The sequence below is a fragment of the Chenopodium quinoa genome, unplaced genomic scaffold (assembly GCF_001683475.1).
Source record: "Chenopodium quinoa cultivar QQ74 unplaced genomic scaffold, ASM168347v1, whole genome shotgun sequence".
NCBI classification, from domain to species: Eukaryota; Viridiplantae; Streptophyta; class Magnoliopsida; order Caryophyllales; family Amaranthaceae; genus Chenopodium; species Chenopodium quinoa.
Genome location: NW_018742879.1, coordinates 84,895 through 156,983, shown reverse-complemented (window position 1 = coordinate 156,983; position 72,089 = coordinate 84,895). Strand labels below are relative to the sequence as shown.

The 72,089-nt window shown below is 36.1% G+C and overlaps 2 protein-coding genes and 1 pseudogene across 3 annotated transcripts; 2 read left to right on the top strand and 1 right to left on the bottom strand.

The window, feature by feature from the left end:
- Positions 1-31,020: 31,020 nt before the first annotated feature.
- LOC110726258 lies at positions 31,021-42,011 on the bottom strand (annotated as a pseudogene).
- Positions 42,012-42,878: 867 nt separating this feature from the next.
- Positions 42,879-48,340, top strand: LOC110726313. 2 transcript variants are annotated; one of them, XM_021905767.1, is made up of 4 exons: positions 42,879-45,347; positions 45,431-45,908; positions 46,029-46,368; positions 47,144-48,340. In XM_021905767.1, coding segments are annotated over exons 2-4 (1,065 nt in total). In that variant the 5' UTR covers positions 42,879-45,347; positions 45,431-45,906; the 3' UTR covers positions 47,867-48,340. The 2 variants fall into 2 exon arrangements, with proteins under 2 accessions (XP_021761459.1, XP_021761458.1); XM_021905766.1 differs by having other exon boundaries at positions 42,879-45,908.
- LOC110726257 (protein ALP1-like) lies at positions 44,686-45,900 on the top strand. The gene is made up of 3 exons (XM_021905713.1): positions 44,686-45,033; positions 45,122-45,347; positions 45,431-45,900. Exons 1-3 carry the CDS (start codon positions 44,686-44,688, stop codon positions 45,898-45,900), a joined length of 1,044 nt encoding a protein of 347 aa, XP_021761405.1.
- Positions 48,341-72,089: the final 23,749 nt, after the last annotated feature.

Genomic DNA, 72,089 nt, shown 5'->3' with positions numbered 1-72,089 from the left:
CCTTACTTACAATCTGAAATCCAAAAACAAGCAGTCACAAAAAATAAAAAAATGGATTATGAGTTTGCTTATGATGACCAATTCTATAGAATTGATCAAATGCTCATGGATGAAGATGATGAGAATGCATTTGACTTTGCAGAACATGATTCTGAAACTGATCAAGAACAGTTTTAGCAAGATTAGACAGATCAACAGTACAACAATGAAGGCACAAATGCAGCTGAACAACCAGGAACAACATCAAGGAAACAACTAACTTTGCAGGAAAAAAAAGAGAAATTATTAATGCAATGTTGGTGCAAATGCAGGTTTGTAAGTTGAAGAGGGGAGTCCAGGCTCAATTGGCATTACAATTTCAAGTGCATAAGTCAACAATTACTAGAGTTTTTGATGATCTAAGCAAGCAAATGGTACAGGGAAATGTGATTGATGTCAGAAACAAGAAGTCAGGGAAAACAGGACCCAAACCGATGGAATTCTCAGATGAATTTCTGTAATCAGTGCCTCTTTACAAGAGAACAACATAGAGAAGCTATGCAGCAACACTAAAGATTTCTCATGCCACTTTACACAATTTGAAGAAAAAGGGCAGAGTGAGAACTCACACAAGCAACAACAGACCAACACTTACATCAAACCACAATATTGCAAGGTTAAAATGGGCTTTAGCTCATGTTAACCCTATTCCAGCAGTAAGGGACCCAACATTTATTGACATGAACAATGTCATTCATATTGATGAGAAGTAGTTTTGGTTGAACCCAGAAACAAGGAATTTTTACTTGTTGCCAAAAGAGGAAAACCCCTACAGGTGTCAACATCCAAAAGGTTCAAAATCAAAGCCATGTTTATGGGCATGATTGGTAAACCCCTATATGATTCTAACAAGAACTTGCTGCATGATGGTAAGTATGGCACATTTCCTTTTGTATTTAAGAAAAGAGCACATAAGTCAAGTAAGGACAGGGTTGCAGGGACAATGGAGACAAAAGCAGTATAGAGTGTGACCAAGGACGTCACCAGGAAAATGTTGTTGGAACATGTCATCCCAACAATCAAGAGCAAATGGCACCCCAACTTACCAAAGACTGTGTTTATACAATGGGACAGTGCAAGGCCACACCAAATTCCAACAGATGCAGAGTTTAAAGAAGCATCACATCAGATGGTTTCACCATTCAGATGGTTTTTCAACCAGCCCAATCTCCTGATCTTAATGTGCTTAATCTAGGTCTGTTTAACTCAGTCCAATCCATCCAATATAAGTCATTTCCCAACAATTTGGATGAATTGATGAAGAAGGTGAATGAAGCTTATGCCATGTTTGATCCTAAAGTCAACATGAATACATGGATCACTTTGCAGCAATGCATGAATGAGATCATGATAAAAAATGGAGGCAACAACTACCACCCACCACATATGGGCAAGAAAAAGTTAGAAAACAGAGGAATTCTTTCAGAACTACTAGAGGTCAGCAGGGAAATAATTAATCAAGAAGTGGAACATCTAAACACTTTGCTCAGGCTAGTCAACTAGAAACAAGAGGAAGACACACAAATGCAAGTAGATGTTGATTAGAGGGAAATGGATTAACACCAATACAAGAACACATGGAGTGCCACACATAACCACAATCTTTTGTGTAAGCAAACCTAAGTAGTTGTTAGGTTGTAGATGTTTGTTTTTGCTTATCTTTTTGGTGGTTATGTGTATTTTGGTTATTAGGAAGAGAAAGTTGTCTAGGGCAGTCATGTAAAAAGACAAATTGTAGGTCAAAGAACAAATGAATCACTTTTTGTAATGGAACTAAATGAATGAAATTCAAGCTTTTGTTTAACAAATGGGACTCATATGATTGTCTCATTCAAGTGTTCCATTACTCCAATTTAAAGATATGCATCCCACAAATTCCATCAGAAGGTAATTTTTTTTTATCAACGCCATTTGTTCAAGTGATTTCCTCAACAACACATCTTTTAAATGATTATGTTGGAGCTAAACACACTTTACAATAGTGGATCAAATGAGTCCCTTCATCATTTGGAAATGACAAACAAACATGTATGTAAAGCAAAGGAACTTCCTGGACTATGCAATTACGCGACAAAGGGACTCAAAGGTTCTCTCCTAAACAGGTCATTAAGAACAAGGCAAACAAGTTTACATCCATCATTAGCCTCAAACATGTACCGTCATTCATCAATCACATTTCCCTTCAAACCACACAAACACAGGGTCTCATCATTCACCAACAATTACATACATCTTAACTCAAAACACCATAACAACAATAGAAACAGAATCCAAACCCTAATCATCAGCAAGCATCACCATAATAGGAAAAATCAAGACATGGACTCAAACACAAAGGCAAAAATGAATTGACAAAACCAATCATAATCAACATCATTCAATATCAACATAGGGGCTCATATACAAAACCATAAAAGAACAAAAATTAAGGTTAGAGAGCGTTACTGAAGCTTTCATTTTGTCGGGGAAAGAACAACTCCCAACTGATCCTCTGAATCCTTAGCAACAGGGCCCCCATCAGTTGGATCTGCAGCAGTTGCAACCCAAGGAACACCAGCAACGTCAGGGTGCTCTTCACCACCATATACAGCCTGAGCCACCTCACCAGGTGGAGAATTAACCACCACATCAGATTGAACAGGCTTTTCATCATCAGAGATCTCAACATAATCAACTAACTTAGCACCACGGATTCTTCTTCAAGCAACCAAGGCCGCGCGACGCCTCGATCTGATTATGGTGGGGTTGCCTTAACAACTTCAGATTGGTTCCCTGGTGAAATCAAGGGCCCTCTTGCCTCGGCGCCTTATTTCCTCGCTACTGCCTTCTTCGATATCATCTATGGACTGGAGGACTTCACCAAGAGCATTCCAGGTATAATCGCTTAAAAATGGACCCTTATCCCTAGATTCGTACATTCTACGAGGCCAAGGAGAATCTTTGTTGAAGGAGTGAATCAACATCTGAATAATATCACCTTCCTCCTCAACGTCAGTCACAAAGAAGGTATCGTGAGGTGGATCTAGGTTAACCATTGTTATAGGGACTCAAGGATGTAGAGGAAGGAACCCTTAATATAACAGAAGTAAAGAGAGAGCACAAATGAGAGATCTGGGAAGACAGAGTGAGTCGAAACCTAGAAATGGAGAGAGAATAGTGAGGAACCCGGAAACCAGAAGAGGAGAGAGAGTGATTGAGAAGATGAACAATCTACGGTTTAAATTCAGAAGATGAACCCTAGATTGTTCCATGATTTAATGTGAGTAGTTGGGGTTTTGATTTAATGTTGGTAGTTGAGAAGGTGGGATTATATGGAAAAATTGGTGGGAATGGTTAAGATAATCTAATTATCTGATGAAGTTAAGCAATTCAGATTAATAAACATAATTGGTGTCTTCAATTTTTAATGAGGGGCAATTTGGTCTTTTTGCCCAATTTTTTTTACTAAAAAAGGAAAGAAAAAACTTGGTTGCACATGATGTTTAGCGGCCAAAAATATAAAAGTTGCAGATAACCATTAACGGAGGTAGTATATTTTGTTAAAGTCAAACTCAAAAAATAAAAAATTTACATGATTTGAGGGGTATGCAAGTGCATAGCCTCAATGTTAGCTACATCCGCCCCTATTTATAGGGTAGGGATTATAGAGTAAATTTTATAGAAAAGTATAGTTGATTTAAGTATTAGTAGGAAAGAGAAATAATAAAAAAAGTGATATAAGTGGAGTTAGTAAGAGAGAAAAACAATACTCCCTCCGTCCCTTATCTACATGCCTATTTCCCAATTTTCACGGAAAATAAGGAACTTAGAGATTCCTTAAAACCCATGATTGGAATATACGAATATGCATGTAGGGTTAGAGAGAGATAGAGAGGAAAAAAAAAGTAGTTGGTAATTATTGAAGAGATAGAAAGAGAAATGTTGGAAAATGATGTCAAAAGTACAAAAAAAAAAAATGATGACAACTCATCAAAAAGAGAGAACATTGTCAAATTAAATAGAAATAGGCATGTAATTGTGAAACCCAAAAAAGGAAAGTAGGCATGTAGATAAAGGACGGAAGGAGTAAAATATTTATGCAAGTAAGGTTATTGAGAGAAATAAAAAATAAAATAGTAGTGGGTCCAAATTAGGAAGTATTGCAATTATTATGAATGAATTTAAAAGGGAAGTGTTGCGATTATTACGAAACGGGAGGAGTAGTATATAAGGTTGGTATGGTTAGGAATAAAATTTTTGGAAAAGTAAGACCCTTTCCACTTCACCTTAAAATAATAATATTCAGTAAAAATAATTCCAGTTCAGTAAAAATAATTTCAATTCAGTTTAGCAAAAATAATTTCAGTTCAGTATAAATAATTCCAGTTCAGTAAAAATCTGTAACTTTAAAGAAGAAATTTAATAATGAATCAATAAAAGTAATTTCAGTTCAGCAAAATTAATTTCAGTTTAGAAAAATTAATTTCAGTTCAGTAGAAAAAATTTAAGTTCAGCAAAATTAAGGTAAAGTGAAAGGGGCCTAAGAGTGAGAAATCTGAATGGGGGACCACTATGTATAATGTGAATGGGGAAAATATTACTACTATAAAATGATAGTGGGGTTAAAAGAAAGAGAGAAGGTCGTTTATAAAAAGTGGGGCACTTAAAAAAATGAAGGGATACATTCATAGAGCGTCTGGAGTTCTGGACAAAACACAAAAGCCCAAACTCTATTGCTTCACTAGTTGCTGCATTTGGATTTTTTTGTAACAAGTTGAATTTGACCGATTTCGTTTTTATATTCACTCATTACTGTATGTACATATGGTTAAATTTTATGTGTGCGGGTTTAAAGCTTTGTGTTAAGGGAGCGTTTGGTTTGTAAAGGAGAAAAGGGGAAAAGAAAGCAGCTAACAATTTAAAATTTATCTTTCTTAAGTTGTTGAATTTTACAAAATTGCTGGGTTTTAAAAAAAAAAAAAAAAAAGATACAAGCTACTGAAAATAGTTATATACACCCGGGTGCATGGTGCACCCAAGGGTATTTTTTACTCATTTGATGATTAAATGAGCAATAATCATTAAAATGAGCAAACAATGCCCGGGTGTATATAACAATCTCTCACAAACTACTAAGTAATTCATGATTCCTTTATCTCTATTTGTTTATTTGTTACATGTTATTTTTCTTTGAAATGTCCTTTTAAGATTCTTTTTATTGTCTTATTGGGTAAAATTACAACCCCACTTGCTTTCTCCCTCTCTTACCTCATCAAATATTAAAATCCATTTACAACAATTGAGAGCTTATAACTCCATGTACACAAAATTGTACTTCATTTTATTTTAAAGTTAACTTTGCTCTATGAAACAACAAAAATGGAACAACGAGATTATACCACATTTTATCATTTGTTTATTGTACTTTTGCCTTAATGTTCACATACATATCATGAAAAATTGAGATGTTAACCAACTTTTCTTACTCCATTAACAAATAAATACCAAAACAAATGTCCAATTTTTAAATTAAAATTCTTTCAATATTTTTTAATGTTTATCTATTCCCTAATGGTCCTCCAGTCTCATGTTTTATTATTTCACTCTATAACAATTTTTCTTTATTAGAATTATTAATTGATAATAATACCTCACTTGCGTATATTTCAATGGGCATTTTTTTTCAAACGGTACATGTATTCTATATTACCCAATTATGCTCTGTCTTACTTATTTTTTCCTCTCTCTTATTATTTTCACTTTCTTTAATAAAATTTACAAAAATAAAATAAAACGAAGCCACATACACATTAATTAAACAATTTAAAAGAGTAACAATATAGTACTACAAACCCTTCTAAAAAAAGTTCTAATGGTATAATAATGATAATACTAACTGATTTAAATATATTGAAAACAATGGCTAGGGATTATTATTTAAATGTTTTTAAAAGTATTTATATTAATACTATTTTAATGAATACTTATCATTATCCTAAAGTGAATTCTACTTGCTCAAACCCTAGTTTTATGTTGTCACTGGATAGGATAGTGTCCTTTCTATATCAATATCCCCAATTCAAAAAGTTATTAATATTGTTTTAATGAATACTTATCATGATGATACTTAGATAACTAATTAAATATTTTGAAAACAAATGGCTAGGGATTATTATTTAAATGTTTTTAAATGTGGTTCTATTAATATTGTTTTAATTAATAATTATCATTATCCTAAAGTGAATTCTACTTGCTCAAACCCTAGTTTTATGTTGCCTCCTACCTTGGAAGAGATTAAATCTCTTCTTTTCCAAATGGACCCGATCAAATCCCCTGGCCCAGAGGGCTTTAACCTATCTTTCTGCAGCACCATTGGTCTGCTCTTGGCCCTTACATAACTAATTTAATTTCATCTCTGACTATTTTATTAAAGGAACTATCCCAAATTTCATTAATGACTCTTATATTTCTCTCACCCCCAAGTGTGATTGCCCTACTACTATGAAAGATTTTAGACCTATTGGTCAATGTAATTCTATTTATAAATTAATTACCAAATGTATTTTTAATAGACTAAAACCTATTATGGATGACCTAATAAGCCCATTTCAGTCTAGCTTCATCCTTAATAGGTCTATAGAAGAAAACATTATTATAATTAAGGAAGTAGCTCACTATTTTAATAAAGCCTCTAAAAAAAGCAAACTCAATGGCCTTGAAGATTGATCTTGTAGGACTTTAGATACTCTAAGCGAAATTGCATGAATCGTATTTGTTTAGGGTAAAAATACCCTATCCACGTGGCCCAATGGCATGCTGACATGTGTCAGCCTCAGAGAGGCCCAAAGGGATCCAATCCTCCGCTAACACGTGGCAACTTAACCCTAAAAAGAGAACTGATCCCCTTCCACTATAAATAGAGGAAAATCCTTATTTATTATAAATTCATAAATACAAACACAAAAAACTGAGCAATATTAATTGCAGAATTCTCTCTGAATCAGAGAGAAAAACCTTTACATTCCGCACTTAAATACATCCGGAAACGTTCTAACTTGATCGTCGGAGGCGGAACTCCACCCAACCGGAGTTTCCGTGGGTTTGCAGGTACAGACGGTCGACGCGCATTCTCGGTGTTGTAACTCTCCCTAGGGACTCCAAAAACCCCGAAATATTTGGCGCCATCTGTGGGGAGAGTACTTTCGAGATGGAATCTGACTCTGTACCGCCTGTTGAGGGCAAGCGGCCTATGGCCGAGACCGAAGTCCACACGGACTAAGATAGTGATGACGACTATGAGATCGACACCTACGTGGCCCCAAACGGTGTTGGATATTTAGAGTGTTGATGGTTGCGCGCTCGCGCCCATGAAGAGTGCCCGCGCAAGGTAGGCGCGGCCGCGTAAAGAGCGCGCCTAAAGCGCGCACCTCTCTGGAAATCAGCAAATTGGAAGGGTGTGGTTGGCGCGCCCGCGCGTCCTGGTTGAGCGCCCGCGCTGTTGGTCGTGCCTAAACCGCGCCCCTTACTGCCTTCTTTTGGAATCTCGCAGATTTTGGGAGGCGCGCCCGCGCCTCTTGTGTCGCGCCCACGCCTCCCTGTTTTGCGGTTTTTCCTGACAGTTGAGTCTTTTGTTAAAAGACACATTTTCGTGAAAGAAAAGATACAGAAGTTAATTCTTCATCTCTCCAAAAAGTATTCTCCACATTTTCTCTCAAATTTCTTGCAAACTTTTGTGATAAAAACTCTTTCAATTAATCCAATCTTGGTGAATTTGTCATCTTTATTTCGATTCTTAGTGCAAAGAACGAATTGTTGTCTTTTGTATCTCAAAGAGGATTTTCGGATTGAACCCAAGCACCGTTGTGGGGGGAAATTAACCTCTTTAGGAAAGTGTGTACACGCCTAAGACATAGTATCAAGGATTGAGACTCAAGCGGTCATCAATATTCTCATGTTCATGTTCATCTTTCAAGGCTTGGAGTTGAGGCAAGTTTAGTTTTCTTCACATTAGTGTTTTTCTTTGTAATTTCTGAATAATTTGATTTTGGTGCTTGGTTTGTAATACTTTTATTAGTATTTGGTTATTGTATAATTTGATTTGAATTATACTTTATCTAGGTTTTGTTCCCACATTCTTAAGTAGTTCTTGTTGTTGAATTACTGTAAAACCTAACAATCTAAAGAGGTTAAAATTTTAGAATTTAATCAAGCATGTCTAGTGTGAAAGAGTTGACCACAAGTTATGTTAAACTTAAAAAGTTTGACGGTGTGGAGTTTCGAAGATGGAAGAAGAAGATGTATTTTCTTCTTACATCTTTGAATGTAGCCTATGTCATAAGTACTCCAAGGCCTGGTGAACATGAGAGTGAATCCTTGGAGAATATTTGGGAAAAGTCGAAATGGGACAACGATGATTTTATGTCTTAGTCATATCTTGAATGGTATGGAGGATGACTTGTTTGATGTCTACCAAATTGTTGAGTCGGCTAAGGAGCTTTGGGAGTCCTTAGAGGGCAAGTACATGGCGGAAGATGCATCAAGCAAGAAGTTTTTAGTAAGTAATTTTAATAATTTTAAATTTGTTGATGGTCGGTCCATAATGGACCAATTTCATGAATTGCAACGTGAAAGGATCACAATGGTGATGAAATAAACATAATAATACTCTAGAAGGGGGGGTTGAATAGAGTATGGGCAATTTTCGCAAAACACAAAATGTCAAGGTCTTGAGATTAGTTTCAAGGCAAAATAAACTAATCTTGAAACTAATCTCAGTTTTAAATTCAAGACTTTGAAAACTGTTTATAAAGTAAAACGATTGCTAATCAGAATGTTAGAAGCGTTCTATTGGATCAGCTAGTGATAAGTTATAGCAGCGTAAAAATAAATGCAAGAATGAATAATAAAGACACAGAAAATTGTTACGAAGTTCAGCACATAGGCCTACGTCTCCGCCTAGGGTTGTCCAACCCGTAGGATTTTAACCACTTTTATTTCTTCCCTTAGAGTCCTAAAGCACCTAGAAGATAACCTCTCTTCTCTCCGCAACCACCCGGTTACACTTTAGCAACTCAATTCCCAGAAATAAAAGACTATCTCACTTTTACTATACTTTGAGTATTATAAATTTACTCTAAGTATATTACTCTTTTGATATATTCTTTTTCCACTCTTAGATACACTTTTATTTTCTCTCAATCTAATCACACAATAAGGTATTAAAGAACTTAGAGAGAAAATATTTAACACTCTTGCTATAGTGTATAAAGCTTGATAATTCTTGAGTGTTCTTGTTCTGAAAATTTTGGTTGATCTATTTCCAGCAAGTCTTCACGCTATTTATAAGGCTTTAGGGCTGATTTCAAACGTTGTAGAGCAGTTTCAAAACGTTTGAAAGTCTTCAACAGAATTCCTTAAATCTTGCTTCAACAGAACTTTCGGCCCTTTTGAAATTCAAACGTTGATAGCTGTTTTATTCTGTTTTAACGTTTATCCTTTGAAGAGATTAACCAGCCAGCCATAATCTGTGCAATAACAAACTAACAACCTCCTTGAAACAAGGTTCGCACAAGATAGGATTTATTGAAAATACATAAGATAAACCTTATTCGAAAATAACTAAGTTATCTTTATAAAAAACCGAAAGATAAAATAACTTGATAAAATAACTTGATTGAATAAATAACAAGATTATCTTATCAGAAACATTATCTCAAAAACAATACTTGTGGAAAGATAATCAATCTAAACTATCATGCATATTGGGCTTTGAAAAACAAATATCTATAGTGCATAGTCTACGCACATATCACAACCATATTGGATTGGGTTTGACTTCCATAAAAATAAGTTCATCAAGGTGGAGTCTTCACAACGTATCTATGGTAGCTTGGAACAACATGGAATAGCTATGAATGAATTGTTTGTTGTTTCTAGCATTATTGATAAGTTACCCCCTAGTTGGAAGAATGTTAAGCATGATTTAAAGCATAAAAAGGAGGACATGACATTTTCCGGTTTGGCCACCCATCTTCAAATTGAAGAAGGGATTTAAGCCATGGAAGGTGCAAAGGATGGAAATCCTAGCACATCTACCGTTAACATGGTAGATGAAGGAAGAGATAGTGCATCTACTAGTGGTAAAAGGAAGAATTATAATTCTTCCAAAGGAAAGTCCAAAAAGCAAGCAAACAATAACAAATTTGCTTATTGGGAATGCGGTAAGGTTGGACACCGCAAGAAGGACTATTATTCTTTCAAGAAAAGAATGGAGAAAGCCAAGGAGGGTCGTGCTAACGAAAGCAAGGACCCACCCAACAAAGGTAATCCAATTCATGAGGTTGAATTTAATTCCAGTTTGGATTTAAATGCAACGGATCATAACATTTTTATGGTGCAGGATGATGACTCATGGTGGATTGATTCGGGGGCTTCAAGGCATGTGTGCAAGAGTAAACATTGGTTCAAAACCTTGCAAAAGGTTGTTGATGGAGAATACCTCTTCATGGGGAACAACTCTACCATCAAGGTTCTTGGAAGAGGACAAGTTGAGCTTGTGTTTAGTTCGGGGACTGCAATTATTCTTAGGAATATTTTGTATGCTCTGGAAATTAGTAGGAATCTTGTATCCGGGCCTACCCTAAATAGTCTTGGCTATAAGCTTGTATTTGAAGCTAATAGATGCATAATTACTAGGGGTGTAACATTCATAGGTCGTTGTTATTTGGATAATGGTTTGTTTAAACTTTCATTGAGAGAGAGTTGTGTTATGGATGATATGTGTTTGAATGTTGTTGACAATGTTAATCAAGTTGATTTGAATTTGTTTGATTTATGGCATTCAAGGTTAGGACATGTGAATTATAATAAAATGCTTTTTATGTCCAAACAAGAATTGATACCTTCTTGTGATATTTCTCCTAATAAATGTTTTACTTGCATGTTGAACAAGATCACTAGAACTCCTTTTAAGAGAGTTGAGAGAAGTTCTAATATTTTAGAACTAATCCATAGTGACTTGTGTGATTTTCATAGTACTCCTTCTTTGGGGAACAAAAGATACATGATTACACTAATAGATGATTATTCTAGGTTTTGTTATGTGTATCTTTTGCATTCCAAAGATGAAGCTTTAACAAAGTTTGATATTTATAAAAGGGAAGTAGAACTGCAAGTAGAATCATTAATTAAGAGATTTAGAACTGATAAGGGAGGGGAATATTATGATCCAGCTTATTTCCAATCTTTAGGTATAATTCATGAGACTACAGCGGGTTATGCACCACAATCAAATAGTGTAGCTGAAAGGAAAAACAGAACTCTTGAAGAAATGGTTAATTCCATGTTATCTTACTCTGGTTTGGGTGAAGGGTTTTGGGGTGAAGCAATGTTGACAGCTTGTCACATTCTTAACCGGGTTCCCACTAAGGGAAAACATTCTACTCCTTATGAACTTTGGTACAAAAGAAAGCCAAACTTGAAATATCTCAAGATTTGGGGTTGTAGGGCAATCGTAAGAGTGCCTGGCAACAAGAAAAGAAAGCTCGGTGAGCATAGAAAAACCTATAGATTATGCTGAGCATAGAAAAACCTATAGATTCTATGTAGTAGAACAAAATGACTATATATCGATTCATTCGGTTATTGAGTCAAGAGATGCAATTTTTTATGAAAATCGGTTTTCATCAATGAGTAGACCGAAAGATCTACAAATAAGTGCCAGTGATAGGGAGATAGTAGAGTTGAATGATCAACTTGAAACTCATGAAAGTACATTCGATAATGAGAATGTTGAAACTCCTCAAGTTAGGAGAATTACTAGGGAAAGAAAAACTAGGAACCTGATAGGCTGTCGTCAAGCCTACCAAAGATAAAAACCTAACTTGGTCTCTCTAATGGGTAGAAAGGGCAAGTAAGGGTCGATCCCACAAGGACTAAGGGGAGCACTAACAAATATCGATTTGTGATAAGCTAAGTCAAGTCTTTTTGGGTTATGAGTTATGAAGAAAAACTACAAACAATAATAAAAAGGATCTTGGGAAGGTATCCACCAATTAAATCATTCACAAACTACAATTTAACATACAAGACATAACAATTTGGGGATAAATTAGGGGAAATCATCTAAGGCACCCAACTACTCTCTCAAGCTAGAGGGATTACTTGAGTCATGAATATAACCTACTCTCGTGGTTACAAAGCATAAAACAAGTGGTAAAGCATAATCACGATGACATAAACATTCCCTTGACTAGAAATTCCTATTCTCATGGAATTTTAAGTCAATTAAGCATAAGGGAGCTAACTCAAGTTCATCTCTCGATCCTTCGTTGAGAAAGCTTAGATAAATAGTTCTTGCAATGGCCACTTACAAGAACTAACAATGAAACCACTTAAGCTCAACTAATTAACATCCCACATTAGCTAAATCAACACATAAAAACAAGTATTTGTGAATTCATCAATGGTTTCAACCATCCCAAGAAAAAGAACTACTCACAAATCATAATAAATTGAAAAACTAAAGGAATTAACAACTAAGAACATAAAATCAAACACTAATCTAACATAAACAAGTAATTAAGGATGAAAAGGTACAAAAATAAGTAAATAGAATAACAAAATAGGAGAGAGAGAGAGTAAGAAATTCTCATTGATATTGCAAGGAGTATCCAAATCTTCAAGTCTCCTTCCTTCAATTCTTCATATTCCAAGCTTTCAACAAGCTTTTCTCACTTTCTCTCTCTAGAAAATGAGAGTTTCTCTCTCTAAAAACCCTAACCTAAGCTAAAACTAAACTAAGAAGATCCCCCCCATACAAATGAAGCTAAAGGGATATTATATAACCCCCAAGTAAAAGGACGGAGAAACCAAGAATCGGCCCGTCTACAGGTCGGCACGGACGTGCCAAAGGTTGCACGGACGTGCAGACCTGTTAAAATGAGAACATTAGCTACTGCCTGACCTTGCACGGACGTGCATCAATTGGCACGGACGTGCAACTTTTTCTAGCGAAACAACTTCGTTTCGGAAGGTCATAACTTCTTCATTACTCATTGGAATAAGGCTTGTAAGCAGTCGTTGGAAAGATCTTGAGATGAAATTTAATCTCCAATTTGAATCACTTCAAAAACTTGAGTATAAAAAAAGTTATGGTCATTTGAAGTTGACCTTAAGGAAAAAATCCTTCCAAAACCCTTCCAAATGCTCTTATTTCACTCTTGGACACTTTTCCTTGCTTCTTTCATTCTTCCATAGCTCCCTTATTTCCTCTTCTTGTCTCAAACTTCTTTTCTTCTTTTTCCAAAAGCTTCAAAGTGCCATATTTATACCTAAATATGCACCAAAACACTAGCAAACCCGTGAAGCATATGATACACAAAAAATGCATAAAATAGAGTAATTAGTGAACTAAGGCATTGATTTCTCACAATTATAAGTCTCAAAATCACTCTAAAATCATACAAAATAACAAGTTATCAAATCCCCCCAAGCTAAGATTTTGCTCGTCCTCAAGAAAATACAATAATGTCAAACCAATGAAGGGAAATAACGTGCTAGAATCTAAACAAGGAGGGGCAACAAGGAGAATGCATATACACACTAATCCGCATGGTAGCAACCACAATCACTTTTAGCGCAAGTGAGAAGCAATTTAATCCTCTAAGTCGCCCTAGAGGACGAGTTTTTATCTCGTGAGGGTTTCCAATGAGCTTGCCCCACAACTCACGCAATCCACAACACATCGTCAAAAATCACACAATTTCAATTTTTCGCCCAAGTCAACCCATCAGGATATGAGACACAATCAAGACAAGTGAACAACTTTCAAGAATTACCAATCATATAAATGTACACATGAGTTGGGGGTAGAGAGGAAAACTAAGCAAGGTTGCACTAGGATACAACCGGGCAACCGCCTGCTTTAAATAGAGTAGTTGTAAGTTAAGTATTGAACTTAACTATTCATAAGGCCAATGGCCGAACATATTTTAAACCGCCTACTCCAACATGAGCAGGCAGCCAGCGACGCCCATTTGGGTGAATTCGTTAAAGAGAACATCTCCCATTCGGGTGGTACATTGTTCTACAGATCATAACTGAAACGGCTTTAACCAATTGTCTAGGTTAAAGATAACTCATGACCGTTTGAATGATCAATTGAAATCAAGATACAACCGGCCGTTGCTTCAAGGCAACACGGTACAGACGGTAATTTAAATCTTGGTCGAATATAGCCGGCTTTTGCCCAAAAGCACTACAACCGGCTACAAACTCAAATTAAGCAAGGTCAAAACCTTAGCATTTAATTCGCAACTTGGTTATGATGCATACGTCCGGCCAATGGCCGCTTGCACATCAACCAACGACAATGACGGATTCCCAAAGGGTAATCCGCAGTCGGTTAAAAGAATAATCTAGGGTGGCCTTAGCCGGTACCACCTGCTAATCCAACTTAGAATAATTCTATTTTAAAAACGGTCAAGGACCGCCTATCTATTCATTCGGATGCTTGTATGGACGGCTGCCTTCTTAGAGTAGGATAATAAGCAAACAACTGTCTAGGGGCAGGTAGAGCCAATGCGTCCGACATATCGCATGTATCGATTCAAATTGCAAAAAAGAGATTTGTACAAGGCAAAAATCGCAAAAATTGCAAAAATTGAAGCAAACAATATCAAGGCAAAACCGACTTAGTCGGAAAATATATTAAGTTAAAGATTGTTAGGCGGACCTATGTCCGGGGAAAGATACATCTTAAAACTACACGGCTCGCATGCCGGATGTAGAAAGAAAGTAGAAAACAAATTAAGCTACAACTGTTGCTGTTGCTGTTGCTGTGACGGCTGGCCCTGGCCGGCAGGAGGAGCATCTTGGGTTTGCTGGGCTTGAGCTTTGCCAGCCCCGTACGACACTTGATCTTCTGCCTGCTCCTCTTCCTCTTCGGGAATGCCGGCCCACTCTTCAAAGGGCGCCGGCTTCTCGGTTCCGAGAACTTGGGCATCAAATACTTCAGTGGCGTATTTGTAACTCATTTCAAAGAAAGCATAGTCGGTGTCCGGATGGATCATAGAACAAGCCATCTTCATGATCTCTTCACAGTCGCGCTCGTTCTCGGTCACTAGCCGGTCTTGTTCAGCCACCAGCTTTTCTTTGTGGTCCGGCTGGGTTTGGGCCAACTCATTCTTCAACCGGTTGACCTCAGCCCGCAGCTTAGTGTTCTCCTTGTCAGCATCCCCCAAGGCTTTGACGTCAGCGTGGAGGTTTTTAATTTGGAGTTCAAAGTCGGCTGCTTTCTTGTTGGTTGTATCAGCAGCAGCCATGAGCTCCTTGATAAGCTCCTCCTGTTTCATCTCCCTGCTTTTAGTTTGGATTTCATACATTAGGGAGTTATATTGGGTAACATCAATGAGTTCAGCTGCCCTTACCTCCTCCTGCTTCTTCCTCAAGGGAACCTTGAGGCCTTCTATTCTGATCATTGTCTGCAAGAACAGCCGGAAAGGGGTTAGATCATTCAAATAATGTGCAATCGGCAAAAAAGATAAAATACATTGTATAGACCAGCCGGTGGCAAGCCAGATTGGCCCTCAATACCCCAATCGGCGAAATTACCTCAGCAAGAAGGGCAGTAAGGCGGTCAAGGTTGACTTGGTGCACAGCCGGCACCGCCTCTTTCTCAGACCGGGTAAGGGTCCTCAGCATTCTCTTGGCGTAATTTTGAAGATCCGGCCAACGAGAAGAGGCATCTGCATCAATAGATTTATCGGTTAAGTACTGAGCATATGCGACACCTATATTCTGCTGACAGCCTAAACAATCCCCTGATTAGGTAGCTTGGGACTTAACTCGCAGAGGCCTAAGTGGCCAGGGGGGATCAAAGGTGAGAGCAGTACCTTGATTTTCAAGCTGAGGGGTCACACCACCCCCAGCCGCATTGGAGCTGGATGCTATAGCAAGCACCCGGCTTGAGGGGACCTCGAGCTCCCTAGTGTTGACCTCAGCCGGCCCTGAGCCTAAGCCAAGATCTTTCAGGCTTTTGCCTGCAGAAGTAGGCCTCTCAGACACAGGCGGCCTTCCGATTGAGGCATGGGCACCCAGGACCCTCCTTGTCTTGGAAGCAGGCTGGGAGGGCTCCTCCCCTGGCCTCTTCAGCATTTGTCTTAGGGAACAAGGAACATTCTTGCTCCCCGTCTGCAAAAGAAAACAACTCAGCCGGTTAGTATCAAAATGAGCTACAAATAATACAAACGGTAAAGAGATCATCCGACGCTTACCCCATCATCTTTGGCAACCAGTTGGGCCTTCTTCTTCTCCAGTTGATCCTTTCGGATCTCAGCGGTAGACTTAGCCGGTGTTTTTTCTAGAGGCACCATCTCTAATCCTTTCTCTGCATAAAAGAAGAATAAAAAATCAGAACTCATTCAAGTATGATACAGGCGGCCTAAAGTCCCGGTTAACAATCAACATAATTTTGCTCCAAAATGTGCGAAGGCCACAGGCAGAAAGGAACATCTCGTCCTTAAGCCAATCCGGATGAGGGACCCAGTGTTTGGGACAATGACTTCTGTCCCATCATCCAGAGGCAAGGTGGTCTTTTTGAAAAGACCCGTCTCCATTATTTGGTCCCAAGCCCTCTCCGATACTTTGGGAAGGGCGCACTTCTTTCCTAGGAGAGCCGGGAGTGTGTTGTAGCGACGCAGCCGGTGGTTAACTTGCGGAGAGGGGGAAGAGACCATGTAAAATTTTCTCTTCCAGCTGCTCCACTTAGATGGCTTATCCAGCGTCATCATATATTCCGGATGTGTGGTCAATGTATAACACGCATTCCAGCCGCCTGGGGCACGACTGAGGCAGTGCATATGTGCAAACGCCTCCAAGATAGGCGTTATGTCCAAGTATGTTCACCCATGAGTTGGGTGTTAGTTGCCAGACGCCAAGGTCGTAACCCCTTAGAATGGCCTTTACTGTGTTGTGGAGGGGGGACCTGAGACCGGCTTTGAAGGCCGCCTCATAGCAGCCGAAGAAATCGTCGACATGATCTAAGTGGTCATCCTAGACGACAGATGCCTCTACAGGCGGCACAACAATTTCCCATCTGGCCCCTACCGGGCGCTTTTCCAAAGATGCCGGAAGGATGGCGTTTAAAGTGACCACATCCCGAGCGCTCATGTGCGCCTTTGTTGGATTATTAATAGAAGGCCACTTATATGCCTCCTCATCCTCTTGAGGGGCATCCGGGTCCATGGTTAACTTAGTAGAGTCGGATTGCTAGACGGTCTCCTCCCCGTCTGTACTCTCGGATTCCTCCAAGATCTCATCTCCGGGCGTGCTAGGTACGCCCGGCTAGTCATAAGGAATCTTCTCAGCCGGAACTTCAGCTGAGCCGTCTAACTGATAATCGGGGTTTACAGCCGTCCGTCTAGTCCGAGCCATTCTGTCCTGCACATTAACAGAGACGGTCGGATTCGCAGAAGAGTAAGGGTGGTTCAAACACCCTCAGACGGCATCCCCAGTCGTAGACTCAGTCGTGTCCAGTGACCGGTTGACAACTGTCCTAGGCCGTGCCGTGTGTGTGTTGGGTGAGTCTATTATTCTCTAACAACCTATACAACCGGAAAAAGCGCAAAAAAGTTGCAAGGGGCAGAGACAGTACCTTGAAGTTGTAAAAATCTGAAGACGGTTGACTCCTTGAAGTGAGCAGCCGGAAATCTGATTTGTTGCTTGGTGATACCCCAGACGGTAGCCGGATGTACCCTCTTCAAAGAGCAACTGAATTGTTGAGGCAACCCAACCGTTTCTCTGAAATGTGGCTTGAAGATACCCCAGACGGTAGTGACCGGCTATGGGTGTATTGAAAGCTATGGAAAATAAACGGGTGCTCAGGCGGTTTTGAAGAAAGTGGCTTGAAGATGCCCCAGACGGTAGTGACCGGTTGTGGGTATATTGAAAGCAAAAGAAAAGAAACTTGACTAAGGTCAGGCGGTGTCTGAGAACTTTGAGCAAGGAACACTCAGACGGAAGCCGGATGAGTGAAAGATGGGAAGTTTTTGCAAATAAGAGCAGCCGGTATCAGAGCTTTTCTCTCAGGAAGTTTTTGCGAAAAATTTGCAAAGTGTTGAAATGAGAGGAGGGGGGTCTCTACTTATAGAGAACCCCAGAAGGCGAACCGTCGCCTCCCATTCAATTTCAAATTCAAATTCGAAATTCGAATTCCAAAAAAAAAATAATAATAAATAAAAAAGAAGGAGATGATCCATCACCTTCCCAGAATGTGACACCTGTCACAAGTGCCACGTGGCAAGCCACGTCACACCTGTGAGGGGCAAATGTTTAGGGTAAAAATACCCTGTCCACGTGGCCCAATGGCATGGAGCCTCAGAGAGGCCCGAATGTATCCAATCCTCCGCTGACACGTGGCACCTTAACCCTAAAAAGGGAACTGATCCCCTTCCACTATAAATAGAGGAAAATCCTCATTTATTATACATTCATAAATATAAACACAAAAAACCGAGCAATATTAATTGCAGAATTCTCTTTGAATTAGAGAGAAAGACCTTTACATTCCGCACTTAAATACATCCGGAAACGTTCTAACTTGATCGTCGGAGGCGGAACTCCACCCAATCGGAGTTTTTGTGGTTTTGCAAGTACAGACGGTTGACGCACATTCTCGGTGTTGTAACTCTCCCAAGGGACTCAAAAAACCCCGAAATAGTATTCATAAGCATCTAAAACAAGATCTATGCATAACACACAAAGAACACATAATTATACCTTTGAAGCGTGATTCCACGAGTGATCGAGCAAGAACAATAAGGAGAACAAGAACCCCAAACGTGATTCTTCTACTTGGTCCACAAGCAAGGATTGAACCTCCACTAATGCTAGTTAATTAGTTGTGCTTGAACCCTTCAATCAACCTTCTACGGAGAGGAGAGGAGACAAACGAGCCACGAACCACCACCACTGTGCGTCTACCGGCGCCGGTGTCCGTACCGTACGGACTAAGGGAGTGAGAGAGAGAGGCGTGTGAGAGAGAGAGGGGTTGGGAGTTGGTTTCTTGCTTCACAATCTACTGCTTAGGTCAATTGTGACTTATATGCATAACCTAGGCAAGGCCTCTATTTATGTTGTTTTAATGAATAATACAAGAAGGGGGGGTTGAATTTTTAGTATGACAGATTTGTCAAACTTTTTGCGGAAATAAAAACAATTAAGATTAAGGAACTTAAAGTGCAAGAGAGATTTTACGTGGAAAACTCCTTGGCCCTAATCAAGGAGAAAAACCACGACCATAAGGGATTTTAGGAAAAGATTCTTTACTAGAATAGGGCAATGGCCTATTACAAACTAAAGACTCTTACTTTAAGTTCCTCAACAAACTCAAAGCCCCAGGCAACAAGTCACTCAACCTGTTACTCTTCTCTTTCTCCTAGCTTCACTCAAAGCTAAAACAGAAGTTCACTCAAACTTCCCAATTCCCCAAAATACAACTCGAAAGAATTAACTCTAGTATAAGAACATAAGAACACTCTAATTCACTAGTGTGGAATATGACTCTTAACTCTGTTAAAGAAAACAAAAAATAAAATCTATTTGAGCAAGGGTGAGGTTTTCCAACTGAAATTAACTAGCTATTTATAGACCAAGTTTTCTTTGGAAAAAATCTTGTGCTACTTAACCATAATGCCACTACTCTCAACCCACTAAACAAAACATGTCCTAAAATTAAGGGTAGGTTCTCCTTAATGGGCAAGACCATGACATGGACTAAGTCATGGAGAGTAGTCCCCAAGTTTTGGAAAAAAAGAGCAGATTTTATTTTATAACTGATATTTTGAAATTAAAATAAAATAAAATCTTTTTCATAAATGATATGATTTAAAACCAATTGTTTTCCTAAAATTAAGCAACACACAAACTTATCTTTTAGATTAATTCCACACAGCTAATTTAGAGTGTAAACCTAATTCTTATACTTACATAAATCCTACAACATAAAAATATTTTAGCCTTCATGTTTCTCTGATGAAGCTTCTACTCCAAGGCTTTTGTTCCTTAAAAAGAAACTTCTCTTCTCTGGTGAAGATTTTACTCCGAAGCTTCTGTACCCTAAGGGAACTTCTCATCTCAAGGCTCCAACTCTTCTCTTTTGGATTACTTTGTCCTGTGCTATCTTGTTCCTCAAGGAATCTTCGCAAGACAACTCAATTCTCCTAGTAAATGCATTTGATTACACACTAAAACAATCAAGAACTTATTATTCTGTAAATAAGTTAGGCTCTGTCATCATCAAAATCATGAGGTCAATAATATTCCCCCTTTTTGATAATCTTGATCTGAAACTAAACTAAAAAGAACACGATTGAATAAAACTAAACACAGAATAAAAATAAGAAAAATAAGCACTAATAAGCAAAAATAAACTTTATTTAAATATACCTGCTTGTAGAGAGTAGGGAAATTGTGAAGACTTTGAACAGAGACCATAGGAATGATTAATTTTCCTTGAGTTTGCACCTTTTCCCCCTTTCGACATTATCAAAAACCAACACACATTGCAGAGTATACCATAACACAGCACCAATCTAAGTGGTTTTGTATTGAGACAAGAAGCATGCATAGAGGAAAAATATTCACAAAGCATATAGGCATATTAAACTTAGAAATTAATCATCCAAAACCGATTTAAAACATCGGCCAAATGTACTAAATTCACAAGTCTAGCAAAAGATAAAGTACCCTATAATTACAGACAAAATAAATTGTTTCCAAAAGCAAATTTTTAAGCATCATAAAAAGAAACAAGGGCAGCAAGATTAGATGGGTTTTAAGAAGCAGTGCTCTGGTCATCATCAACAACAAGATCTTCCAACTTCTTGGAGAATTGAGACACTACATCATTGACAATAGCAAGCTTCTCCTTCTCAGCGCTTGTGACTAGCTTCTTCATGCCACTATCTAGAGTGAGTACACTGTTCTCTAGTTCCTCCATCTTTTCTTGTGACTTCTCCTGTTCCTTGAGCACCTTCTGGAGAAGGTCTTTCATCTCCTTCGTACTCTCCTCACTTGGAACCTTTGGTGGAGAACTAAAAGTTGTGAACCCTGTACCCGCAGATGTATACTTGACAAAGGTAGGAGTACTAGGAATTTTTTGCAGTTCCTCCTGGGCACCAGAAAGCTCAATGCAAATCCTAGTAGGTACTTCTTTCTTTTTCATCAACATCAAGCTCTTTCTCTTCTTTCTTCCCCCTGTTTCAGTCACTTCCTCTATGCTCCTTTTATCCTCTTCACCATGATCTCCCTCAACATCATTTTTTATCTCCTCCAACACATTCTCAATCAACCCTACTACCTTTTCTTCCTTCGCTTCTCCCTTAGGTGAAGCTACCACTTCCTTTGGCCTCTTTTCTTCCTTCACAACTTCAAAACTTCCATTCACAACCACAAGATGATGATTATCAAAAAATGGGTTGGATATATTCGGTGTTCTTGAGAGGTAAGGGCTCATAATTGGAAAAAGAGATACCAAAGCTTTCAAAGACAGTGGTAGAAGGTTGGCGTATCCAACTTTCCATCCTTTGGAACACATTGGGTAAGGTGTTGGATCATGATGGAAGAGAAATTGATAGGTATTTTGCGGGCAAGGCAGTAAATGAGGGTTGCATCTAGCTTGTTTGCTACATCTCTCTTTTGAGAGCGAAGGATTATGTCATTGTACACAAATTTTAACAGAATTTTATCAAGAGGGGTAAGTAGGTTATGGTTAATGTAGGTTTCCTCAGGGTCACCACCAAGAAACTCCACAATTTCATCAATATTAGCATCCAGAAGGGGATTTTGTATGGTATTCTTGAAATATAAATCATAACAAGCATTAGGCACTTCAAACAACTCAGCCAAATACAAAGCATCAAATTCAATCTCTACACCACGCACTTCACTATGGATTTTTCCCTTAGAATACTTAAATTTCTTACAGAATTCCTTCATAGAATCCACATACATGCTCCGATTAAAACATTCACTCAACAAATTGACCCAATTTTGAAACTCAAACAAATCAAGCAATTCATACAATTTAAAAGCTTTACACCAAGGTAGATTAAGTACCAAACCTGTCACATAGTGTTCGCCACTCTTCTCTAGCCTTTTCATAGCTGGAGGCTTGTCTCGATAGTTGACACCCAACTCCGATATGCTCTACTCCTCTTATTACGAATCTTCCTTCTTTCTTTTGCGTGAGGAACTAGATTCAGATGGAGCATTGACCTTTTGTGACTTAGGGATTTCTTCAGTTTGAATTTCCGGAGGGATTTCCATGGTGGTGTCTTGAATTTTGGTTGAATTTGCTTCGGTTTTGGTTAGGGTTTTTTCAGTAGGAGAGATATCCATGGGAGAGAAATTTTGATCGGTTTGGGAAGTGATGTGGTGAATTTTGAGCGGTGTAAAAATTAGTGAGGTTGACATCCTTTTTATGGTGGAGGTAAAAAGGTGAGGTGAATTTGTGAAGTGTCGTTTGGAGTAGGTGAGATGAATTAAGGCGATTTGATGCCTTATTTATTGCTTAGGGAACGTAAACCATGTTTCAAGAGATAAGTTGCATGTGGGTGATGAGTCTATTTTATATATATTTTTATTCCCCCGTCCCACGGTCATATTTGTGCTTATTTGAGCTCTACGGAGCTACTTTTATTACTAATATGTGTTTTCTAGTTTTTTCGTAGTTTTGGTACTGTTTTATAGGAAATTGCAGATTTGGAGCATTTTCCCGGACTTATGGTAAGCCACTACGAGAATTGGAGAATTATGACCATATTTCATAGCCAAGACCGGTTGGAGTCGTCAAATAGGTGATTAAGGGCTCGGCAAAGAAGAGAGACCAAGGCAATGGACCAAGTATTCAAGACCCAAGGTGGAAAACCCGGAATTGGGCCAAGAGAAATAGCCTAAAAGTGAAAAGGTCCATGCTTGCCCTAAGGCGCGCCCGGCCGGGCGAGGCAGAAGGAAGAAAGAGCCCTTTGCCCTGTCTCGCGCCCGACCGGGCGCGACTGAAGATTCGATGTTCAAAAAGGCGGGCCCGACCGGGCAAAGGCGTGTTTCTGAAAGTGTTTTGACAATTTAATTTGTTGTTTTTATTTAGGATTTTTAAGTTTTAGTATAAATACGTTTTTAGCAAGTAACGAAGGGGGTTCTCCTCATTAGTTAATTTCTAGATTTTAGTTTTAAGCTTTGGTGAATATTCTTGTTTTCTCTCTACAATTTTGATTTATACAATTCATCATTTCCATTTATTTTGGTAACGATTTCTTCCCCTTTTATTTTCAGTAATTTAATTGCTTTGGTTAATTATGTCTTGCTCAATTGCTTTGATTAATTTAGATTTAATTATGTGTAAGTAGTTTAATTCTAGGGTTTGTGGGGATCCATAAATAATGTGAAGGGGTAGTTTATTATTGTTGATTGTCAATGCTTGATTGATTTCCTATTGATTGATTTAATGCTATGCAATTAGATTAGGCCTGGTTTAATTGTATGAGTTATGAAATATTGATTCGAGATTCGAGAGATGAGAATTAATGTTTAGGCTTAGTTTCAATACGCATGTAAAATTATAAATAGTTAAGTCAAGATTCGAGAGATGCGATTTAATACCGGTAGATTAATTCTGTGATTGTAATACGTAGCAAAAGCCCTTTATGATCTGGTTAATTAATGCATTGATGATTGATTGTTGTGTTTTACCCTGGAATATTATTTATTAGTGAACCTATACCCTAGGCCTTTTATTATTGTTTTCCTCCTTATTCAACTTGCTTTAGTTTGATTATTAGTTTAATTCTCATTAAAAACAATTTGGTTACTTGATAATTTAGATTATTTTAATTAATTAGGAATAGAAAGACTTGTTTCCCTGTGGATTCGACCTACTTCCCTATCTATTTTAGTTAGTGGCTTTAGGAATTACTTTTGATTAGGTGATACGACTTTAGCCTGTCAAAATTTGGCGCCGCTGCCGGGGAAACGGTTTTATTTTTATTTCTGATTATTTTTTGCAGTCTAGATTATTTTCTTTAGTCTTAGAGAACGCAAATTATTTGGGACAGTTTCTCATACTTGTTTGTTTAGTTCTGTGTTTATGCCCAGGAGTTCTAGATCAAGCTACATCCCATTCGATCCTGAAATCGAACGTTCTTTTCATAAGCAGAAGAATCTTTTTAGACAGGTCTATTACACCTTTGGAACCCCCATCTGATTCTAGTGATACAGAAGTTTCTTTAGAACTAGAATCAGAGATGATGGCTCAACCACCTCGTAAGCTCAGCGATTATTCGCAGCCGTCCTGGCAGATTTTCCACACCTTGCCCCTGCACCAAATCTCGAGGGAGTACAATTCGAGATTAAGCCCCAGTTCATTACTATGATTGAAAGGAAGCAATTCAGCGGAGCTAAGGGTGAAGATCCAAATCTTCACATCTTGGACTTTTGCCAATATTGCAACACCATTAGACAAGCTGGGGTCACGCAAGATCAAATCAGGGAGATTCTTTTTCCCTTTTCTTTGTGTGGTAAGGCTAAATCATGGTACAATGGACTGAATAGAACTGCACTTGGTATTACTAACTGGGAAACTCTTGTTTTGAATTTTTATAACAAATACTACCTTGTAGAGAGAATAGCTTTGTTAAGGAGTAAGATCCTAAATTTTTCCCAAGAAGCGGATGAATCTTTATATGAAGCTTGGGAATGATTTAAGGATTTGCAGAGAGAATGCCCTCATCATGGGCTAGCACAATGGCAGATACTCCAATTCTACAACGGGATTGGATATAATTCAAGAATGATTTTATTTGGACTCTGCAGCTAACGGAAGATTTATGAATTTGGATGTTAATATAGCGAGCAATGTTGTTGAAGAGATGGCTATTCATAATTCCCAATATGGGAATCCCAGAGGATTTGCAAATAAAGGAAAACACCAAGTCGATTCTATATCCTTTTTGCAAGCACAATTTACTGCTATTAGCCAGATATTAGACAATATTAATAATTCTAATTCATCTTCCATTGCTATTGTTTCTGCTATTGGTACTAACTCTGCAATAATTTGTGAAAATGTGGTCTTGTAGGTCATTGGGCTCACGAATGCACCAGTTCGCTTGAGAAGATTAATGCTTTTCAGGCCTATAAGCAAACTAGTCCATACTCTAACACCTACAATGTAGGGTTGAAAAATAACCAGAATCTGTCGTACAACAATACGAAAGTGCCTAACCCCCCACCACAGGTACAACAACCGCAGCAGAGGTACTACCAACCTCCACATCAGAGACCACAACAGACTGTTACTCCTACCCCTAATTCTGGCTTAGCAGAAATCAGAACGATGTTAGTTAATATGTAGAAACAGATGCAGGTTAGAGATACGCAAATTGACTCGATCCTAGCACATAATAAAATCATGGATAGTCAAATTGCTCAACTTTCTTCTAGTCTGCAATCTCGCCAGCAAGGAGCCCTACCATTGCAGCCAGTGCAACCAACAATCACGTGAATGCAATTACGCTGAGAAGTGGTTCAAAATACGATGGGCCTTCTATGCCCAAAGATGATGAACCTATCATTACAAAAATTGCTAATCTTGATTCTGTTACACCAAATATTGTTGTTACTAACCCTGTAGGGCTCCAAAATAAAACTAACTCTTCTAATAATAAATTGTAGGCTAAAACTCAAGACAAGAGTGGAGATGTGCACAAACCAGTTATCAAACTACCATTCCTAAATAGACATCTTAAGAGTAAGTTGGATAAGCAGTTTGGTAAGTTTCTGGAAGTTGTCAAGAATTTGCAAGTAGCAGTTCCTTTCACAGAATTAATTACTCAAGGTCCTGCATACTCTAAATTCATGAAAGAAATCTTGGCCAGAAAAAAATCTATTAGTGAGGTGGAGACAGTTGTTGTTACTGAAGAATGTAGTGCAATATTACAGAATAAATCTCCACCTAAACTAAAAGATCTGGATAGTTTGTCTATTCCTTGTCACATTGGTAATCTGATGATTGATAAAGCTTTATGTGATTTGGGTGCAAGTGTAAGTGTTATGCCATTATCTGTGAGCCCTAAATTAAATATGGGTAATTTAAAAGCTACCAATATTACTCTACAAATGGTCGATCGTTCTGTTAAATACCCTTTAGGTGTTTTAGAGGATGTTCCTGTTAGAGTAGGTAAATTTTATATACCTGTTGATTTTGTTGTTCTTGATATGGAGGAAGATTTGCAAATTCCGATTATTTTGGGTAGACCATTCCTTCATACTGCAGGGGCAATAATAGATGTGAAAAGTGGTAAACTTATGTGTAGGGGATGAAAATATTATTTTTAATCTAAATAATGCCCTAAAAGCCCCATGTTGAAAGAAAACTGCTATACTATTGATGTGGTTGATGTAATTAATTTTTCTAATAAGCCCCAAACTCTCACTAGAGATCCCTTGGAGGCTGTATTTTGTGTTACATCTTCCACAGGAAAAGCTACTACATGAAAAGATGAAGTGGATGCTATAGAAAGAGCTCTAAACTGTGTAGGGCTTGGGTTTGAAGATGAATAAGTGGAAAAAAATGGGCAATTGAGAAAAAACGGACTCAAAATGATGTAGCTCGCCCGACCGGGCGCGAGAGAAAGTCCGTATACGAGCGAAATTCGCCCGACCGGGAGAGCACCCGCCCGACCAGGCACGAGATCAAAGGTAAAAAATAATCATGGGATAATCTCATTATTAAATCAATTATTATCCATATAGAATCTTTTGCTCAAAATATCCTAACAAACTTATCAAAATTAACAACTCTAATTTTGAAAACTTATCTTTTCAAAATAAAATCTGATTTTAAATTTTAATTTTTTTTTTTTTTTGAAAAACCACGCCAGCCACCGTGGTGTGGCCAGCCAAAGCCAGCCACGGTGGTCGTACACCTGTACGGTGTACTTCGCACAGCAGCAGTGCTGCGCAACTCTTGCACAGTGATGATGCTGCTCCTCCTTGCTCGGTCCTGCTGCCCCGCCTTTCCCCTCCCTCTTGGACCACCACCGGCGGCAGCCACCGTGGCTGCGCCACCCAGCCGCGGCTGCCGCCTCAAATCAACCCCAAAAATAGTTTTTTTTTTTAGTTTTATTTTAATTAAAACAACACTTGAATTGCTAAATTAAATTAAATTGGTCCAAGTTATAAAATTAAATCACATTCAATTTTAAAATTAGGGTTCTTCTAGAAAATAATTCCCAATTCCATTTAACACTTAAATTAAATTATTAATCATGAAAAATTCACAATTTAAACATAAAATCAAATAAATTAAATTCATGAAACTAGGAACTATCGAAATCATTCAAAACACAAAATCCAAATTTAGGGTTTCGAAAATTTCAAACTAGGGTTTTGGGGGGGGGGGGTTTCGAAATTTTCGAACCAAATAGGGCAAAAACCGGTCCAAATTTTAGGAAAAATTGTGAAAATTAAACATCTTTAATGATTCCATATGTTAAATCACCATTTAAAATAATAATTGACCCATAATTAAATTATTCTCCCTCTTAATTGAATTAAAAATTGTGGACAACAAAGAATTATGATCGATATGTGTACATGCATTAGGCTAATTAATACTACTGTAGGACTTTGGATACTTTAAGCAGAATTGCATGAATCGTATTCATAAGCATCTAAAACAAGATCTATGCATAACACACAAAGAACACATAATTATACCTTTGAAGCGTGATTCCACGAGTGATCGAGCAAGAACAATAAGGAGAACAAGAACCCCAAACGTGATTCTTCTACTTGGTCCACAAGCAAGGATTGAACCTCCACTAATGCTAGTTAATTAGTTGTGATTGAACCCTTCAATCAACCTTCTACGGAGAGGAGATAAGACAAACGAGCCACGAACCACCACCAACACCACCGTGCGTCCACCGGCGCCAGTGTCCGTACCGTACGGACTAAGGGAGTGAGAGAGAGAGGTGTGAGAGAGAGGGGGGTTGGGAGTTGGTTGCTTGCTTCACAATCTACTGCTTAGGTTAATTGTGACTTATATGCATAACCTAGGCAAGATCTCTATTTATATATCTCATATATAATTAGAGTCCATGTGAAGCCCAAACTCCTAACCCAATCCAAACTACTCTAGCCTTACTACATATGTGGCTTGTCATTACCTCATGTGGCCCATGAATGGGCTTCATACTTTGTTCAATCCATAACCCTCGTATGTGACCTTATAGGATTCATTCTATTGGCTTTGGACTATTTGACTAGCCCAAAGATCATTTATTATATCTAGCAATAGACAATGACAATCCAAAAGAATGAACTAATTATCTCCATAACAATGATCCTAGATATATCTAGTAATTGCACCTGACGAAAACATAAATCCTCCAGATCTTTCTAAGGCTTTTGATAGTCTAGAATGGGATTTTATTAAGGATACTCTCCTTAGTATCAATCTCCCTCCTAATATAGTCAATCTTATTCTACGTTGCATCTGCACTCCAAAGATTTCCCTCCTTTGGAATGGAGAAATCACTGAGTCTTTTAACCCCTGCTAGGAGAATTAGACAAGGTGATCCTCTTTCTCCTTATATCTTTGTTCTTTGTCTTGATCGTTTATCTTGTATGATTCAAGATAGAGTTAATGATGGATCTTGGAAATCTATGAAAATTGCAAAAGATATCAATATATCTCATCTATTTTATGCTGATGATGTTTTCCTGTTTGGAAAAGCATCTTCTAGCAACATCCAAACCATGATGGAGGTTCTTGATCATTTTAAATGCATTTCAGGTCTTTATATCAATATTCTCAAGTCTTTTGCCATTTTCCCAAGAAAAATGAACTATAATGTCAGAAAATAGATTTGTGATGTTTGTAATATTTCCAATACTACTAATTTTGGTAAGTACCTTGGCATTATTATTTCTCACAAACTTTTAAGTCATTTGGATTATTTTCCCCTATTGGATTAAACTTGTTCTAAGATCAAGGGGTGGCAAAACAGACTTCTAAACATGGATGGTAGGTGTACTCTTATTAAATCAGTTTTGAATTCCTATTCTGTCTTTGTCATTCAAACTAATATTTTACCTATGAGTGTTCTTTCTGAATTTCAGAAAAATTGCAAACGATTTCTTTGGAATAGGGTAATCGTTCTAGATTTATTCCTCTTACTAATTGGAAAGTTGTTTGTGACCCTATGTCTAAAGGTGGTTTAGGCATTAGGGATCTAAAGAGATGGAATTTGTCGTTTATGACTAAATTAGGTTGGAAGATTCTAACTCAGACGGATAAACTTTGGGTTAAAATTTTAAAAATAAATACCTTAAATACTCTATTAGATTATAACTCAAAACCGACGGACTCTAATTTTTGGAAGGATATTTTAGCTAGTAGGGATATTCTTAGAAAAGGAATTATCATCAATATAAGTGATGGACATGATACTTCTCTATGGTTCCATCACTGGATAGGAGAGTGTCCTTTCTATCTTATTCCTAATATCAATATCGCCGATACAAAAAGTCATTAGCGTGTCTCCAACATAATTAGGAATAATGAATGGTATTTAATTGATGTTATGCATATTATCCCTTCCTATTTATGTTCTTTAATTTTAGCTTATCCTCTTTCTAAGCTTGTGCAGGTCCCGGATAGATTGAAATGGACACTTCATAAAAGTGGCTCATTTAATATCAAATATGCTTACAACTCTACTCTTCCTCAAAACAATCTTTTTACTTCCTTTCTTTCATCCTTTGCTTGGAAAAACATGTGGAAAATCAAAGTGCCATATAAATATAAAATGCTTCTTTGGAATTTGGTAAGGGATATTTTACCCATAGGTACTATCTTTAAAAAGAAAATTCCTTTTTTTGACCCGATTTGCATGAGATGTGAGGCCTCTATGGAGGATTCTACCCACATTTTTAGGGATTGCCCCAATTCTTCTGCTTTTTGGTCTTTGGTTTTTACGAAGCTTTCCTATTTAAACATAGACTTACAGCGTTTTTATAATAACAATCTTCTCCTGAACTTCTGGCAATAAGAGAGGGCCTGCTTACAGCTTGGAACAAGAAAATCAAGTTCCTGGAACTTGAAACTGATGCTGAATCTTTAACCAAGATGTTGAAGGTTCCGAAATCCTTTGAAGATCATGACTTGGGTAATATCATTAGAGATGTTGCTTCTCTTTTGGAAAGGGATTGGACTGTTACTGTTTTTCATGCTAGTAGATCTGTGAACTTTGTTGCGGACAGACTTGCAACAATGGGAAGAACCAAGTTTAAGACAGGAGAGAGGGTTCCCTACAGCTACCCACCTGCTGATGTCTTTGAGACTTATGCTTCAGAAATTTCAGAAATGCAAGCAGCTTAATTCTCCGGTGGCTCCAGTAACACCTTTTGCCAAATATGTGTTACTTGGTACTAATATTACTTATCTTCCTAGGACTAACTATTATGCTTACTTTAGTTGTAATGTGGAGCTTAGACAGCTATGAGCTGCATTATATACACTCAAACTATCCCTCTTTTGCCCTGATGACTTTGGTCATCAGAAACTCTATCATCTAATATAATATTAGTTCCCTTTTCCGTTTAAAAAAAGACAATACTAACAATTTAATTGTACTCGTATATACTACCTCCATTTTTTAGGCAAAGATCTCGTCAATGGCCAGTTGAGCCTTGAATTGAAAAATCCAAACTATGAACTAGATCATGATATTTCTTAATTATGGCTGAAGTTCCCCACTCATGAATAACATTAGATACTGTATTAGGCTCCAATACTACAATAGAGCATGGGTGAAACACGTGTATGCGAATGTGAATCAGTCGTGAACAAAATCAGGCTGAAATTTTGATCCAGCATGAATGAAATGCTGAAATTTTTTAAAATCGTAATCAGTTTAAGATGGAAACATGAAACAAATATATGATCGATGCTCAAGGCAATAATACACTAATATTACAGAATTTAAGGGATTGATCACATCTCATGATTAATCAGTTTAATATGTGTTACAGAATTTAAGAAATGCACTAACCAACTTTTATGAAAATCTAGATGATATACATGATTAACAAGCTAAACCAATCTTCTGAGGTCCAACTCCGGACAATCTTCTGACAAGAACCCTTGTCAAAGATCTTAAAATACCTAATACCTAGAGCTCAGTTTCATATGCTCCCTAAGAAAAAATTTGTAAGCCCAAGGCTGGCAAAATAATGTCCTCCACATTGAGTGTATTTGCCAATATATAACTTTAAATTCCGAGATTTCAGATTGAGTCATCCAGCTGATGGGAAACCAGACGTTAACTTAAATTGATCTGGGCTCTTGTACTTCAGTGCCTGTGAATATGGCTGGGAATTTGGAGCCGACATCAACTCTTGTATTTACCGACATAACCCTGCATAAACCCAAACAAAAGAAAAATGGGGTTACTAGTTCACCTGTAGAAGAGGTTGGAAATAACAGGAAAACTGAGAAATACTTTGAGACTGGAGGGAGATGAAAAAGGAATTAATTCAAAATAAAATTGTAGTTTATGGATCCAATCTTGACTTACCGTATGTTTATTTTATAGATCCTAAACGATGTTCCGTTTGAGAAGAAAGGAACAAGTTCACCAATGATTCATTGGATCACCCAAGAGGTCAATGATAAGTGATATTTCTAGAAGTAAAGAATCAAATAAACTTGTGCCACGGTGAGAGAACTTCTTGAGCCAACCTAGGGCCTTAGGGGGCAGTTGGTCAATAACCCATCCATGGTGTTTGGTTCAATGTACAAAAAGCCTCAAGGGGCACCAAGGTGTTTCCGAGTTCCCTGCGCCTAAGGCGCGCCTCAGTGACAATTCAGTGTGCCTCATTGAAGTGAGGTTGCATATAATAAACAATAAAAAGACTTCTAAAAAAAATCTTTGTGCACCTCAGTGCGCCTAATCAAATTCGCCTCGTCTAGACTACTAAAGGCACATGATCCCTGTAATGAACTGACTTAGGGGAGGGTATTATGAGTAGTTTAGTATGTTAGTAGTTATCAAATGTAGTATGGGCAATTTGGGAAGTCTAGTATTATTAGGTTAGTAGTTTGTAACCTTAGTATAAATAGAGAGAGGGAAGAAAGAAGTAGGTAGGCAGAATTTGGTGTGAACCTTTTGGAGAGTCATGGCCTAAAAGCCATTTGGAGAGTTGTGAGCTTAACTCACTATTGAAGATTGATAGCCTTAAGCTATTAAACCTATCTTTTGTAAACCTTTGCCATTTTCAATCAATATTCAAGCTTTAATCTTTATTTACTAGCCATATTAAATCAGAATTATAAACCCAGAAAATCAGTTCATCACAATCCCTAATGCCTTGCACCTTAGGCACGCCTTTTCAAACACTGGTTTGGTTCAATAATTTAAAAATAATTTGTATTTAACTCTCAATTTTTCTAAGGTATGGCTTCCCTAACCCATGGGAGGGACCTTTCAAATCAGAAATTGAAACAGGAACATATACCTCCGTCTCACGATGAACCTAGCATCATCCAGTTCACAACGATACAATTTGAGGGCATGCTTGTTTATTTTAAGTTTTCGATACAGACTTTGAAAACTAGAAACTAGTAGTAGGAAACCAGGAAAAGATGTTTCCAGAAACTGAGGTAAGTTTCCAAAATTAAAAAAAAAAAATTATTAGAAGTTTGGCTATTTCGGTGTTCATATTCTAGCTTAAACAGCAGAACTTCTGATATCTCAAAACCAAAAATTGAAACTGACAGTGATCAACTAGGCCCAAAATTAACTAATGTTGGTAATTCTTTCTCTTTACTTACTCTCTAAAGTTGGGCCCCTCATCTATTGTTCGTTTATCTCTCACAAAATTTTCACCCTGCTCAACCAACAAGCAAAGAGTAGATATTAACTTAACCCTACTTTTCATCACAAGTTTACATCTAGCACTACACACTACTGAATGCTGGCACCGCACTGCAAAGAATTTCGGACAGTCACTTTTCACCATAAGAAAAAAGTTAAGAAATCATGCCAGCATATTCTATGTCATCTTCTTAAAATTGTTGGTCAGCTAGTAATCTTTTATTGCTTTCAATTACCACTAATTTTACCACTTAATTATAGCCTCAATTTTCGGGTCAACTAGCATTAACTATGGGATCTAATACAATAATTTTACCAGTTATTAGAGCGATTTAAAGAAGACATTATGGCACTAACATAATAATCAGAAAGATAGGAGATCCTGGGAAAGAGAGAGAAAGGAGGAGGTTGAGTATTCAATTAATCAACCAACATGTGGTATTAGGTATGTGTTTTTGTTTCTAGGTATCATTATACATTCTAAAAGATTAAAAACATGGATTTGATACCAAAACCCAAACCTGATACCTGTACCACATGTTGGACCAAATGAGCCTTACATAGATACAAATTTCACTAGAAATGCCAGATTTAAGAAAACCCTTTCTCTGATTCAATTAACCTACTTCTATCTAGATGCAAAAATAGCCAGAATTAAGATGACAATTGTTTAACACACATCAGCTGATTAAGCGCTATAAAAATTAACTTTGATGCCATCATCCTACTCCAAAAGTCCACCCAATCTCTTCCCCCAGTTTTTGAAAAGCAAGGAATTAGACAAGTTACAGCAATAGTTAATATATATTAAGATAAAAAAAGGGGGGGGGGGGTTGGGGAGCTCTTTAACATAACCAATCAAAGTTGACCTGACAATCCCACAACATTCACCCTTAAGACTTTCTGAAAGAACAATCTTAAGTGGATTAATTTATCCAAAGACAAGGTATGTTCTCTGTATGAAAGAGAATGGAAGGCGTATTAAACAACATTAAGACCACTCTTAAGATAAAACTGTTTAATTCACACTAAAGCATACAGATCACAACAAATTCAATGACCAAAATGCAAAGTTGAACAGTAACATGCAATGTTTAAGGAGACTTCAACAGAAAACAAACAATAAAATAAGTCCATCTTAAAAGCAAAGCAATGTATAATATGCCTAAAGAATAAATATATACACACTAAAAAGAACAAGGAAGAGAAAGGAACAAGATTAAAATATTAAATCCATGTTTACACAAAAAAGGCCATGAAAGCGAAAAGAACAAGAGATAAAAAAAAAGTTACTTTTTTGGTCCAAAGCTCATTGTCAAGTTTCTAAAGTCAACTAGTCTATACCACGTTGGAGTATACAATCCTACCAGGGTATATGATGTACTCAAGAGTCAAGTCTGACAGGTCAACATTGGTTGTTAATAGCATCCAATGAAATAGCCATAAAAAAAAAATAAAAAAAAAAAAAAAAAAAAAAAAAAAAAAAAAAAAAATCAGTAATAAAAAAAAGGGAAAACTAAGCACCCAATGGTTTTTTTACTTAGGAAGAAAAAAACCTAATACACTAGGTTGGTTAGAGTGCAAAAAAGTCTTCACAAGCAAGCCAACAAAGAGATTTTTCCAATAAAGAGCAGAAAAGTCTCAAACATGCAACCAGATAAAATCATACAAATAATTATGGCTGTGAAAACTAACCTCCACTAGTTGTGTAAGTTTCCTCCGTGATGAGTCAATATAATGATCTATCTTTGCCTGTGATTTGGGTAAATGGTGGTTTTTCATAGACCCAGATACTTTATCAACAGTTTTCTTAACAATTGTCTTAAAAACTTCCTTGCTCATATTACCCTGACGCCATTGTGGCTTAAGGACCTCCTTTACAAAATTTGCAACTGCAACTTTGAACAGTTTCATTGATCTAGAGTCCTTATTTTTCTTACTTCTCCCTTCTGACTTTACTTGATCAATCTCAATGTCACCTTCAGCAACATCCGCATCTTCATTGGGACTGCTAGGGCTTCCATTCTCAACAGCGCCAACTTCAGCATCAGCTGTCTCCCCAAATTCATCGTTCTCCAGAGACGCAGTTGCAGCAACAGCTCCAACCACTTTCTGCTTGTTGTTCTCTTCCACATCTAACACATTGTGACGACTGCTAAGCTTTAACATGATATCAGAGTTATCAGCTGCATGGTCCTGCTTTTGAGCATGCTTAATTGATTCTGAAAATGGATTTATGCTGTCAAACAAAGGATCATATTGGTCTCCACCTGAGGTTGGCAGAGTTTGTCCCCCAACCTTAGAAGAATTTGATGAGGAAATAATCTGCCTTGAACCATGATCACCAGCTGACTGTCCATCACACTTAATCCCACCAACAACCCCTCTTTCTTGCGTAAAAGCAATGGAACTGAATCTAGTGCTTAACGGCTGATCAAAAGTTGAAGCATATGGATTATAATGGGTGGAAATTCTAGATCCTCCTACATCAAAGAAACTAGATGGATTATCTTTGTCAAGTGTACTTGAAGAGTATCCACTATCCAGGCATGGACTGAGACCCTCCAAGATGAGAAGACACACTACTCTCAACAGCAGTAAGATGCTGACCATATGGTGGTTGTTGCTGTGCTAACAGATGATTCTGGAAAGATTGTTTTGAAGATTCACCCGCAAGAGTTTCCCCAGGAAATGACTGAGTGTTCTTCACAGATGAATCCCCTTGGAATGACACAGGTTGAGGGGTCACCCCAAAAACAAAAGAGCTGGAAGGTACAAGGCTCTGCGTAGGAAACTGAGTATATCTATCATCCCTAACTAGATTGGGACCAGAAAATGGCTGAGCTGGAAAGCTGTTTGAAGGTAAATGGTATGTATGATGTGAAAATCCACTAACCTGAGAATGACCAGGTAGTTCACCTGGGTGGGCTCTCAAAGACATCTGACCTGGAAAGTCATTTCTCAAAGGAAAATTACCATGCTGAAATTGCAAGTGAATACCAGGCATAGATGCACCACCCATATGTAGTGGATGTCGTTGCGGCAGGGTATTCCATGTAGGATTCGGAGGAACAGGATAATGAGACTGAGGTAATGGAGTTTGATATAAGGGACCACTTTCAATATTAACAGATTGAGGAGGAAAACTAACTGAGGGAGCCAACAGATTTGGTACTTGAGGTGTATTTGTTGGTTGTTGAGGCGCGGGAGGTGGTGGTAGATGGGAAACCTGATGAGCGAAATCTGGCGCAGAAGCATTAACTGTAGATTCATTAGGCATTTTGACCAGATTTGGCTCATTCACACAAAGCCCTAATGGAGAACTGCCCGTCTTTTGGGACTCTTCCTCAGGTCTGTCATTTGCTAGAGCAGAAGCTTCAGCTTGAGAAAGATGGATCACTTGCTCAGTAGCTGAAGGCATGCTAGATGATGGATGTTCCTCATATATAGGAAGCTGAGGAATGAGTTCACCTGATGAGCCCAAAACCTGATCTTCCTTCATAGAAACAGCACATTGATTAACATCTGTATTGAGTTTCTTGGCATCTGAAGCACTGGGACACACAGCATCATCTATAAATTCAGCATTTTTTCTCTCATCATCACATGTTTGTGAAGCCAAATCACGACTTTCATGCTTATCAAAATCCAACTGCATTCTCTCACCCTTTATATCATTATGTCCATGAGGTGATTTCACACTGGCACTTCCTCCATGTTTATCAGGATTATCTACACTCCCCACATTTTCTGTCAGGTGCTGTTTATTGTTATAACGTCTGGAGTATTCATTCTTATCTACCTCAACATGCAGATAACGACAAGAAGATCCACGATAACACCGTCCTTTAAGGAAATCAAAATATTCCTGTGTTTGAACCTTTCCTCGTCTCAATTTCTCACCACGAAAATCACCTCCGGGTCTGTAAGGAGATCTGCTTCTACTTCTTCGTCTCTTTGGAGACCGGCTAATGCATCAGGAACAATACAAAGATCAATCTCATGCACCAACAGTACCCAACGTAAAAATGCAAAGGGGCAATGAGACATGCAAAGCCAAAATAAATAAATAAAAAATGCAAATATATACATACCGCAGTATGCCTACCTACTAAAACAACAACATTTTTATAGAAGGCAGGACATATACCTTCTAGATCGGCTTCTTCTCTCCTTCCTCCTGCGAGGACTTCTTCGAGGACTTCTTTTCCTCCTCCTATCAGATGGTGATCGGCTACGACTATGGTTACGACTCCTGTCTCTTCTACCACGCCTTCGAATATGGTGAGCATCTTCAGACTCACTTTCACTACCACCTTCCTTAACCAGTCTGCCAAATTCATCAACTTTTACAGCAGTAGGGGTACTCTTTTTATCTTCTTTTTCAGCATTTTTAAGCGAAGAAACATATTTTCCATGAAATGCAGTGTTAGGATTGGATCCTTCAACCCTATCATCTACGTATCGCTTGCATATTTTCTAAACAAAACAGTAGTTGTTTTTTCCTGGAGACTGTCTTGAATTGATTGCAAATCATCTGGGTCCTTATTCAGAGCACTGTCTAAACAAGTTGTGACAGACTGATCCAGTCCTGTTTCAGGTCTCTTACTGCTCTTTGAGTTCACGTTACCATGCTCCAAGTCGTAACGTGAGCTTAAAGCCCCAGATTTACCATGGAGTGAATCTGCGATGACCTTGACATTTTCACGAGACAGCTTACCATCATCAGAAGAATCATCAGATGCATAGTTTTGTATAAGTCTGAATGGGCTATGGATATCAGTGGGTTGACTACCCAGCTTTTCAGGCTTTATCTCAGCACTAGTTTTAATTTTGACAGATGCGCTTGATTTTAGGGCAAGACTGTTACCTCTCGAACACTGCAAATCATTATCATTCTCTTGCATTTGTGGTTCGTATACGTCCCCAGCTAAAACAGGCTCTGGCTCAACATCTTCAACTGAATGATAAACTCCATGCTCTTTATCAGATTGTGTGATATCATCTAAAAGCCACAATCCAATAGCAACAAAGCATATATAAACATTCTGGTAAGAATAATTCAAATTTGAAAAAATAAGAAATTTCTCTAGGAAAAAATTTGAATGAAACCCACTAGTTGGCTCCTCTAAGAAAGGAAGGACAATTGTAATATGATAAAATAACTATACGAGATATGCAAAAGAATTCATAGAAACATTAGAATGGCTGGATGATCACTAAAAGCTTCATGAGACAGAGAGACATTAATAAATTAATGCAACAATCTAAAGAGAAAAATGTCATTTTACATCCCTTTATATACCATAGCTCATTCTCTTAAGAATTGTGGATAGAAAATTTATTACAAAGGTGATTCAGAAATCAGCTTCTATAGCCCAACTGCAGTGACCAAATTCCCAATTGTTAAGAAACCACGTATTAATTGTAAAAGATCATCAACTAAAGGAATCAAAACAGATACGGACACAGAGAGAGGGGGGGGGGGGGGGAACCCTTTTCTGCCCCAGCTTCAAGAGCTTTAACAAGTGAATGAATGCTGCAACAGAATTTGACAGCACAGTTCACAATGTGATAGAAAATGCAGACAATAACCAATATGTAAACATTATCATAAATGATACCAGAAAAAGTGACAAACAAAGTGAATTGCTCCACATGATTTCAAATGTGCCATTCAAAACACTTCAAGCTCAGATAGAGTCAAGCATGCTAGACATAGACCTCAAGTTAATTAAGAAGTTCCCAATTCAATAATCTAGTTGTCATCCTAAAAAAAGTGACACTGTAAGATAAAGATAAAGCTGCACGCCCCTCCTTCAGTTACAATCATTTCAGTAGATCTCAGAAGAGAATTTATATTAAAACCATGCAGGAGTTTTGGTATCTCAGAGTTCACTAGGAGAAATTAGCACCTAGGGAAGGATGGGGACAAAGTTCTGAGCTAAGCCCAAAGGTATAGACAAACCATTACTGTCTACACTACTTGGAGAAAGTGGCCATTGAGGTTTGGTCGCTTTCCAAGGCGGTGGGATCACCGAGTCAACTAATATTTTTTTTTTTTTTTTGGGTGCCAAGGTACCTTTTAAGTTTTAAATCTAAATATAAATAGAGGTTTCATAAAAACAATATGGGATCTTGAATCATTTCAGGGAGGAATTAGCACCTAGGGAAGGATGGGGACATATACCAAGCTAAGCCCAAAGGTATAGAGTCTAGACAACCAACTACCTCCACTACCAACTTATAGAAAGTGGCCACTGTGGTTTTTTTGCCAAGGCGGCGGAATCGCCAAGTCAACTAATTTGGTTATTTTGGGTGTCAAGGTAACTGTTTACATTAAATTCTAAATATAAATAAAGGAACAGATAGTTAATAAAAACAGTACTGGAGTTTCAATCCTATCTGTAGAGCTCATAAAAGAGTTCAATCCATACAGGAGTCTCAGTGTCAAAACCTTTATCTCAGAGTTCACTAGAGGAAATTAGCACCTAGGTTAGGATGGGGACAGTATACCAAGCTAGACCCAAAGGTATTGGCAACCATTACCTCCTATACACAACTTGGAGAAAGTGGCCACCATGGTTTGGTCACTTGACAAGGCGGTGGAATTGCCAAGTCAACTAGTTTGCTTTTATTTGGATGCCAAGGAAACCTAAGTTTTAACTCTAAATATAACTAATATACTTGGGGGGGGGGGGGGTGGGGGGGGGGAAAGTAAAAGTAAAAGAGAGCAAAGACTACTTAAAAAAACAATACCCAAGCTACTCAAACATCAGTCATTACATTCTAATAAGCGCAGACAATGGAGGAGCATATCACAAGGAAAATTATAAGACATAGTAAGCAGTAGTCTAGTGGGAGTGTGGGACAAATCAAGCCACATCATAAAACAAGAGCCAGGGCATCAATAGTAGTCAACAATCTCCATGCACTTCTCAGTTCATGCAGTACTAACTCTACTAAGTAGATTTAATTACTACATTATGTTTATGCTCAAAACATCAATCGCCAGGAGAGTTATTGCTTCATCATGTGGATGTGAGATAAAACCATCAAATGCACAACTTTGGGGAAGGGAAGTAGAAAACATGGGAAAATAATGAAACACTTATCCTAGAATTAAAAAGATGTTAGGTGAAAAACTGAAGACCAAAGGAGAAAATCATACCCACAACATAAATTACGATTGCCAAATTCAAACATGCAATGCTAGACAAAACAGATGGAAGACCATCACTTTCAGGTACAAAGCACACTACATCGATTACAAAAATTAGTTTAAAACACAGAACTAATATTAAATAAGCCCTGAGGTGACTGCTTCATCGATTGTGTCATATAGATAACTTTGAAGTTCAGGTAGCAATATTGCATAGACCAATTACTATCATTTACTAAGCCAGTTAGGTTTAATGTACTGCCTATGTCCCCAATCCTCCCCATGTTTTATAACTTCCCTTTTTCATCGAAAGACTAGTTTTTACAATTCTATTTCAGGAAAGGCCCCAATATCATTTATAATCTCTTTTTTCATTACCAAAAAGTTAGGGCCTCGCACTCTCTCACATTCAAAAACAAATAACTCCACTGTCTTCTATCACATCTAATTTTTCAGTAAAATGCCCATTATCTCTATTCACATCTGCTTTCTTAATAAAACATAAATTGACAATCAAGCTTATCACCTAAAAGGGATAAAACTATGTGTCATGTTAAGTGTCAAAACTAAGGTATGACAGAGAGAATATTTCCTCCACGTTCAAGAAAGTTGACAAATGATAAGTTCCTGGCATTACAGAAGTAAATGATCTTAACTAAGATGAAAAAAGAGAGATAATCAAAGCGTGATAATATGAAACTCAAGACCTTAATTTTAAATAAAACACATTCGCTATAAAATTAGCACTAACCTTCCATGTCTACATCAGAATCTGCAGGTGAATGAGATGTTCTCACATTGGGTAAAGAATTAGGTCCTGCAGAGGGCTCACCATCACCATACGTATGAGACAAATCTCTCTGGCCTTGACCTTTGTGCAAATCATTAACAAGACTACATTTCTTTTTCATCCACAAGAAATATTCATGTGAACATGAAGCTTCGCTTCCTGGATCGCCTCCGACTAAAAAGTCAAACTCTGGATTTCCAGATTCTTTCTTACGAGCCATTTCTTCAAATTCCGGCCCATTCTTAGCAATAAACTGGCACAGGACTTCAATATTACGAACAACGTTCTCATCTGCTGGCTTAGGTGGTGGAGGAGGAAGATCCAGCAAAACACTTTGATTCAATGATACATCTTCGTCAGAAATTGGAGTGGCACCACTTTTGTGACTATGAGTGGTGATATTACCACTAGATTCAGACACAAGAACTTGTTCAGATATGGGATCATGCCCTGATTGAGTTGGTGACCCAGAAGCTGTATTTGTGGGTGTAGAAAACTTCCTAGGAGAAGATGAGGAGCAGGCTGATGGAGGAGGTGGAGCCCTTGGCGGGGAAGAGGGTGGAAGAGGCGGTGGTGGGGGACCTAAGGAAGACATATGAGACTCTGTGCTTTGTTGTTTAGCAGAGTCAAAATTAGCAGGGGAGAAATTACCAGCAGCTGTTGGGGGTGGTGGGGCCTGTGGGGGCGGTGGTGGAAGTTGCATATAAGGAGGTGGTGGTGGAGCTCTAGGATGACCCATAGAAGAGGGCGGGGGAGGGGGAGGATTGGGATTGGGACTCCCAGGAACAAAATTTTGTTGAGTAGCTAGATAAGAAAGAGCAGGGGCTCCACTATGTCCTGTTAGAGGTCGATGCATGTAAGGCTGACCAGTGTTCGAAGTAGAAACTGGAGGACCTTGATGCGGCATGCTTGGTGGAGCAGGAGGAGCATTTAAATAGGCAGGCCCACGAGGTGGAACTCCATGTACAGGTTGCAAGGGAGCGGCATTCCCCGGTTGGAAAAGTGAAGCTGAAGGATGACCAGCAAGTTGTTGCTGATAAGGAGCCATTGGTCTTTGAAGACCTTGCCCAAACTGGGGAGCATAATTTCCTCGACCATACATAGCCTAATACTACTACTACTCACAAAATTGCAATTAAAAATAAATCCCCCACAATCTTTGAATTACGCCAAATTACTAGTCCCTGCAACGAGAAAATCACAACTTCCTTGATGGTAGTATATCATTACAAACCCAAAAGCAAAAGTATCAATTTGCCAACTAAGTAAGGAAAACTGAGATTTACTAAACAGACAATAAATCAAAATTAAATTAGATTTTGCACGGTATCGATTATCGCAACAAGAAACTTGTAATACCACAAAATTCATAAGCAGGAAAGAAAAAAAAAGTGTTGATATCTTCACAGCTACGGCAGCATTTATTATAAAATACAACTCATAAAAAACAATTAGAAGCCAAATTTCAATTTATACACAAAAAGCAAAAACTACCAAATTAAATTAAAAAAATTCAGCCAAATTAAAACACAATTTTAAAATTAAATTCACTCAGTACACAACAAGCAAAAACTAATCTCGCTCTCTAATCCCCAATTCATTCCCAGTTATTCTATTCAAAATTGCGTGATAATATAAAAAGAAAAAAAAAATCAATTCCACAATCATCTAAAACCGCACTCTAAATGCTTCAAATTCGAAAAAAATATCAAAAATAAGCACCAAGAAAAGATCATAAATGTAATAATTCTTAGCTTCAACGAATCAAAAAGGCGAAAACAAAATGGTAAACGTACCGCATAGCAACGAGCAGCTGATAGTTCGAGTAATTGGGGGAAAACCCTAAAGTTTGAAATTGGAAGGAAAGAATTAGGGTTTTTGAGGGTCGGAAAAATCCCTAAAATGATGAATGGTGTGCAGTAGAAATGATGATTTGTGTTGTTAACATGAAACTCATTTCCAATGGCTAGATTGTGTTGGCCTCAATTTTACTGCAGAAATTGGAAGGGGTGAGTTTTTTCAGTTCAAAGAAATTGCAATTGATAATTTATTTTTATTTTTTTTTTGTTTTGTTTTTTCTTCACACTAAGGGGGTGTTTGGTATAGGTTTTCTAAAGGGGTGGAAACGGAATCATGTTAGTGTTTCCGTTACATTGTGTTTGGTTACGGACTAAAGTAACACAAACCGTTAGTAAGTGGTAATCATTTCCACCCAATTGTTTCCGCCGTAATGAGTGAGGAAACAGATTCTCTTTCCTTCCTTTAACACAAAAAATACAGAAAACTCTTCTCCCTCCTCTTCGCTCGCTCGATTTTCTACTGCAAATCTCTAGATCTTGCTAGACGATTCTACAAGGAAAGCTGCAATTCTCCAGATCTTGCTCCTAAATTTTCAATTTTCTACTGCAAATATCAGGTTTGCTATCTTCATTTCTCTCGTTCAATTTCTAGGGTTCATGCAATATCAATTTTGCCGTTTCTGGTTTGAATTATTTACTTGCTTGTTCGATTGAATTTTTTTTTTATCTTTTGTTGATTTTCTGCTGAATTTGATAGTATATAATTATATATTGCTATTATTGCTATTATTGCTATAATTGTTGATTATTGCTATACTCGCTCGACAATATACATGACTCTGATTTAGATATAATTACAATGTTGTATTTGCTAATCTGCGTGATTGGTGGAGCATTCTTTGTTGATTAACTAGATATTGATATAATTACTATGTTTTATTTGCTAATCTGCGTGATTGGTGGAACATTCTTTGTTGATTGCTGTTGTTTTGCTGTTTATCGGGTTCAAGGGTTGGAGGTGAACTTATGAGAGGTGGATGGGGTTTCTGGTGGTGAGGATCGGTGGTGTTTTTGATTGGGTAAGTGAATGTCATGGTGATGGTGGTTTTTGGGTGAGTTTTGAAGTTAAGGATGGTAGTATATTTTACCTGGAACGCCTGGAAACGTATCAGTATCAAGTGAGTAATTCGACAATGGGATGACGAATGATTTCATCCGATTTGTGCAGTATTTGGATATTCATAATAGCTGTCAATTTTTTTTGTTTTTTTATTTTTGTTTTTCGGAAAGAGTCAAATGCAGTAGTTTTTCTACTATTAAATCTCCAATTTTATTGAACTTTCATTTAAACATCATACCATCAAGCCATCTACTTGATTAATAATGTATAATTCGTATGTATGAACTAAATGATATTGGTTATGACTTTTTTTTCCTTTATTATATGGGGGACAGGGGTTGGCTTGGGTAGATTAATTTATAAATTCTTAAACGAATGTCTAATTGGTATTGATTGTTGTTAACACACCAAATTATTTCTATCTAATTGATAGAGGATATTGCGTGCTTATTATATATATTCAACCTCTTATATGTTGTAATTGCGTGCTTATTATATAATAAATAAAATCATTTTCTAGTTTTCTATCGCAGACGATTACCCTCATGTATGTTATTGCTCCATCCGGCCAAAAATCAGATTATGTTGATCGATGATGTATTTGTTTCTTGTATTTTAATGGTTTTTTATGGGTAATATATTGATACTATTGTATATTTTTTGGACTAGTTTTTCAAGATTTCTACAATGCCCCGACTTATGCGTTCCTCAAGGAAGAAAAAGCTAAAACAAATACAACTAGTTATTTCAATGGTTATTATTATTTGATGATGTATTGGATGTGGCATATGATGTGTGTTGTTACAATAAAGGGTGTTCAATTGAAAGAAAGAAAAAGAAACAAAAAGTTGCTACGAATGTTAGTTTTGAGAGGGCTTTATAAAGAGAGTGATGTGAAATGCAAGAGTGAGCTTCGCGTTAATAGAAGAACTTTCAATATTATTTGTGAGATGCTTAGAGACATTGGTGGTTTGAGTGGAACAAAAAACATGTCACTTCAAGAGATCGTAGCCATGTTTTTATACACGTTGGCTCACCACAAGAAGAATAGGTCTATTGGACAATATTTCTTTAGAAGTGGAGAAACCGTGAGCCGACAATTTCACCTTTGTCTAAGGGCTCTTCTCAAATTACACGAAGTATTACTTTACAATCCCACACCAATATTAGATGATTGTGAAGATGAAAGGTGGAAATTTTTCAAGGTATTGGTCTTTTTTAAGCCCCTAAGTTTTTCTAGGATTTTCTTATTTTTGATTGTATGTAAGTAATATTTTTTTTTTATTTTTGTAGAATTGTTTAGGGGCATTAGATGGGACTTACATTAATGTAAATGTGCCTTCACAAGAACGACCAAAATATAGAACAAGAAAAGGAACAATTGCTATGAATGTATTGGGTGTTTGTGCACCCAATTTGCAATTTATTTATGTTCTTCCTGGTTGGGAAGGTTCGGCCCATGATATGCGTGTACTTCGCAATGCTCTCTCTAGACCAAACGGTTTTAGGGTACCTCGAGGTAAGTGAAGCTCATTCTTTTGTGAGTGTATAAGTTTTGTTAGTTTTGGTAGGTAGTAATCCTTTCCTTTAATAACTTTGAAGGTAATTATTATTTGGTTGATGCGGGATATACGAATTGTGAGGGTTTTCTTGCTCCATATAGAGGTCAAAGATACCATTTAAAAGAATGGACGGATCAACAACCCGAAAGTGTCGAGGAGTTCTATAACATGAAACATGCTAGGGCGCGAAATGTGATTGAGAGATGTTTTGGCCTACTTAAAGGAAGATGGAGTATTCTTAGAAGTCCTTCATTTTTCCCTATAAGAACTCATGGACGTATCGTGATGGCTTGTTGCTTATTGCATAATCTAATTAGAAAATTCATGCCTACGGATGATATAAACGAAGATGAATTGAATGAATCCGATGATGATTCCGAAAGTGATTCCGATGATGAAAGGGAATTTATTACAAGTGTTGCTACTTCGGATCATTGGACCAATTTTAGAAACAAATTAGCCCAAGATATGTTTAATGATTGGAGGGCGAGAGGTAGACATGGTCAATAGCAAAAAATGTATGATTTTTTTTACCTTCGATTATATTATAGACATGGTCATCTGCCTTCTGTTCTTTTTATTTCTAATTTGCCTACTGTTATTTCTAATCTGCCTTATGTTATTTCTAATTTGCTTAGGATGGAGGCTAGCAATCGAGGAAGAGGTAAAAATAAAAGGTATTGGACGTATGAAGAAGATGTAGTTCTAATAAGATATTTGCATGAGTTGAGTTGCGATTCGAAGTGGAAGTGTGATAATGGGTTTAAGAATGGTTACATGAATAAGTTGGAAGAGATGATCAATGGTGTACTTCCTAATTGTGGCTTGAGAGCAGTTCCCCACATTGAGTCGAGGATCAAGCATTGGTCGGAGAAATATAGTGCATTTGCAGAAATGCTATCCACCTCGGGATTTGGATGGGATGCTGAGAAGAAATTGTTGCAAGTAGACAAGGTCGTGTACGATGAATGGGTGAAGGTATGAACTGCTATTTCATTCTTCTTTGTTCATTTTTTTCAATTACACTTTAGAACTGCTGCTCTGCTGGACAGTTGTGTGTAAAGGTATGAATGGGTGAAGGTATGAACTGCTGCTGGACAGGGAGAGAAGCAGTGTGTGTAATGGAAGGGGGAAGGGAGGGGAATAGGTGATAGGGGAGAGGGGTAGGTGCTGGACAGTTTATATATGAATTATGTACTGCTACAAATGCTCATTTTGCTTTAAATCTATACCTGGTTTCTTTGTGTTGCCATGTATGAAGCATGGCTGGTCTTTTGTGCAGGTTTTTACGAGGTTAAAAATTAGATATATGTCTGTTTTAGGGGAAGTGCTGTCAAATTTTCTGCAGATTATTCATGGATTAAAAAAAAAACCTGGAAGAGATTCAAGTGTCCTAAGAATGCAAGCTGGAATTGGAAGCAAGTGTGGAGAATAAGAGATATTATGAAATCTGGTTCTTGTGGTGATATATGGATTGATGATGCTAAAAGGCTACACAATAGCTAGTGGTTATAAGTGCAAAAGAAGCTTGGGCAGAATGACTTTTTATGTAATTTTCTTTGCTGGGGCTGTTTCTTGGGGTAAGGGGTGCTGGTGCTTTGTGTGTTGTATTGCAGTCTGCTTTGGACTGTGGTGATTATTGTTGATGATTGTTTCTATTATATTTTTTGTGGTTTTATTTTCTGTGATTAACAGTTGCCTGGTTCAGTTCTGATTTTCATGTTTTGACTTGTTGCATTCTCTTATATGGCAGACTCATAAGAAAGCTAAAGGGTTGTTTGGAGTTCCATTCATTCACTATGAAACTCTTGCGGAGATATACGCAAAAGACAAAGCTACCGGAGATGCAAGTGAGTCGTTTGTTGATGCTATAGAAGAAATGGGTCAAGAGATTGATAAGCAACCATTCAATGTCGAGAGTGATGAAGAAGATGATGTGAATTCTACTCATTCGGACACTTATTCTTCTACAAGTCAATCCGGAAAACGCCCCATGAAGATAGAGGATGATCATATAACTCCTTCAAAAATGGCAAAAGTGAAGGCTTCTACAATTCATTCTTCCGCAAGTGATTCTACTACTCAATCCGGAAAACCCTCTATAAAGGCGAAGGAGACTAAGGTGAAAGGAAAGAACAAGGTAAATTTGAAGAGTTTGTGTAGGAATGATGATGATGATTTGGTGGCCTCCCTCCATGATTGTTCCAACAATTTTGGGAAGATATTTGAAAATATCAATGTTAATCTCGGGACTATGGCTAGTGCATGGTCTAAAGCGGAAGAAAGGGAGCAAAGAATGGATGAAAAGGTGAACAAGGTATTGGACGAGGTGATGAAGTTAGATGGCATTTCTCCATCCGAAGCTTTAGAGGTTGCTACTATTCTCATGGCGGAAGAACATAAGCTTCGCATCTTCTATCAAGCACCATTTAATATGAAAAAACAATATGCAATTGATCTTCTTAAGAAGAAGTAGCAACTTGAGCAATGTCTTTGTTTTTTTGTTGAACATATGCAACTTGAGCAATATAGGTTATTTTATTATTAGTCAATGTTTGGATAATTAATGAGTGTCAACTTTGCTATATATATATATATATATTCAATACAGGTTATTTTATTTTTTTTTATCTTTTTTTTACCATAAAAAAATGTAGCATAGACAATATTATATTATTCATTCTTATTTTTCATTTCCGTTTGTTATACCAAACAAGAGGAAATGGAATGGTGATAATTGTTTCCGTTTCCTTTGATGTACCAAACAACTAGTAAGGGTAACACTTTTTGTTACCTTTTCCCCTCCTAATTTATTTCCATTCCGTTTCCTATACTAACTCCATACCAAACACCCCCTAAGGTTTGAGTATGACAAGTTAAGGGTGAGAGTTCGATTTTCGGTTTAAATTTGGCGTTTGAATTTATATTCGTTTTTGGATTGTGAATTTGTGAGTCCACTTCAATCTGATATGTCAGTGATTTCCATCCAATCAAATCCAATTAGGTAATATGAATTCGATCTCAAATTCAATTAATCAATGATAATACGATATTTGGTCGGTCTTTTATAAATAAGATGATCTTTTGATTATCATAATATGATACCACCTAGTAACCGCCTTAAATAGGTTATTACCGTTGGAAACCTGTTTAATAAGTGGCATGGGTTAATAAGTTACGTAAAATTAAAATCAAGTTTTTAATAATTAAAAAAAAAAAAGTCTTAACTAATCAAGTAGTGACAAGTGTTACACTTAACCTGTTGATCAAGTTACCAACCGGTCACAACCTTTTTAAAGTGATACTATCCAAAGATTGTATTATTTTAGAATAATAAGAATGTTGTCTTACAAATCCAAAACATCTATTAACTATTACTAATACTACGTACAAAACATGCTGACATCAATAAGGGAGACATGCCAACTTCTCATGAAATTTTTTCCCGCCAAACCTATTTTTGACATCATCCTTTTTTTCTCTCTCTCTTTTCTTTTTCTTATAAGTTCAAAGACTAAATAAATACAAGTACAATATTTATTTCAAAATTAATAAATTAGATTATGATTACATATTTTTCAAATAAAGAATATTGACAACTATGTTAAACATAAATAGATATTTAATCCATGCAACGCACGGGACTAAACTAGTTGACTTATAAGCATTAGGTGTTAAAGGATGTGTTTCGTTCACCTTTTCAAAAAAAAAAAAAAAAAAAAAAAAAAAAAAAAAAAGAGCTAAATGGCTAATCAGGTTTGATTAGATCCAATCATGTCGACATAGAGCTATCAAAAGTTCACCTAACCCGACACAATTTACCCATTTTCGATCATGACACAACCTGTTTGACCCCATCATGAAAAAAACAGAAGTAAGTAGCTTTATTCAAGGGTAATAAGTTAAGTTCAGGTAAAAAGATATTATTTTAAATTAATAATATAAATTAATATAATCATCTTATAAGTTTTAAAAAAGTCTAAAAAGCATAACATCAACAGATTACTTTTAAAATGGATAAATTATCCATTTAATTTCAAATTGCTCGGTTTTTGGATCCAAAAACTCTCAATTTGATATAAATTAAAAATCCATTTTTCAAGAAAAAATATAATAAAATTAGGTACGGACTATTTGGTTTAGAATTGTTTGTTCATTGAATTATATCCAAAACCCCTAACTTCTAGAGTATGTGTCAAAAGTTGATTTAACCTAAAAAATTGACAATAATCCAAACCTTATTACTTTTAATCCGATAAATTATAGCTAAAATAAGATGTCAATAATGTTAGTAGTATTTGATGTTTTGTTAAAGGTGAAGGATTTATACATTTACTAGTTGAAGCCCGTGAGATACGCGATTTGTTTGTATTTTTCAAATAAAATATTTTACTAAATATATATTTATGTGATAAACTTTGTGATTTTATTCGCTTGCTTACTACTTGAACTTTTTATTATAAAATAAATTATTAAATTTGTTTCTCATATTTAGATAAAATTCCTAATATAAAAAGATAATATTTTATTTCACAAAAGTTCATACGTGGCTAGCCACACCGTATGGTCGGGATTACTTAGTCAGGGGTTACTCGGTTGGTCAAAGGTTACTCGGTTGGTTAAGGGACAGAAAACACGCTGATTTTATTTTTATAATTAATATAAAATTTTAGATCTAAAATAAATTGTATTTTACGTGGCATAATTCTACTGTAGAGTTTTAAAAATATTAATACTACGTGGCACTCTAATAATTTTTTAAAAATTAAAATCCTACGTGGCGCTCTAAAATCTTGGGAAAAAACTCCCTTATATATATAACTAGTTTTGTACTCGGGCGATGCCCAGGTGGTTGATAAAATTTTAAGATAATATTTTTACTTGAATGTTAAATACGGACAATAATTCGTTCTGATAATGTAGGATATTTAAACATACGATATCATATGGCTTATATTTATATGATAGTGTACTTTTTATAGTTTTGTTTTTTAATAGATATCTATGACTTGAAATAATTTTCACTAAACTGAAAGTATTTTTACCAAAAGTAAATTTATTTTACTGATTAAAACTTATTGTTACTGATTCTCTAATATTTTTTTAAAATAAATTAAATAACAATGCATTTTTTATGCGGCTAGCCACACCATCTGGCCGGACAAAGTAACCCTTATAAAACTGACCGAGTTACCCCTGTAATACTAACTGAGTAACCTCTAACACTGACTACGTAACCCCTATCTATAACACTAACTAAGTAACCCCTATAGAACTAACAAAGTAACTCTTGTAATAGTTGGTGACACGGTTTGGCCAGCTACGTATAAAAATTTTGTGATTAAATATATTGTAAATGGATCTTATTAATTTTAAAGAACTTTTTAAAACGAATTTGATGGTGAAAATAGAACTGAGTTCACTACAAGAAAACAGCTGGATTCCGACAGAATTTTTCCGTCGGAAAAGGGCCTTCCGACGGAATTCCGTCGGAATAAGACTATCGCAATACCCTTCGTAGGAAATTTGACGTTTACCGAGGGAAATTCCGTAGGAAGCCACTTTTCCGACGGAATCAATTCTGTCGAAGCTTATTTTGACTTTAAACGAGAGTCGTCGCAATTTTCCGAGGAAAAAAATTCCGTCATAACATATCCTCTTCCGACGTAAAATTCCGTCGGAACATGTCCTTTTCCGACGAAAAATTATGTCGGAAGCTCTTACTTTTCGACAGAATATTCTATCGGAAGAGGATATGTTCCGACGAAAAATTCCGTCGGAAGACGGAAGATTCCGACGACTAATTCAGTCGGAAAGTAAGAGCTTCCGACGGATTTTTTCGTCGGAATAGTCCTGTTTATTTAGCAAATTAAATGATTTAATTTGAATTTCGTCACCTATATATCCTGCACCTAATTTAAGATAACTTTGATTTGATGATTTAATTACGAAAATATTTTTATATATTTATTTATAATAATGTATACATTTTGTGCAACTATAAAACATAATCTAAATCTAAATACATACTATATACACAAATTCTAAGCTACAGTCGGAGTACTTTGCCCTGCACCGCCGCTACCCGGGTCGTTCGTGGGGTCTCGATGCTGATGTGGAATGATGGAACATGGGTCGTTGCTGGAGAATCGACGCATCATCTCTTCATACCTCTCTTAGTTTCTCCTTTCTATTTCGGCCAATCGAGCCTCCATCTCGACTTCCATTTCACTCTACATAGCTTGCACCCTCTCCTCCACCCTCTGCTCTACCCTCTATTCCACCTGATCCTGCATCTGGGAAAGAAAGGAAGGCGTGTACTGCTGGGAAGACTTGGAACCTGAACCCTTCTTGTTGCCATAATACAGTTCTGCACCTTGGCCAAGTCCCTTCACACGACCCTTGTTGTTGCGACCACCTACAGTTTCCTAATACAACTCATTTGGACTCTTCCGAATCCCTTGGGTGCTTGCTTCTTCAACTTTCTTCTGGTAGGCCTCCTACAAGATACACATATGAAAAGGTGCACACAGATTTAAGTTAAAATCAGCTTCCTGAACAAAATAGAACCAAGTAAGGCCTATATGACCTATTCTTTGGCTATTTTCTACATTTCTTACCAAATGAACCATTTCTTTCTCATAACATGTCTATTATAGGTAGTCCTAGATGTACATGCCTTGAAATCACAAAAAAAATAAACTCCCTAAGTTTACCCTTGGAAGTCTACCCTTGGAAGTCTGCTTGTATCGGTCGCTGCCACACGCCCTACACATAGACAGTTGAGCATCATCCTTCTAAAACAACATACATCCTTTCGGGAAAGTATGAATCCTTTCATGAGGCAGTTCCAAGCCCTTCACAATCTTCTTCACCTCATAGAATGTATCGGCCATATGATTGTTGTTAGGAATTGCTTCACTGAGCAAAGAAACAAACCCATCAACACATGTGTGGGGCAGATTATACTCGCACTTTAGACTAGTGATTCTAGCGGCCATCTCTAACACAGACAACGAACTCCCTTCTTATAATGGCCTTTCAGAAGCCTTCAACAAATCCAGAAAATGCTTAGCTTGTGCATTAGGCTCCTCCTCTGATGAAACACTAGCCTGCTCGGAATGCCCTTGATCTTGACTATGACCAAAAGCATCGAAAACCATTTCACGATATTCATTGGACCCCCGTTCAGGAACACTCGGAAACCCTTCCCCGTGACACATCCACTCATAGTAATTAGATATAAAACCTGTGCGAAACAGATGAATTTTAACCGTTTTTGGATCCCAAAGTCGTTTGTTCTTACATTTAGCACATGGACACCTAACTTCATTCGGGTTACTACTCTCGGGATTATCTTTGACGTATTGAATGAATTCATCAACCCTTTCACGAACTCTGGATTAATACTTTTCCCAACCTTCCTTTCATACATCCAGCTACGTTCTGTTCGTTTCATGATTACAAATTCTACACAACTCACGCATATGTATAATCACATTAGTCATAAAGCGTATTTCCTAGTCATTATCCATCAAAGTGTTATGGAAATGCAACTGAGATTTGAAATGCTTCCAAAGGGTCCTTAACACTCCAACCTAACCCATCCTTGTACGCTTAATCTCACTAGTGAATGTAAGCCAGGTTTTCAATTCTATGGAAAATCCGCCAGCATTTCCCTACAATTCTCCAAGTACACGATGTAGGCGATTAAACACACCTACATATGTACCCAGAGAACATTGTATAGAAATGAAAAGGCAGGATTTTCCCTAGAATCAATAGCAAGGCATACATTCACCACGTAAGTGAGAATAAGCGTACAAGGACAATCCCAACCAGGGACTATTCAAGACATACTCCTAATGTGTATGCCTTGAACGGGTGTCTAGGCAAATGATTATGCAAATGATTCATTTACAAAATATATAAAGTAAAGGACACATGCATTATACTAAACAAATATATATCATAATTAAACTAAACTAAACAAATAAATGAGCACAATTATTAAATATTATATTAAACATTATATCAAACAAAAATATTAAACTAAATAAACTAACATACATTATATTAAACTAAACTAATATACATTATTATATTAAACTAAACCAAACTAAACTAACATATTATAATACAACAATTAACAACTAAACTTAAATAAACTAAACTAAACTAACATATCATAATACAACACATTCATTTCAAATATTTCAACATATTAAAATAAATGTAAATACAACAAATTGTATACACTACACTAAAAACAATAATAAACTAACATATATCTAAATACAATTAGTCATTAACATGCCAAGTATAAACTAAACTAAGAATTTTAGGGTTTATATAGTCTCTAACCTGTAGATTTGTACTTGTTACTGACAATCAAACCAAGTACCTCTACAAATCCTACAAAGAATTCAAATTAAAAACTTAATTCCTATTTATGCTGTCAATTTTTTTTAAAAAAAAAAATACAAAAAAAAAGGGGGCAAGACTAACTGGGGCTGCAGACCGAGCGGCGGCGTTGAAGTCACAAGGCGACGGCAAAGTCACGGCTGGTGGTGGTGGTGAAATCCGGTGGCTGTTGACATGGTGGTGGTTAGGGTTTCACGAAAAAAAAAGAAAGTGGCAAAGAAACTTACTGGATGGCGGCGTTGGAGCAACAGGGGACGGAGGCTTCACGGCTGGTGGTTGTGGTAAAACCCATGGTGCCTGTTGACGAAAAAGTTTGATAATAAATAAATAACTAAATAAATAAATAAGTACACTTACCAATGGCGGCGGCGTGGCTGAGGCGGCTCGGTGGTGGTCGCCGGAACGACAGTCGCCGGAACTCCACCTCTCTCTCTCTCTTCCACTTTCTCTTTCTCTTCCTCTTTCTCTATCTTTTCCTCTTTCTCTCTCTTCCTTTCTCTCTCTTCGTTTTTCTGAATTTGGGCAAAGAAGGTGGTTTGACTTTTTTTTTATTTTTTTATTTTGTTAATAGTTCCGACGGAACTATTTCCCTCGGAAATTACAGATTCCGATGGAATATTCCGCCGGAAAAAATTTTCCGATGGAATATTCCGTCGGAAGATGTAATTTCCGAGGGACTTTCCGTCGCAAGATACATTTTCCGGCGGAATTTTCTGACAGACACAAATTCCGTCGGAAAATTCAAAATTTCCGACAGAATTTTTGTTCGTCGGAACAATTCCGTCGGAAAACAGCCTATTTCTAGTAGTGGTTATAGGATATTTATTAAAAGTTATGATTAATTTTGTATATATGAAATATTAGAATTCTATCGATAATAAAACTTTATACAACATTTTTATCTTAAAAAATCTATCCAAAAATCGCATACTTAGAATCATATGTGTCACAATAATACCTATTTATCTCCTACGTGGCGCGACACTTGGCGAAAAACTGGAATGCCAAGTGTCTCTTTCTCGTGGCCTGACTGCGAGAACGACTTTATTTATTAGTGATATGACTAGTTTTGTACCCGGGCGATGCCCAGGTTGATAAAGTTTTAAGATAATATTTTTACTTGAATGTTAAATACGGTCAAATAAATCGTTCTAATAATGTATGATATTTAGATATACGATATCATATGGCTTATATTTATATATAGTGTACTTTTTGTAGTTTTATTTGTAAGTATATATTTATATTATTACTATTAACAAGAAATTATATTTATTGAACTTAAATTATTTTCACTTTCACCAAACTAAAATTATTTTTTATTGATTAAAACTTATTTTTATTGATTCTCTAATATTTTCTTAAATAAGTTAAATAACAATGCATTTTGTATGTGGCTAGCTACACCATTTGGGCGGACAAAGTAATACCTATAAAACTGACCAAGTAACCCTATAATACTAACTGAGTAACCTTTAACACTACTGTAGGGAATATTTCAAACATCAACTTTGAGCCCCATTGTGATCATGCATCTAAACATGGTGGCGTCCAAAGGGAAACAAACTAGAGATAAAAGAGTCGCCAACAAGTTTTAGGAACTTGTAAACCGTTCACGGGTGTGAAGGTTACACCCCATTCACGATCACGGAGATCGCTAACTCCATAGTAGTCCGGAACCATGACTAGATATTCGGGGATGATGGTACGAATCCAACCTAAAAGAAATTGAACCTGCCTTAAATCGGCCTTTACTAAATTCTTATGATATTCATGTGCAATCTCCGATCAACATACATACAACAAGTTAGCCCTAACTTGTTTAATCTACGTTGGTTGTTTATTAATGCACAAATAAATCTATTATTGGCGATCACTTGAATTAAAATCATATTAGCCTAAATCAAATTATTAATTATCTTATTAGGCGTGATTTCAAGTACAAATTCCCTTTAAACCTGCAGAAAAGGCGCGATCAAGCAATAATAAAAAATAAAAAATAATCAAGCAACATAATAATTAGTAATACAACAATCATCATCATAATCATCATAATATCATTAAATCATGATTAATAGCAAGATCCTAGGCATGATACTAAACGGATTAATAACAAACCCTAGCATGTCACTAAATAATAATAATGATTAAAGCTTTATCCTAAACATGATACTAGAAATCATGATATTAGAAATATTAATTAACACCCTAAACATGATACTAGCAAGCATGATAATATTAGAAATATTAATTAAGCATCCTAACATGATACTAGGAATTAAAATAATATTCTAAGCATGATTTGCATATCAAAAACGAGGAATAGGGATAGTAGATCTACTCACTTTCATGCCTCGTACCTCTTTATATCAAAACAATACACACGTTAGTAACTTCAAGAAAGATTAAATCAAACAAATAAATCAAATAAGAATTAAACTATAGATTTGGGACCAAACCCTCAGAACTATCAACCTTTCACGTCGGGGTCGAAGGAAACTTCGATAAGAGTTTGGAGTATTCAAAGCTCGTGAAGGGAGTATGGTGAATAATATCAAAAAGGGTGTTGGGATGTGTTGAGGCTAAGCTAAGGCTAGAAAGAAAGAGAGAGAGAAAAGCTTTTAGCTTAGAAAGGGGATTAGATGATGATTATTGGTAATCAAGCTTGTTGATGATTGAAAATGGGGTAATACGACCTCTATTTTTAGGAAAAAAAGGGTCGAAAGATTAGAAAAGATCCGAATTCGAATCGGAATAAAACTCTTGCGATAGGCAGCAGTTTTTGCGGTTTTTGTTTTTATCATAACTTTTAATCCAGAAGTTGGAATAAAATAAAATAATATGTCGTTAGAAATATCTTGATTTCTACTTTCCAACCCAATTACAATCAGATTAAAATATTTTGTAGAATAAAAGATATGATCGAAATAGTGGAACGGTGTCAGTTTTGGATAGAGTTTGGTATTTCGTTCATATCTTTTTCGTTATAGCTCGGAATTAGGATTATGATATATCATTGGAAAGATAAATTTCAAGGGCTATCCAATAATATAAAATTTGGATAAAAATTATGAGACACAAAAATCATATCTGAACATATTTGAATTTGAATGAACAAGGACTTTCAAAAAGAGGAGTTTTATTCAATTTCAAACTCTTTGATCTTTATCTTTCAAAAAGGATAGATTATAACCTTCTAGAGGCTTCTAGAAGTTCCTAATGAATCCTTATTGGTTTAGGAATGGGATTAAGGTATTGGACCCTCCACATGATTATTGGGTCGTAGGTAAGGTGGACTTAGGTTCGGTTTGGGCTTGGTTTAGTTTTTTTGCCATAACTTATTTATTTTAAGTCGTATTTGGGCTTATAATATATCGTTGGAAAGCTCTTTTCAAACCCCATCCAACTATACAATAATTGGACTAGGATTATGCACTAAAAAAAACTTATTTGGACGATTTTATAAAGATGACACAAAATGAATGATTTTCAAAGACACGAAATGAATGATTTTGGGTTTAAAGGCACGAAATAAATGATTTTGGTCTAAAACTTTTTAGGAAAGGTTAGAAATGGTCAAGGCTAAAGGGAAATTCATGAGACTCTTCAACTCTTCACCTAACTCGATAATCAAAGACGTGAAAAGTACTCATCACTGGGTGTGGTTTTTGGGGAGACACAATCAGGTGTCTACAACTATTGACCAAGTAACCCCTATCTATAACACTGATTGAGTAACCGCTATAACACTGACCAAGTAACCCGTATAGCACTAACAAAGTAACTCTTGTAATAGTTGGTGACATAATTTGGCCAGTTACGTATAAAAGTTTGTGATTAAATATATTATAATGGATCTTATTGTAAAGAACTTTCTAAAACAAATTTGATGATGGAAATAGAACAGAGTTATAGGATAGTTATTAAAAGTTATGATTAATTTTGTATATATGAAATATTAGAATTCTATCGATAATTAAACTCTATACAACAATTTAATCTTAAAAAATCTATCCAAAAATCGCTTACTTAGTATCATATGTATCACAATAATACCTATTTTTTGCCTGCGTGGCACGACACTTGGCGAAAATCTGGAATACCAAGTGTCACTATCTTGTGACCTGCTTGCGAGACTGGCTTTATCCCCTGGCGTTGCCCGGATACCCATTTTAAAGAGTGTACTTATTTGCAAGCATGTTTTGCATTATTAGTATTTTTAAAAAAATGTTAGATACAGAAAAAGAGTAGAAACACTACCTATTATTCTTTTTTCACGTTTGTTATTATTTTCTGTTTTTGTAAGTTGCACTATATTTACTTGGTCTACTACAACCAATGTTTGCGAATTATACATAAAAAAATATATATAATTAAAATATTGTTTATCAAAGTTCTATGTCGACATATGTGCTAAATTTCAAGGAGACTAAAATAATAGAGGGAGCATAATTTTATGAAAAGAAGAGTGCGTCGGTAAAAAAAATAATAAAAAGTTAAAAGTAATTATTTTTTAACATGTAAAATCAACATATTATATTATAAGCCTAATTGGATCATTTGTCATATGTGGCTGGTAAATGAAAGTTCTAAGACCTTGTTAACATTGATCTGAATTCACTTCAAGATTCCCTTGTATTGTACAATTCTGTTATGCCCTAGTTTTAGTAGGTTTTTACTTCTTTAATTTCATTAACAAAATCACAAACATACACAAAAACTATTACAACCGAATATGAAGAATACATGATTCAAAAGCTTTAATGGTAAATCAATGGTAGATTTAAAAAAATTAATGATAAATACCATATTTATAATTATAATTACGTTGTTATTCATATAGGAGTAAAATTCTATTGTTAATTGGATATTCATATTAATTATAAAATGTGGTGTGTTGCTATAAGTAAAATTCTATTGTCAATAAAAAGATAATTTTTTTTTCAAAAGAATTATAAATTATTTTATTTATATTTTTTTATCTTAAGCAAATCTATCCAATCTAATATCTAATCTAATCACAATATTTTTATTCATCGCCTACGTGGCTCGACACTTGGCAAAAAACTGGAATGCCAAGTGTCGCTGTCTCGTGGCTTGACTGCGAAACCGGCTTTATTTATTAGTGATATGATATGATAATTCAACAAAAATACAAATAAATCCTACGTGGCACGACACTTGGCATAAAATTGAAACGCCAAGTGTAGCTGTATGCCTGTCTCGTGGCCAGGCTAAAAGTTTAGCTTTATATATTAGTTACTAGTTTTGTGCCCGGACGATACCCAGATGGTTGATAAAATTTTAAGATAACATTTTTACTTGAATGTTAAATACGATCAAATAAATCGTTCTGATAATGTAGGATATTTAGACATACGGTATCATATGGAGTGTACTTTGTATAGTTTTGTATGTAAATAGAAATCTATGTTATTATTGACTTGAAATTATTTTTATTGAACGTAAATTATTTTCACTGAACTGAAAGTATTTTTACCAAACTAAAATTATTTTTACTGGTTAAAACTTATTTTACTAATTATCTATTTTTATAAAATAAATTAAATAACAATGCATTTTATATGCGACTAATTACACCATATGGCCAGACAAAGTAACCCCTATAAAACTGATCGAGTAACCCCTGTAGTACTAACAGATCGAGGAACATCTAACACTGACTAAGTAACCCCTATCTATAACACTGATTGAGTAACCACTATAACACTGACCAAGTAACCCCTATAGCACTAACGAAGTAACTCTGATCTTGTAATAGTTGGTGACAGGGTTTGGCCAGCTACATGTAAAAGTTTGTGATTAAATATATTATAAATGGATCTTGTTTTAAAGAACTTTTTAAAACGAATTTGATGATGAAAATAGAATTGAGTTATAGGATATTTATCAAAAGTTATGATTAATTTTGTATGTATGAAATATTATAATTTTATCGATAATAAAACTCTGTGCAACAATTTTATCTTATAAAATCTATCCAAAAATCGTTTACTTAGCATCATAGGTGTCACAATAATACCTATTTATCTCCTACGTGGCGTGACACTTTGCTTAGGGTTTAGGGTTTAAGGTTCAGGGTTCAGGGTTTAAGGTTAAGAGTTCAGGGTAAAATTATTTCAAAGCAAAATTTACAGTTATAATCGACATCATTTCTAGGACTTCTTACCTAATTATATGACCAACTTAAAGCGCTAAGTGAGTAATTATTTTCTGCCACTTATAATACATATCTCATGCAAGGATCCTTCATAATTAAGGTCCGGGTGCCAAAAGGATGGGCATCATTGAAGCCCAAAAAGGTTATTTAATTATGATCTTATTTAAAGTGAATTTTGGTTTTAGCAATTTTTCTCTTAATGTTTATTGTTTTTTAACAATCACCTAAATGCTTTGTTCTGAATCAAACTTAATTATATTTTTGGTTATTGTAAGCATTGGCCATATGGGATGCAATGCAAATGAAGAAACAACATTATGGTTCACAAGGTTTTTCCCTTTTTGGTTAAATTATTTTAGTATACTCCTCTTTTACATGTATGAGCTGTAATTTAAGAGTTTAGTTGGAAATTCTAAGTGATTCGCTTTGCTTGCCAAAGCTCTAGGAATATAATGGATGAAGCATGTTTTGATTTTTCATAGGGATTTAAAGAAAATCATATACATAGTAATTACTAACTAAAAGGCCCTAATTCGATAATTGAATCAAACTTTGATAATATATTGCAGGATTTTGGTTTTAACCCTTAAATGTTATGATGGAACTATAAAAACATGCCTTTTTCTCCTCGGACAGCTGCCTTTATTGCCCCGACTCAGGGACCGGCTTGTATCCATATTAATGGCAAACTAAGGTTGTAATATCATCTCTAGGGAGTAGGATTTTTCTATTGGAGTAATCGATAAAGTCAATAATTGATCTGGAATTGCCTTTTTGTTCATTATCCAGTGAGGTGAAGGCGACATTGGCAACGAATGGTGCTTTATGGCAGCTACAAGAGCAAGGGATAAGGAGATATGCGGATTATTGGAGCAGCAAGTGTCACCTATTCAAAATTCTGACAAAACTCAGATTTGGCAGTAGCTGCAACACTACTCACAGTTTCCTGATTTCAATAACTACCTCGCCTTCATTTGTATCATGGTGAGGTATCTATCCATTCTTTGCATCTTTGTCTACTTTCTTTCTTCCAATTGACTCTTGCTTCTTGATATTTTTAATTGATTTTATGATTTATTATGTTACTAATATTAATTGATTGGAGTATATGGAATATTATAATTAGTTGATGATTTATTCATTGTGTTATTTGTGGATGCCCATTGAACTATGCAAACCCTTGTGTAATTATATTTATATATTCTTTTGAAGCCAATGCTAGGTAATTTAATTTCAGAATATTTGGGGATTTAAAATAGTTATGCAGCAGAATTTTGTTGTCATGCTTATTTGCTTCATTTGACTTTTAAGCTCAACTTATGTAAGGGAAAGCTATATTAACAAGCTAGATATCGTTTGGGAGCTCCTTATATTGATTAGTGATGCTACATTGCTAGGTTGTCTTTAGAAGTTTCACGTAGTTGATTTATTTCAATGTATTAGGATTTAGTTTAACCATTGGCATTTGGTTTACATTTTTCAAGCTAAGCTGTTATGGACTTGTGTTTGGGAGGAAATTGTTTTTTAAGTAGCATCTCATGAGTTAACGAGGTATGCAGGACTCACCCAAAGTTGAGATTGTTTCACTTATTCATAGAAGAAATTTAGCACCTTTATCTTGTTCCAAGGTACACCTAGAGCTAGGTAAGGTCTTTTTGCTATTTATATTAGTTTTACTCATTTGTAGAAATTTAAATGAGCACAATTTATAAAATGAAAAAAAAAAATCAAATACTCATGGATTATACCTAGATCTTACCTCTAGATTTAATTGGGGGTTACTAAAAATTTGTAGCACACTTATAATATATTTTTTTTTCTTATCAAACGTTGAAGTTGCATATTTTGAGAGATACCTCTATCAACAATGTCATATGTTGACATCAGACATTGAGTTAACTGAAGTGCTTTAGTAAATGCCTGAGTATTTATTAAGGGTATGGATCTGATCATTTGAGTATTCGATACTAGGGATGATAGTTATGTTAACAAATCTAAAGCTGCTACTGCTACTTTCCATGTTGATGGGTTGTATTCTACTCTTAAGACAACCAATTATCAGGTATAAATAATGTTTCCTTTTTGTCATTATTTATGGTCTTAATTGTTGTTTTTTGAGTGGATATTGATATATTTGTTGATTTGAGGGGTCGGGCAACTGTTTTGAGTGATTTTAATTTGTGGAATGTAAGTTAGTTAATGTTAATCTTATTGTTAATGTTCATCGTATTGTTATCTCGAAGATTATAAACTGCACATATGTTTGGTTTATGTTAATTGGATATGTTTCAACGATTTTAGTGCACGTTAGATTGGTTAGTTTAGACTTAGAGTTACTACTTTTATAAAGCTACTTTTCATAAAATCTAAGTGGTTAGTTAGTGATTGTGGATCATATCTATCCTGCTTTATATTGGTGCAATGTATTATGTGTGTGTGCAGTTGTTTTAACAGGACTCAGTGTTACTACAATAATATGCTGTTATTTTGTTTGATTCCGATTATGCATTTCTAAGTCTCTATTTCTATTCGTTTTTTCCTTGTTATTTTAAAATCCTTGGTGTGATATACTTTCAGCACCAATAGTAGATTATCTAACAGAAAAAAAAATGGAAATATATTAGAAAGATGATGGTCTGTTTGTAAAATTTGCAGAGTGGAAGATAAAGGCTAGAGGGAGAGTTGCATGCTTGATGGGAATGGTAGTACTAATTTGCAGTCCCCCCTTCTCCCTCCCCTCCATCTCTCCATCTTGATGCTATTGTTTGGCTTATCAGTTCATTGTATTATGATGAGCTAAAAAAGTCTTTTGAATCTTCAATGGTAATTTTAGTTTGACATCTTGAGTACCTAAGTGGAAAAATCTTTGGACTATTATGGCATCCTTTTTTTAAGCTTTGTTCATTGTGGATGTTGCTGTATAAGTAGGCAAAGTAGATTTATGAGTAATGAAAATAATGTGACATGTATTAAATTATCTACTATGTAATAGTAATTGTTATTTAGATTTAGATTTTTCTCATATTGGTTATGCTGTTGTTTTTGACAGACTATACCCAACCTTTTAGACTTTTTGGCAGCATGGGAAGGAGCTAGGAGCTTGTAATGCCTGAGCTTGTCTTGCGACTACTTTATACATTGAATGAGGAAGAGTGGCTTCCTATGCTAGACCAAATTAAAGCTCTAAGAAAAGTGTTCTATTGACAGGTTATACCCCATTCTGTTATGCTCATAAGCAAATTGATTTTTGGGATAAATGTTATATTTTCTATTGTTTTGGAATGGGTTCGGTTCAAGCATCGCAATTTATACGCTATGTTATCCTTGTTATGTATTTGTTGGAGTTTCCTAATTTATATTGTGGCCACTAAAAGGGTTTTTTGCCTCTTTGCAAAACTTCATGTTCTATTCGCAAATTTATTCTTCTAGCAGTTTAATTAAGCAACCACAAGGTTCCAATGGCAGAAAGTTGCCTATTTATTTGGAGACTGATGGGTCTGGTCGGATTGTATTGAGTATTACCTTCATCAAGCAGAGTGTCCCCCAGAAAGTACAACCTCTTACAGAGTCACACCAGTAGCCCACCCTAAATTCTTATTTAGATGGATGAGTAATAACTTCGAGTAGCAGGCCCTTGGTAGAAAAGTCATACGTACCCAAGTTTGGATTCCATCACAGTAATCGGATCAACTTAAATGTCTTTATTATTATTATTATTATTATTATTATTATTATTATTATTATTATTATTATTATTATTATTATTATTATTATTATTATTCTCTTATGATTATTTATTATTATTTTGGTGTTAGTTTTTGTATTGTTTGGTGGTGAGGAGTTAAGTTCATGCACTTAAACAAGATATCTTCAACCATTTCTAAGAATAAAAGCTAAAAGTTGTATATACAATGAACATGTAGGCTTGCAACATCTTTTGGCGATTTTTTTTTTCCTTTTCTTATTTGTTGGTATGCAACACCATGTACGCTTGTACAATATATAACCATGTAGCTTCAATTTCTTTATTCGTTCATTGTTTTGTTAGATTGTTGGATGAATCTCTACGTGTGTATGCCGAGAACATGATAATCAAGGGTCATTGTACTACTCTCTGCCTCTTATTGATGTATAAGAGTTCTTACAAGTTATCTCAGTATTTGTTCACTTTTATGGAGTAAAAATATTCATTAAACATAATCTATTACAAATTTAAGATAGATAAATTTAATATACTGACTCATTAAATCAATGATAAACCCTAGATTTTGAAATAGAAAGTTGATGGCTAGAAAAGAAATTACCTCGCAAGCTGCTTCAATGGAGGGGAAAGCTTAGAAGTTGCTAAAATGGAAGATCAGAGAAAGCTCGAAAGTGAAAATAAGTAGTTGAACACATTGTTTCTCTCCAGTTCTTGTGTTAGCACAACTTTGATTAGGCATGTTTGTGTAGAAATGTATTGTTGTGTTGCTCAAAAAGCTTCTACATTCCCCTGTAAGAGATAGGATACAGGTATTTAATAACTGTTTTTGAGAATAAGTTGATCTAATCAAAACACGAAATACAAAACATTTTCACATGTGAAGAGATTTGTAACTGATTGGGGGTTTGATGTAAGACATGTAGTTGCAAAATTGTTACTTTTTCTCAATAACAAGTAGAGAAAGGAGATAAAAACTTAAACAAAAATCAGGGTAGGAGTAAGGGACATCCAAAAACTCATTGAGAAAGTAGAACTGTAGATGAGAGGGTAGAGGTGAAAACACCCCCAAAAAAAAAACCATTGAAAACGAGAGAGAAAGAAGAGAGAAAGTGTGAGAGACCTATAAGTTATGAAGCCATTTAAAAAGGAGCAAAAAGGAAAGAGAGAGAGCGAGTTTTGGGAATTTAAGGAAAGAAAAAGAATACTTTTTAGAGTGTAATTGAGTAAGGAGATGGCAATACTTTTTAGAAACTTTCTGAAATGGTCAAAATTATAAAAGATAAGTAATATAACGAGAAAGCTAAAGGGAGGGAAAAAAAGAGATAGCAAGGATAGGAGGAGTAGATTTCGACAACTAGATTTGGAAAAGCTTCTTTTAATAATCAATAAATGTTATTAATTAAACAGCGTGATCTTGTGACAATTGAGGCATCTAACTAATTAAAATCACCATTAGAAAAAGTTTTTCAAAATTATGATATTCATGAGTAAATGTTTTTTTTTATTATTATTATGTTTGTACAACCATAGTTATAGATAATAACTTTAGAAAGATAGAGGGTAGGATATAGAAAGGGGGAGAAGGAATGGGAAAGACTCGAGAGATGAGAGAAAAAGAGATAGAGAGGAAGAAATAGAGGAAAGGGAGAGAAAAAAAGAGGGGGATGGGAAAGGATGAGAGGGGTCGAGAGAGAAAGAGAGAGGGAGCCAAGAATGAAAAAGGGCTGGAAGAGAAAGAGAGAGAAGGGTCGAGAGAGAAAAAGAGCCTAGGATGTAATACCCCGTATTTTTATACGTATTTTAACTTAAATAAGTATTTCTTAAAGTATTTAAATAATTAGAAATGAATTATTTACGGTGTTTCATTAATTTAAAAAGAATTATTTTAATTAAAAGTTTATTTTAATTATTTAACAATCTTGAAAATATTTTATTTCATGATTTGGAAACTTTGGGGCATATTATTTTATAAAAGAAAATTTTAATATTAATGGTATTTAAGGAAAGTCAAAATACTAGTTTGAATAGGAAAGGGATCGTTAAGGGTATAAAGAGAATTTAATTCTAGGAGGGTTTTAGAAAGGGAGTATAAACTCATAAACTCATCACATTGGCAAATTAAACTTTGCCTAAGGTAGAGAATACCAAAGATAACTCTCTTTCTCTCTCCTCCTATTTTTCTCTCTTTTTCTCTTAATTTTTTCCCTTCCCCTTTATTTTATTTTTGGTTCATCACTACCTACACACACACCACCACTGCCGGCCACCACCACGGCTGCCCACCGGCTGTCGGCCACCACCACAACACTCACCGGTAGCAGCGGTCACCAAGCGGGCGCGGTAGCAGCCCGACCTTGTGATCGTGGCTGTTGGTGTTCAAAAAAAATATTTATAAAAAAAAATTTATTCTTTTTTGTTTTAATCCTAATCTAGCCTTGATCTAATTATTGTTTTTTGTTTTGTGATGAGTTTATGCTGTTTGATTTTAAGTATGATGTATATAAATATTCAGATTTGGTTTTGAATTAAAAAGCCCCAAATTATAAACCCTGGGTTTCTAAGTTTGTGTATATTGATGGAAATTGTTTATGGGTGATTTAAATTATTGAAATAAGTGTTTTAAAACACAATTACAACAATTTTTGATGATTTAATAAAGCTGGAATTCTTATATATAAGCTATAATTATGTTTCTTGAAAGGATTTTTAATTACCCATTAATTGGGAATAAAAGTAAGGGTTTTAAATAAAATTTTAGCTTGTTTTAGAGGGTTTATGAGTGATTTAAAAAGTGTATATGTTGCTGGAAATTTGTGTAGAATAGGTATTATTGCCTCTTTATAATTTTGGTTTGTAGGAGGTTTCCAAGTGAATGATCTTATTTAGTCGTGGCGATTTTGAGATCATATTCAAGGTACGTTCGCGTACTTGGTAATTATTTGAATATGTAGAAGCATGCTAGGCTTTGTTTAATTAATTCCAAGTAGTATCATGATAGGTGTTGTTGGAATTTGTTGATTGGATTGATGTTGGTAAATGATTTGTGATGAATGAATTATTTATGATGAATTGGTGATTGGAATTAATTATGTTGGCATGTTGATTATGAACCACACTTTTATTGTTGGCATGATAGGGAGCATGTTTAATTAAACTAAATGTTTAATTTGGTATGGAATATGAAAAAGGAATTTTTATTATGGTTCATATAATTTTTATTGATGTTATAAGTATAATGAAGGAGCTATTTAAGTGTCTATATACACGAGGATTTAATTATATTTTTGGTGCCTAAGTGCACTTAAGGTGTTCTAAACACCGAGGAATATGATTTGAGGTGCTTTATGCGCTTAAGGTGTTATTTAACACCGAGGTAGATTAAAAATGATTCAACATTAAATTTATGTGGTCACTAATTATTCAAGAATTAAATTGGTATGTTTGATTGCTTGAATGATTATAATGTTTAATTGTGTTATGGTTTGAGAGTCATCACCAAGTATAATAATATGTAAACAACGTAAAGTGAAAGAGATTACGCACCAAAATTCTTGGAACGTATATACCTTGAGTATGAACATATGGGGGGAGTTATGCGACTTTATATTTGACCATAACTTCTACTGGGAGTACAGGACGCTGTATATTCCTTTTTATTATGCGTAGGAATTCCGCCACTTACGAGTGGTTTCTTTTATACTGGCATGGTTAGCTCCCGTGTTAGTAACCCTTAATTGGGGCAGGTTAGGAGGAAACCCGTTCGATGCGTAATCAAATTAAATGGACATTGGTATTTGTCTAGTTAAGTGTTGAATGTCTTGTATGCTTGTTTACAGGTGCAACAAGGTAAGCTGTGTGATGATAGGATGAAAGCATGTTAGTGTGTTTTTATTACGCTTACGTACTCAGCATTGCTGATTGTGTGTTGTATGTTTGTTTAGCCTTGTCTTTACCTTGGCCCTATGACGACCCAATTCTAATGGCGAGTAGTGGGGATAAGTAGAGGGAAGTTTTTCAAGTGATGAAGCATTTTCATGATGGGCATGAGTGAAGAGCAAATCATGCTTAGTTTCCATAGGAATATGATATGTTTTATTCTCTTTGAATATTATTTATTTTATTATGTTCATGAGACAAACGCAAAGGTTTTCAGTATTTTTTGGTTTTAAGGGCCTACAATTATTCCAAGTTGTAGGTTGACTTTGTTTGATTTAGTTTAACTTTAATTTCTTTTGGTTTGACTTTTTAAGTTGACTTGTTTTGAATGGTTTTAAAGAAAGTCTTCCACTGTGTGTCTTTGATATTTGCCTTAGCCGTTTTCACGGTGGTGGTAATGCCTTAGATTTTCCTATTTCGTGTTTCAAAAAGGGCAAAATAGGTATTTTAAAGGAAATGAATTTCTAGGGTGTTACACAAGAGAAAAAGAAAGAATGGATAGATATATAGATAGAGAAGGCAATGCTGAGAGAAAGAGGGAGAGAGAGAATGGGGGGTTTGAGGGAAGAAGGTGCTAAGAAAGAGATAGAAGGCAAGGTCACGGAGGGGGAAGAGGGGCTGAGAGAGAAAGGTGCTATGAAAGAGAGAAAAGGTAGGATAAAAGAGAAAGAGAAAGAGAAAAGGCAGGTCATGAGCTAACAGTAAAAAGCATGTCAGGGGATAGATAGAGAAGGGATGGGAAAGAGAAGCCAAGAGAGGAAAGAGGATCTAGGAGAAGAAAGAGAGGTTAGGAAAAATAAAGTGAGGTAGAGAGAGAACGAGGGCCAAGAAAGATAGAGGAGGTCAAAAGATCGAAAAAAGTTAGAGCGCTAAATACATATAGGGGGATGGGAAAGAGAGTGTGAGAGAAAGAGAGAGAGGCCGGAAGAAAGATGGAGATAAAGAGATGCTAAGAGAGATAGAGGGCTTAGGGGAGAGAGAAAGAAAGATAGATGTTAGGGGGGGGGGGGCAAGAAAGTATTATTATTGAGGCTATGGGGGAGATAAGACTAATACCTTAAAATTGAAACTCAATTTCTATCTCTGTACTGAATATATGTATCTGGTTATTTGTCCTTTTTTCCCATAATTTCATGAAATTAGGGTATTAGTTGGTGTTATGATGATTTGTTGAAATTGATGTGTTGTTTGGATGAATTTGTATAATTTGTGTCATCGGATGTCGATTTATGACATTAGAAAACTTTTTTGTACCAAACATATATAATCCATTCGTTATAATTCATCATGAATGTCATTACAAAATAAGTCAGAGATAAATAATTCAGGAGCACGTGCTAGGTATTATAAAGTAACTAAATAAGTTAGAGAAAATTAAAAAAGGGTGAAAATTGGTTAAAAATATTAAAATAATAAAATTACAATTTTCTAGTAGAAACCTCCGGCCTTTGACGTCATTTATGACATTTTCTGCACCAAACTTAATAGTTTGTAATGTAGAGTGCACCCAATCAAGGTTGTGCTATTATCTGCACCCAACCTATATTTGGTGCTATTGAAGCCAATATTGCCTTAAATGCATAAGACATAACCTTCCTTACCTCTATTGATACTCCAATGCCTATTCAAAGATCCTTTCCAAGATTGCTATCATGCGTAGTCAACAGCATATTACCTATAGACAAATAACTTGTTGATTCCAACAGTCCAACTACTTACCTTTTGACAATACAACAAACTATTTTTACAATACATTAAATGAAGCTCCCTTAATCAGTATGTTAATAACACCCCAAACTACGAAACACGATCACAGCCATGAAGCTTACATATCTTACCGTCTGGGGGAGGGGGGCATTAAAAAGGAGGAAGGAGAAGAGGGAGAGAGAGACTGAGAAAGAGACTGAGAAAGAGACAGAGAGAGTTTGAGGAAATAAAGAAAGGAAGGAGAGAGAAAAACTTTTTAGAGTCTAATAAAGGAGATGAAAATACTTTTTAGAAACTTTCTATAAAACTGAAAATTATAAAACATAAATGAAAGAAAATGAAAGCTAAAGGGATAGAAAAACAGAGTGACCAAGAAAGAGGGAATAGAAATCGACAATTAGATTTGGACAAACTTCAATTCTTTCAATAAATGTTATTCGTTAACAAATGCGGTTTTGTGACAATTATGGAAACATTAACTAATTTGTAGCACTTTTGGAATAAAACGTTTAACCTTATAGTAGAATCGTGCTAGATTCACAAGTAAATATTTTTTCTAAAATGTTTATATAATCATTGTAATAGATAGATTTTAAGAGAGAGAATGGAAGAAGGATGGAGGGAGGAGAAGAAAGGAAGAGAAGGAGGGGTGGGAGGAGGAGGAGGAGAGAGAGAGGAAAAAAGGGAAGGAGTGGGAGGAGGAGAGAGAGGGGGGAAGAGAGGGAGGGAGTAGGAGGAGAGAGGAAAAGAGGGAAGGAGTGGGACGAGAGAGAGAGATAAATCTAGAGAGAAGGGTGAGAAAGAAAGAGAGAAGGGTCGGGATAGAGAGAGAGGGAGAGATGAGCCAGGAGGAGAGGGAGAGAGAGAGGCTGGGAGAGAAAGAAATAGAACAATTAAGAGATAGAGGGGCAGGGAGAGAGAGATAGAGTGATAAAGAGAGATGAGCCAGGAAAGAGAGAAGGGTTGGGAGAGAAAGAGAGAGAGAAAGGGAGCCTTACTAAACCGCTCAAACTATACAAGAAGAGTGGATATGAAGGAGAAAAAAGGAACAATTTGGTGAAAGAAAGCAAGGATGAATAGAAAAGGGAAATGAGATAAGACAATGAATAAATATAAGAGAGAGGGTATATATGAAGGAAGAAGTGATAGGAAGAAATTAAAACAAGTTAGTGACTACCACACAATAAGATCCCCTAATCATCATGTTAATAACACTCCAAACTACGAAACACAATCACAACTACGAATCTTACGTATCTTACCGCCGGGAGGACACGCATGAAGCGCTTGCTCCAACGACTATAAACTTAGATATAAAAAGTGTAAAGCTATTCCCTCCAACCATATTATATAAAAATCGTACATAAACTAATTTATGGATAATCAGCAAATAAACTTTAATACATACACATATAATATTTCTCATTCATTTTATACATTCCGTATCGATTACAAACTCTAACAACTATAATTTTCAATAGAAGAACCACTCGAAAATTTTCTACTTCAAAAAGTCTAACAAATAAATATACAATTCTTTCATATATTTTACATTTAATCCATTTTACATAACTTTAACCTTTAGTATTGCATTTTCTTATTACTACTCATTATCACAATCAGTTTAAAACAAAGCTTTTCGAAAATTATTTAGGTACTCAATAAGAAACCATATTGCGTTCTAAAATAATAACTAAAACAATAGTATAATTTTTTAATATTCTTTAAATTCTAAAAAATTCTATATAACTTCACTGATAACAATTGTTTTTCCATAGATATTTCCCCATAAAAAACTTTATCACTATTCCTCGTTAGTTCTTACAAATTCTTGTATCCTTGCTATTACAAAGCCCAAACACAACCGCGAATATCACAAATACCAAACACAACTATGGATTTTACTTATCTTACCATGGGGGGGGGGGGGGGGACACGCGCATTGTGCGTGCTCCAACGACTAGTGATTTCTTAAAGGTGTGCATTACATTGTGTTTTTTTTCAAGGTGTTATGTGTGCCATAATTCCATGAATCCTCATTGAATGATTGTTAGCGTGACAGTGCTATGGCTGATATTAGCTACTATATTTGCAAGCTAATATCAGAATAATGAAAAATCCAGAATAATGTTGAGAAGAAGAAGAAGGAAGAGAGAGAGAGAGAGAAAGAGAGGGAATTTGTTATTTCATTTCTTGCCTTATGCATGCACCTCACTGCCCTTAAGTACAACTGTAGCAACAACAATACAGCTCATCAAATCTAATAACAAACTTAGATTCTTTTAATAACAACTTTTATTCCCTACTGACAATCTTAAAGAAAAAGACAAAATAACCCTTTTTTATTATCAAAAATAGAAATATCAGAATATGTCCTGTAACATACCCTCCCCCTTTAAGGGACTTGACCCCAAGTCTGGCAGAAAGCAGGATAAGCAACTTGAAAATCAGCTTTAGGCATCCAGGAAGCTTCATGAGTAGGGGTGTCTTTCCAATGCACCAAGAAGTAATCTATATTATCCGAGTCCAGTTTAGTATCCAAAATGGCAGCAGGAGTCATAGGAGCAGGAGCGGACTCTTCCCAGTTAGGGAGCACAGCCACAGTAGGTGCATTACCGTGAAAAGGTTTGAGCAAAGAGACATGAAAGACTGGATGTATCTTTGATTGTGCAGGCAAGAGGAGTTTATAAGCCACATTTCGTATTTTGGTTGTGATCTGAAATGGCCCATAATACTTAGCAACGAGCT

What these genes read in the sequence shown, in the direction of transcription:
- LOC110726257 (XM_021905713.1), top strand. Translation starts at nt 44,686, where the DNA reads ATGTTAGTTTTGAGAGGGCTTTATAAAGAGAGTGATGTGAAATGCAAG. An exon ending in AAAGGTGGAAATTTTTCAAG is followed by an intron (nt 45,034 to 45,121) that starts GTATTGGTCTTT and finishes TTATTTTTGTAG; the next exon opens with AATTGTTTAGGGGCATTAGA. An exon ending in CGGTTTTAGGGTACCTCGAG is followed by an intron (nt 45,348 to 45,430) that starts GTAAGTGAAGCT and finishes ATAACTTTGAAG; the next exon opens with GTAATTATTATTTGGTTGAT.
- LOC110726313 (XM_021905767.1), top strand. An exon ending in TGTACGATGAATGGGTGAAG is followed by an intron (nt 46,369 to 47,143) that starts GTATGAACTGCT and finishes CTTATATGGCAG; the next exon opens with ACTCATAAGAAAGCTAAAGG.